This window comes from Dicentrarchus labrax, unplaced genomic scaffold (genome assembly GCF_905237075.1).
Source record: "Dicentrarchus labrax unplaced genomic scaffold, dlabrax2021, whole genome shotgun sequence".
Taxonomy (NCBI): domain Eukaryota; kingdom Metazoa; phylum Chordata; class Actinopteri; family Moronidae; genus Dicentrarchus; species Dicentrarchus labrax.
In genome coordinates, this window is record NW_026136701.1 from 10,011,935 (window position 1) to 10,078,095 (window position 66,161).

General features: G+C 40.1%; 6 protein-coding genes and 1 non-coding gene across 15 annotated transcripts; 2 read left to right on the forward strand and 5 right to left on the reverse strand.

Moving 5' to 3' along the window:
• Positions 1-401: 401 nt before the first annotated feature.
• On the reverse strand, positions 402-19,976 carry kdm4ab (lysine (K)-specific demethylase 4A, genome duplicate b). 4 transcript variants are annotated; one of them, XM_051400599.1, is made up of 23 exons: positions 19,809-19,976; positions 18,088-18,249; positions 17,605-17,780; positions 17,332-17,446; positions 16,966-17,159; positions 16,656-16,705; positions 16,462-16,565; positions 16,210-16,347; positions 15,797-16,017; positions 13,583-13,749; positions 12,761-13,440; positions 12,118-12,225; positions 11,789-11,903; positions 11,428-11,603; positions 10,768-10,981; positions 10,293-10,372; positions 8,165-8,220; positions 6,431-6,539; positions 4,978-5,169; positions 3,531-3,701; positions 3,171-3,290; positions 2,664-2,756; positions 402-2,509 (listed from the first exon to the last, which is right to left on the reverse strand). In XM_051400599.1, the coding sequence occupies exons 2-23, from the start codon at positions 18,226-18,228 to the stop codon at positions 2,372-2,374; spliced, it is 3,558 nt and encodes a 1,185-aa protein (XP_051256559.1). In that variant the 5' UTR covers positions 18,229-18,249; positions 19,809-19,976; the 3' UTR covers positions 402-2,371. The 4 variants fall into 4 exon arrangements, with proteins under 4 accessions (XP_051256559.1, XP_051256550.1, XP_051256579.1 ...); XM_051400590.1 differs by having other exon boundaries at positions 11,789-11,906; XM_051400619.1 differs by lacking the exon at positions 12,118-12,225.
• A 770-nt stretch (positions 19,977-20,746) lies between these two features.
• On the reverse strand, positions 20,747-27,755 carry LOC127366915 (protein ABHD8-like). 2 transcript variants are annotated; one of them, XM_051406358.1, is made up of 5 exons: positions 27,367-27,755; positions 23,904-24,736; positions 23,587-23,757; positions 23,186-23,402; positions 20,747-23,071 (listed from the first exon to the last, which is right to left on the reverse strand). In XM_051406358.1, the coding sequence occupies exons 2-5, from the start codon at positions 24,725-24,727 to the stop codon at positions 22,859-22,861; spliced, it is 1,425 nt and encodes a 474-aa protein (XP_051262318.1). In that variant the 5' UTR covers positions 24,728-24,736; positions 27,367-27,755; the 3' UTR covers positions 20,747-22,858. The 2 variants fall into 2 exon arrangements, with proteins under 2 accessions (XP_051262318.1, XP_051262307.1); XM_051406347.1 differs by lacking the exon at positions 27,367-27,755 and adding an exon at positions 25,192-26,735.
• A 2,087-nt stretch (positions 27,756-29,842) lies between these two features.
• Positions 29,843-31,267, forward strand: mrpl34 (mitochondrial ribosomal protein L34). The gene is made up of 2 exons (XM_051402502.1): positions 29,843-29,976; positions 30,551-31,267. The coding sequence occupies exons 1-2, from the start codon at positions 29,921-29,923 to the stop codon at positions 30,867-30,869; spliced, it is 375 nt and encodes a 124-aa protein (XP_051258462.1). The 5' UTR covers positions 29,843-29,920; the 3' UTR covers positions 30,870-31,267.
• A 660-nt stretch (positions 31,268-31,927) lies between these two features.
• Positions 31,928-35,322, forward strand: LOC127364708 (DET1- and DDB1-associated protein 1). The gene is made up of 5 exons (XM_051402514.1): positions 31,928-32,262; positions 32,572-32,652; positions 32,808-32,859; positions 33,150-33,211; positions 33,322-35,322. Exons 1-5 carry the CDS (start codon positions 32,254-32,256, stop codon positions 33,424-33,426), a joined length of 309 nt encoding a protein of 102 aa, XP_051258474.1. The 5' UTR covers positions 31,928-32,253; the 3' UTR covers positions 33,427-35,322.
• Positions 35,323-35,559: 237 nt separating this feature from the next.
• LOC127364684 (anoctamin-8-like) lies at positions 35,560-50,054 on the reverse strand. Of its 5 annotated transcripts, none has more exons than XM_051402458.1 (18): positions 48,551-50,053; positions 45,647-45,757; positions 44,813-44,945; positions 43,619-43,757; positions 43,360-43,456; positions 43,032-43,148; positions 42,762-42,889; positions 42,302-42,463; positions 41,254-41,406; positions 40,742-40,868; positions 40,362-40,417; positions 40,180-40,254; positions 38,959-39,456; positions 38,393-38,572; positions 38,101-38,292; positions 37,849-37,980; positions 37,447-37,557; positions 35,560-36,849 (listed from the first exon to the last, which is right to left on the reverse strand). In XM_051402458.1, the coding sequence occupies exons 1-18, from the start codon at positions 48,801-48,803 to the stop codon at positions 36,190-36,192; spliced, it is 3,324 nt and encodes a 1,107-aa protein (XP_051258418.1). In that variant the 5' UTR covers positions 48,804-50,053; the 3' UTR covers positions 35,560-36,189. The 5 variants fall into 5 exon arrangements, with proteins under 5 accessions (XP_051258418.1, XP_051258410.1, XP_051258429.1 ...); XM_051402450.1 differs by having other exon boundaries at positions 35,560-36,852; positions 48,551-50,052; XM_051402469.1 differs by having other exon boundaries at positions 35,560-36,852; positions 38,393-38,533; positions 48,551-50,048.
• trnak-cuu (transfer RNA lysine (anticodon CUU)) lies at positions 41,759-41,831 on the reverse strand. Its single transcript has one exon. It is a non-coding gene; the product is annotated as a tRNA-Lys (tRNA).
• A 6,958-nt stretch (positions 50,055-57,012) lies between the features above and the next one.
• On the reverse strand, positions 57,013-61,636 carry plvapa (plasmalemma vesicle associated protein a). The gene is made up of 6 exons (XM_051393235.1): positions 60,954-61,636; positions 60,339-60,405; positions 59,490-60,202; positions 57,849-58,572; positions 57,577-57,634; positions 57,013-57,368 (listed from the first exon to the last, which is right to left on the reverse strand). The coding sequence occupies exons 1-6, from the start codon at positions 61,347-61,349 to the stop codon at positions 57,335-57,337; spliced, it is 1,992 nt and encodes a 663-aa protein (XP_051249195.1). The 5' UTR covers positions 61,350-61,636; the 3' UTR covers positions 57,013-57,334.
• Between the last annotated feature and the right edge of the window lie 4,525 nt (positions 61,637-66,161).

A 66,161-nucleotide genomic window follows, 5' to 3' on the forward strand; every position in this document is an offset into this window, starting at 1 on the left:
TTTTGGAAATGTTGAATTTCCTTTTGATGTGTGTAATCTTAATGTTGATATGTCACACTGATAAAAAAAGAAAAGAAAAAGAAAATTTCAAAAAGGTTACCAATCCCTGGTTGAGAACCAAGTGGTGGACTGACTGACTGACTGGCAGACCACTGAAGATTGCCATCTATACAAGCTAGCAGCTAGCGTGGCTAATAATTATGTCAAAATGTATTCTACTTACCATTTCAGAGTTTTGATTGGCTGTTATACAATTTGGATACACTGTGATTATTATTTTTGTATAACTTGTATTTTTATAGAACCTGTCTAAAATAAACTGCCATAGCATGATGCATGTTAATACCATACAGTGTTTATTCTACTTGCCAAAGTGAGAAAACAAACACTGCTAGAGAAGATTAATAATATGTTCATTTTAATCCAAACTAAACCAAGGACTAAGAGGTAGCATATCACTGCAGCAAATACCATGATACCACCATTGTGGCACAACAATTACAAAACCAGGACATGCCAACCAACAAAAGCTTGAAACCAAAGCCGGGCGGGGTCAGGGGTCACAGAGGGTTTTCTTTGAATGGTGGTTTGGAGGAAGTAACAGTGAGGGCAACATGACAGGATGTTGGTATTCATTACGCACTACCAGCCAACCATCCAACCAGTCTACACTACACTTACACGGGGTTTTACGTCGAGAGAACTGAAATTGTACTCCCAGGGCATTTCTTTGAATTAAATCTGAGGTAGTACAAAAATTCCCCAGAGACATTTCATTGAAGGTTGTGGTAGGAAGTAAGTTGAACAAGGTTATTTTGTTTTACTCCAAACTTTACTGAAACAGCTGATGTTTACAAAGAATGTACAGATTTAATGTTGCCTTGGACATGAAAACCAAAAAGACAACACAAGCCATGAAATGGGCATAGCTAAAAAGGAGTCTGCACCACATCCTCCTTTCGTAACTCTCTACACAAAACGTTTTAAAAGCAGATACAAAGAACCCTCAACATGAAAGAAAATTTGCGTGTAAAAATTGTCCTCAAACCACTTTTTTGTTTATTTGGGATCAAACTATAACCTGGTTACAATGTTCATTTCTAGAGCTAGCTTTTATCAGAAACATAAAAAATCTAAACTCAGTGGAAGCCTAGTGTCTACAAAACAGTAAATGTCCCGTGGCAGGAGGTAACGGTAAGTGCTTTTTGCTTAGAGAGGGGCTTGCCAGATTGGCATTCATACCTTCCAACCCCAATACAGGAAAGCCTTGAACTTGAAACAGGATGTCTGAAAACCTATCAATATAATAAATATAAATACATCTGAGGTTTTCTACAGATTGTGAAAAGGACATGACAAAAATAGCTTTGTTCTCAAACTCAATGCACTCGCATAAATAAAGTGTAATAACATTAATTACAATAGTTATAATAAACCTTAAGCTTTAGGAAAACCAAAGTATGCTTGGCCCTTTGAAATGTAAGGCTTGGGCCCCTAAAACATGTCTAGTTTTCTTTTATCTTCACAGTAGATGCACGTTGACACAACGATGAGCAGAGATACTCATGAACCATGTGATGCAATGCAATGAGTGACAAGTTCAATCTGAAAATGTGTCGAAATATGACTGTGACACATTATTTCATTTCTTTGGGGTAACAACTTAACACAGTTCTCCATTAACCAAACTGAGGAGTCAAATTGTTCTCGTAGTAAACATCTGATTGGCTCAAAGTTTACAGTTCGGCCTCTGTTTAACTTCATGAGTGAAAGAACTGACTGAAGATAATGTTTTCTTTAAAAACCTCATTCCCAAGCATGATTTCCTTCAATGCAAAATATTATTATGATAAATTATTATGAAAATAACTGTAAGTCAAGAGAGAAAAGCTCATTTATACAAGAAATATTACTAAAGTAGAAAAACTGTCCGTTGTATAATGTGTAAAGTTAATTTTACTTGACAGCTGCTAAATGTGGTGGTAGAAAACAAACAAACATATTGTCCCAGTTAGATAGTCCAACCTTTTCCATATTTAATAATTCATTGATGGCTTCTTCCTGAGAAAAATAAAATAAAATAAAAAATAGTATAAAATGAAAAGGATGAAGAACCTTATCCAGAGTGTGAAGGAAAACAGAGGTCTAAGAATAATATTCAATGCACACAAAAGTAATTTAAAGTCCCAGCCGTAGTTTATAAATATGTAGCCTGACAGGTGGTGGGAGGAGGAGGAGGAGGAGGAGGAAGTTCCTATCAGCAGTAGCCAGAAACAGAAAAGCCAGACCGAGAAACGAAGACCTGGAGCTGCATCTCTCCGTGGTGATGATAAGGTGGTGAATGAGGAGGAGAGATAGTTGGAACCGGACATCACTCCATGATGGCTCGGTAGATGACAGGCTCAATGTAGTCCTCTCTGTATCGAGAGTTAATGACTCGTTGCCTTTTGGAGTTCTGTTTGACGTCGTTCTGTGTGAAGAGCTCGAAGCGCATATCGGACGCCACCGACTGAGGACCAAAAACACCGGAAATTGAAATGAGTGCTTGTTGGAGATAAAATATCTCCAACACACAATTAGCTAGGTTATAAGTCAAACCTAGCAGCACCATTACTTAGCATAAAAGCTTCAGAGACCTTTTTGATAAAATGGGAGATTTTTACCATTCGTGACTTGACTCGTTTAGGCAGATCCTCGTCTAGAGTGTAGATATCTTCTCGCTTGACAGAGATTTGTGATCCATCTTCAAACTCCACCTGATTGGACGCACCAACGCAGACACGCTTACTTTTACATGGCAATTTAAGTGCTTTACTAACATGCTGCAACGCATCACTTTATGATATGATATTAAGTGTTAAACTGGGTCGTAAAACAACAATATGAAGGCAGTTGCATTATTTCAGTCAACAGACCACCGACATAATTAGAGGAGAAACTGCATAATTAGGCTAACCAAGTAAAAGCACTTTACTTTTAAGATATCACATATTGATGAGCAAGCTCATCAATTTTGAATGTGTCCTGACATTTTTACTGTTAACCACAGACCACCCAGCGTTTTTGAGGTTAAAGAACATAACCCAACATCCTCTGATGACTAAGCTGTTTGCAGTAGATGTCAGTGTCAGTGACACAGAAAGAGAAGAGACGGGTGAGGGGAGGTTTACCAGGTACATGGGGATGGAGTGCGAAGTTACAAACTTGGCTCCATAGATCAACCCATCTGTCCATCGTACTTGAACAGCATCACCTGCTGCGGGTGGACCGAGCCGGACACAGTCACGGTTCTGAAAAGAAAGCAAATGGTGAACTCTGGCTGTGTATTAGACAAGGATACTAAACAGGAAACTGAAATTATATAAGCTCATATCTGTCACTTAAGTCTCGCTAAGTTTCTCTGTGCGTGTGTGTGTGTGTGTGTGTGTGTGTGTGTGTGTGTGTGTGTGTGTATATATGTACAACTACACTTCACCCCTTAATGTATTTTCATTTGACAGCGTAAATCATGATTAGAAGCAATTCTAAACCTCAATGTCCTCTGGGAAGAGGTTGTCGCTGTATGACCCGTCGTCGAACACAACCTCGTAGAAAGTGGCTGTAGTCAGTTCCACCACCTCGCTGTGGTAGTAACGGCTGTTTTTGTGTTTACAGATCACCCTTTGTCCCACTGCCAGCTCTCGCATGGAGGTCTTGTTGCGCTAGGGAACAGAAACTGTACGTTAGGCTGCAAAGCTTATCACTCCCCAGCAATAACTGTCACAGGACAGATGGGTGGTTGTAGTGCAACAAACAGCACACATCTATACAGATAGCTCAGAAATGATTAATCAACTGAAACAATATTTGGACAATAATGTGTACCTAAGAAATGATACTGCTCTCTCCGTCATCATAAGCAAATCCTCAACTGTACTGTTCTAACAAGCCCAGACTTGTAGTCACATAGCTCAATACCACAACAGTAAGAGACAAAACCATCACAGGAATTCTATCTGCATTAATTTTGTTGCTGAATATCTGCTGACAGGAACCAACAGATGTCCGTCTCTCCCAATTAGTGAATCAAAGCAGCATGAACATGTACAATAGTAAAAATCCCTTGGGTAGCCTTGAGAGCTTAGAAAAAAAGTCTCCCAGCTATTTTTGTGCTGCACGGCTGACTTCACCAGTGCTGGAAGCTAAGATGTAAGGCTAATTAGACGGTCTTCACAAATGCGCTCTTTGTCAATAATCTACAAATACATGGGAGGCATTTTAGCACCTCCTTATCCATCTTATGAAATAGAAAATAATATTTCTATTCAAAATAATATGTGGCTGGAGATAATACAAGTCAAATTCTGAAAAGCACAAAAACAAATGACAATGCAGTTCTTATACAGCAGTAAAAATTATTTTAACTCTCAGCAAACACAAACAGCAAGAAAAATGATATTATCAGAACAGTGGGAGTACACGTTGGTATTATGTTTGTGACTACACATTACGTCACCTTCCATTCCAGGGAAGGAAAGGTAATTTACGATGGAGGAACTGAGAAAACCTTAAGTGAGTCGTGTCTACATGCAACATTAGTAACATACAATATGATGACAGCACCCAGAGGCAAGATGGAGAAGCTCTCAAAAAATGTTTTTGGTAGACAAAGGCTCTCTCAAAAGCAGAAACATAGTAAACTTGTTTTTTTCCCCACAACATGCATGTCAGTTCTCAAAACAGTGCTTGTGGAGTCCTTTCGGTAGGGAATTTTCATCTAAATAAGATAATCCAAGCTAAACAGTGAGATTAAACACAAACAACAAGTGAGTGTGTATCACATGACCGGCTTTTTGTTTCTTCTTACAATAAATGATCTAGTTGACCCTTTTTTCTCACACATACATTTTTTTAAAAGCCAATAATGTAAACACAGCTTCAGAAGATAATGTATGCAACTGTGTGACCTTAAATCTAACTATGTTTCAGGTATGTTACCTCAGGTATAAGGGGCGCTCTGTGTCTGTGGCAGGTGATGAAGACTATGAACGGCCAGTCATCTGGGTGCATAAGGATACCAGCTGCTTGCGCGCAGGTGGGGTGAAACGCTGTGGAGCAGCGCCCATGGGAGCACTGGACACAGCAGCCCTTCACCTCCCTCTTCATCCGTTTCCTGCAGTGTGCACACTTCTACCAGGGTGACACAGACACAAGTGTGGAGGGGTGGAGTAGGGGGGTCAGGAGGAAAAGTTATGAGAGACAGGTTAAAGCAGAGGAAGTACAGGGGAAGGAAATGAGGAGAAAGGAAACAAGCCAAACAGGGAGGGGATAAAGATAAAAAAAGTTATCAAAAGGAGCAAAAGACACGCAGACCCAGACACGAACTGGAACACAAATATGTGAGGAGGAAATTACATAACTTCCTTTTCATAATTTAATGAGGTTCTGACATCATATGTATTTATTTGGAAGTAGATACATTGAGAACAGCTCCTTTGAGAACAAGACCTATAACAATGAAGACAATATTGTGAACCAAGTCCTGATTTATTTCCAACACATGACTCATACACAGGACACAAGGTAAGCATATACTGTCGGCCTTTCACATTCTTTTCTAGAGAAGAACCTGATTAGTTGTTGTGTACTATGACCATCAAATGTGGTCAGAATGTTACGCAGTCTATTCATTCAAAAAGATCCAAGGGTGATATCAAGAAGTGAAATTGAGTAAGGGCAACATCAGTTTCACTATAGTAAAGTTTGTGCTCAATGAGAAGTACATTTATTTATTTGACAGTACAGCTGCTTTGCTGTACCAGAGTTAGCTATAAGCTAATTTATGTCTGTAGACCCTGCTCAGGAAACAGAGTAACACTTCTGTTAAGAAAATAAACACTGCAAGAAAATGTTCTCTAATGGCATCTGAGTACATCTCTGTTTGCCAAGAACAGAATCTGTGTATGGGTCAAAAGTGTTTGGCAGTGTACAACCCCACTCTACTGCCGTACACTGTGACTCTTCAGCTGACAGCACGGTCAGGAGCCCGGCAGGAGAGATTTTCATAACTGAACTTTCAGCAAAACGCCAATTTTTTTCTTTCTCTGTGTGGAAATCTGATGTTTTCACGTCGCAGATAACGAAGAAAGGGATTAAAACGTGAGGTAGGCTATAACATAAGACTCCTGTTGGCGGTTAAGGAGTTCAGAGTGGCGGTGAGCTGAAAGAAACACTAGAGCACAATACTGTATTGTCAGTGGATATTCACATTAAAGCAGAGTTTTGAATGAGAGAAACAGTACAAAGTAAAGTAAATTTCAATTTCAGCATTCTGGCACATCAAATCAACAAGTATGACCTTCCTGCTCAAGGCTACACAACAGATGTCCTAAATCTAAATCAATGCAGTTGAATCAAACCTACAGCAGACTGTAACTGCAAGGAGTCTTACCAGTTTGAACCGTGGCAGCGGGATTGCAGAGAGGTCAACGGGGCACCGCTCAGTGATGTTGACAAAGCGAGCTTCCAGCACAGTGATGGCACACAGCACATGAACCCACCTGTGTGAAAGGCAAACATGAAGTAGATTCAGGACAGTTCAATGTCCAGGGTGCAATGCCTCTTGGAATGTTAGAACACATTCAACAACGTGGTTAAATAATCAAACATTGTGTGTGGTCCCATCTAATGTTGGGACTACAAGTTAATGTCCACATAAGACCATGTGATGCAGTTGAAAGCTCAGAAAGAGCCAGTAATCGGACCTTGAGCTGAGAGTAATTGTCATTTATATCTTGTTGATTAGAGAAGAATCCAAACACTGCAGTTTAAAGTAAGTCACTGGTGGCATAAAACCATGTGAAAAACCTAGAATTCTACTGTTTCATGGTATTTCACATAGTGAAATAGATATTCACAAGTGGTCCAAAAGAAAACCCCAAGAATTAAACATCAAAAGAGGTTAAATTCTACACTATAGTTGACTATATACAACTGATAGTATAGATAATATGGTACATTTTTCTGAACAATAGGAAGAAGCCACAACCATTCGCTATGCCATGAGCCATTCAAGATAGATGGCTGATGGGAAAATGTTGCTTCTGCCATTTCCTGTCATTTCAACTGACATTCACTTACTGCGCCCTACACTGAGCAATAAACTAGTAACCACAGGCTGGGGGAGTAACAACCATGCACACACCCAAATCCACTGTGTACATGAATGAGTATGAGTGAGTGTGTGTGCTTGCGCGCACATGCACTTGTGTGTGTGAGTGCCTGTGTGCACATTTGTGCATTAAGCTTGAGGGGCTCGATACACCAGATGGATTTCAGCAGTGACAGACTGAGGAAACAGACTTAATGCGGTCAAAGGAGAATGAATGGTGGGCACAACAGTCTGCTGTGTACCAACCAGTCACACTCACTATGTCTGGGCCGCTGTGTAAACATCATAAATCCTTTTTCAGTACTTCTTCCCATAGGTAAGTTTAGTGACTGTGACCATAGAAGACAATCTAATAAACAGGGTCAGGGTCATATTTTCTTAGAAAAAGGGAAAGCTGAAATGATGTTTTCTATATTTAAGATTAAGATGCCACAACCTTTAAGAAGGTGTTGGGGTACTGCAATGGAAAACACTACATGTCAGTGGTGCATAATGTTGCACTAGTAGTTGTCAAACCAATAGCCACTTTCCCACCTGTTTTACATGTTTCCACATAAGCCTGATCTTTCACTGTCTAATGTCCAGCCTGCTCATCCTATTTCAAAAGGAAATCATATCATACGATAAAGTTTACATTACACATTGAACATGATCTTAAATTATTATCTAAAATTGTACTGTTCCAAATTAGGGGACCAGCTCAGGTGGTGGCAGCTCTACAGCCTGCTGGTATTGCTTCAGTGTTTCCTCTATGTTGATTTTGGAGCGGCGGCCCGCCGCTGTTAAATTTCTGCCGCCACGGTATCAGAAATGGGGCCGACGCACAATGTAGTCACGGTTGCCTTTTAAATGATCCTGCCGACATAATGCACCCCCGTTGGCTGCAGCTCACATTGCAATTTAACAACAAGTAGAACTATTCAGAGGTTATTGGGGCTGTCCAGTTTAACTCCACATACGGACGGGCCTGCCCCCACTGCTAAAAAAAAGTCCTAGAGGAAACACTGTACTTACTTGTCATTGTTGGCTCTCTGCAGTGCTCCGCCTCTTAAGGAACACAGACAGCAGTCCTGGGAGGAAGTAAAACAAAGAAATGTGTTATTCTCAAAATACCAACTCTGGTAACTGACCCATGTATCTTTATCACATCTAAATCCTGATGTCTGGATATATGATGTTCAGCTGTATATTATTCATGGCTTAAACTGGGGATAATGCAATCTCATGTACTGGATCACATGGATTATAAAGCTCAATCTGCTGCTAAATCTTGTAACACACTGCGCACCTGGTATAGCAGCTGTTAGAAACGCCTCACTGAACTTTCTTAAAAGTTGTCCGAAAGTACAGAGTAGCATTAATAAATATACAGCGGCCAACAGGTGCAGCAATTCAGGCAGTTTGAAGACAAATTATGATTCCTTAATTTCTCACAAACATAAGTCTACAAACTATATTATCTTTTATATTTCTTTTTATCAAATTAAAGAATCCCTTTTCATTTCTTCAGTATAAACAGGTCAAAAGAATGCAAACCATCTTGTGTCATGCTTAAAATAAAAAGGAGGAACATGGAACACAACAGAGTACAGGAATGTTTTGTTCAGAACTATGAGTATTTTAATTTCCTTGTTGCGAAACTCATGTCTGTGTCAAGTGTATGTCCAACAAAGTCAGTAGATCACCCTCTCCCGTTTAAAAAGTATCACAATTAATTTTTCCTCTGCAATTTAATATTCTCATGACATAGCTTTACATTCCTGTCGCTTTGCCTCTATATCAGACATTTATTTTAATCTCACCTCACCTCTAAAGTGCTGCTGTTGACTGACAACAGCATTTAAACTTCAATATGTTGTTCATGGGCTCTCTAAATCCTGTTCAAACCTTCCTGTTGCAACAGTTTCAGTCCAACACACCCTTCTCCACAGATATTGCACATAACACTACAGGGAAATAGACTGAATATCACAGGAAACTCCTGAAAGTCAGAACTCAACAGGTACCAAATGACTGATACGAAACAGAGGGGAAAAAACAACTTGATGGTGACTGATGTAGTTTTCAAGCCATGTTACATTAGGAATGGCTACAACTCATTTAAGAAAATCTGTTATCATTAAATGCTCTAATATGCCTATATAATATACTTTAATAAGAAAAAAATCCATTACCTTAAAGAATCTAAAACAGACAGTGCGGACAACTTTGAAACAAAAACAGTGTGACGCGATTAAAGTCCATTTGTCCATTGAAGTGTCACAACAAACTGTAAAGTGAAGCATTGCCCACTGGTGGTCAAAAGCTGTTTGTGCCTAAATTGGGCCACATTCTGCGAATGTTTAACAACAATCTTTTGTTCTGAGCAGGCAGGAAAGCAAAGGAAATTTAGATACATTTTCTAAACAAAGTTTGGAAAAACAAATCCCCCAAACAATAACACACAAAGGAAGGGAACACTCTCACTGTCTCAGAACAAAGAAAGCAATAGTATAGAGAGTATAAACTGTTACTTAGTTCAGCACAGGATATCTTTGTAGTTTTGTTCTGGTACATAACGGTTTATACTGTGCTTTTAGGTAAAATAAAGACTGATTTTAAGAGACTCAATCGGTGCCCAGTCATGGTGCCCACACATTTTTGTTTGATGTACTTAAAAAGGCAAAGCAGAGCTGCATTAAAACAAAGGAACCATAATGATAGTCACATTGACATTACTGTTGTTTCAGCTGCAGCAGCTGCAATCCACTTGCATTTTAAAAAATTCCCTGCATGCATCGGTGGTATATCCTGTCACCTGTGGAAGTGAGGTGTGAATATGTACAACCATGTGGTTTTCACTCTAAGCGGTTCCTCCAACAGTTTTCACTATTTCATGTTTAATCAGAGAAATAAACACTAGTAGACATGACACATGTAAGGCCAGTGCATAAAATGGCATTGTCTAGAAATAGTTATTCTTCTAACTGATACTAAAACTCAAACTTTACTTAATCATATTTCTCTATGATTTCCAATCAATTTTCACAAACACACACAACTCTGCTGCTGTATGTTTTGTGTATGTCATCAGTATGAGGAGCAATTTAATTTATCTTATTAAAATAATTACTGTCTATTATAGGCAGCCCAATTAACTAACCTCAGTGATGGCATCTGCCTCACAGCGGGCACACAGCCAGTCGTCAAGCTCTGCGTCATCCCCAGACACACCGTAGCAACCTGAGCAGGAACAGAAAAGAACATGTCACACAGTCACCTCTCATAGGCTTCATTTCACAACAGGGTTACTCATGATTTTTGGCTGGTTATTAAGGAGAACCGGAAAATCAGAGTATTTTATCTATGAGAACACAAACAAAGATAAGGAAATCATCTTGTGGCATGCTTGAAATAAAAAGATGAACAGAGATTTTTACTTTTTGTAAGTGCTTAATTGTGTCCAAAGAAATGCAAAGTGTTTGTGGATGTGTGAGTGTTGTGTAGTGTGTGTGTGTGTGTGTGTGTGTGTGTGTGTGTGTGACAATCTGAAGGTACTGTATGTAAGACGTAGTTCTTTTAAAATACCTCAAGTGTTCCTACATATGCATTTTAATAGATACTTGTTCATCACTTACTGGTATGTACGCGGACGCAGCACTGGGCACAGCTGACCAGCCGGCTGGTCCCGTCCTCTGCTAGATGGGGGTTAGACAGCAGTCCCTCCCCGCTATCATTTGTCTTGCTGGTTTGGGTGTTGAAACACATTTCCGGGATGAGCGGTTTGGACCACTGGCGGCCCCCTGGACGGTTCACCAACGTCATGCAGGAATTCCCACTACTGGACTCCGACTATATTAAGAAATATACATATACCTTGTTAAAAAAGAAGCATATAATTATTACTTAATTTAAATATTAATTTTGACAAAAGGTACACTTTTGCTCATTCTACAACAAACATAACAATAATGAGCCATGAAAGCCATAATCTAAGTAATGCCTTAATAAAGACATCTGTGTTTTTCACTTGAGCTTTGATATCAAAATAAGTCATCCAAATTGATCCAGATTGTATTTTCTGTTCCTGGTTCTAATGGCCATGAACCCTGACAAACCACTGCATTACACAGTCCACCACAGTATTTTCTCTGAAATGGCTGAATGTGTGTCTGCTTTAAAAAGGTTGATTGCCATAAATGCCAATTTATGACTGTCCACTTGATATAGATGAATCCTTTGGTAATGATAACACTAAATAATAGAACTTCATAAAAGCTTAAAATGCTTTTAGTCACCTGGTGGTAGGTGTGGAAGAGCATGCAGATGGAGCAGTAGGGGGCCCGCTGGCCCATGCTCTTGTTGTACTCTTTTTCTGCCTGAAGGTTATATGGCCGACACTGCCACAGCTGGGTTAGAGGCTTTGCCCATTCCTCTTTCTCCTCTTGCTCAACCTCCACATCTACGTACACTTCTACAGATAGGAGGATGGGGTGAAGTACAGAGGGGTAGTGTGAATGAAGGAGGAAAAGGGTGGTGGAAGCGTTGGGATTTATAAAAAATAGGCGTGAGGGTAAGGATAGAGAAAGTTAGTGCTTGGTCAATTGGCACCACACAAAATACTACTACATTATCAATATGGACTAAAGAACTATGTACCATCGTCACTGTGCACCTCTCTGATGAGAGGGTGATGACGGGGCAGCTTAGGGAGCTGTGCCTGCTGCTGTTGCTTCTTCACAACTGACTTGCAGTATGACTGCTCTTCTGCCACCTGCTGGAGCAAGAAGCATATAGCAGGATAATGCTTAAAAAAAAAAAAATAAAGACGGTATACGGTATCTGTAGCAATGAACATATCAGCTTAAATAAAGCTCCCTAATTCTGAGGCATACTGGGAGCTCTGTACTGGTGTGCAAACATTTCCAGATAAACACTGCGTGCATTGATCCCTTTTGAGAATTTGGTCACAGCTAACAAGTACTTACATGATGATTCTGAGCGATCACCTTCATCTCATCAGGCATTGGTTTCCTGACAGGAATGGTGTCTTTCAGGATGATAATGCCACTATCCGCAAGGGGGCATTGGTAACTCTGTAGTTTGAACAGCATGAATAACATTGAATGTTCAGGCAGACTTCAGGATAATGCCTGATAAAGGTGTATTCTGCCACCAGAGAGATCGATGGATTGTTCTGTTAGTAGAATCAGTAATAATGCTGAGCTCAAAGAGATAAGTAGGCAAATAACATGCAAGGAAAATGCACCAGTACAGAGCCACCAAAAAATTTGTTGCTGTTTTTTTTTCTTGGGTGTCTACATGCATAGTAGTATTATGAAGGAAAGACACTGACTAACTGAAAGTATCTATGAGCAACAAATATAAACTTAACAAGTTTATATTTGCTCAGGAGCAACTACAAGCTATTTTAGAAAGTTTGGTGTTAAGTTGACATTGAATGCATGCAGCAAAGAACACAAGCTGTGCTAAAACATGCACGTGCCACAGTGTACAGGAGCGCCTAACATTTTAACATTTTAACATTGAATTTCACCTGTTGCATTTTGTCAATGTATTTTCTTTAAAAATAAAAAAAAGAGAAAAAAAAACCCAAAAAGAACCCCAGACCTTTCGCTTGTTGTTTTTGGGTGCCTCCATCTCCATTGTGCTCGACTCGCTGGGTTGTGTTTGAGTCGGAGAGAAAGCCGACTTGCTGGTGGGCTCAACTTCAGGCTTCTCCACTTCAGCATGAGCCTCAACGGGCACTGTTATTTCAGGCTTCTCCTCCTTTGGCTCCTGCTCCAGAAGACTCTGTGCTTCTGATTCATTCAGTGCTAAATTGGTAAGTACCATCTTGGATTCTGGCTGTGGCTCCGTTCTTTCACAGCTTGGTGTCTGAGTTGAGGACTGAACTTGCATGTGTGATGGCGTACAGATTTTGTGTTGGAGATGACGGGGTTGATGCTCTCTGGCATAGCTGTGCACTTGCAGCTGTGTGTGAGGCTGCTGCTGCTTTTCCAGAGTGTAGCTATGCACTTGAAGAGTGTCTTTTGGACTCAGAGTCCTGTGGAAGAGCAGGCTGGCTACCCCCATTTTGCGGGCAGGCTGAGCGGTGGCTTCTGTCCATGTTGGTGCTGCCGAGATGGATAGGTGTCCGTTTCTGGGCTGAGACTGAGACGAGATCGCAGGTGCACGAGTTTTTGTATAATGAGGAGGGCGGCTGACATCACTGTTATTTTGGGTCAAGCTCCTGTGAAATGGATCCAATAACGTAAGCTTGGTTGGTGTGACAACCAATTTTGGTGGGCCTGTAAATTAAATCAGAGGTCTCTGTTTAGTGAGGGTGAAAAATGGACACATTCATTCCACTTCATTTTATTTCACCACAAACCAACTGTTATTAGAGGCTTAGTTCACATTCATGAAACTAGTAAGATATGGTTATAATACCTTTATTTCTTTTACCATCTTGTGACAGAGTTCGTGGAGGTATAAGGTTTAGTCTGGGACGCTTTCCATATTGCTCCATATCTTCCTCATCTTCATCCTTGGGAACAACCTCCTGGGGCACCTCCAGACACACTCTGTGTCTCTTGGTCTCTATCCTTTGTGTAGTGCTGAGGGTTTACCAAACAGAGACACAACAGTTAAGAAGAGAAACCATGGTCCCATTTCTTATTGGTTTCTGGTCTAAGGAAAATGTACATTACAATTGCAAAACCTATCTTTGGAATATTTATGAATGGAACGGTTTCACTTGATGGGAAATGCCTCTGCATGTGTCAACTCTGAAAGCTCCGTGGACATCAGGTGTGTGTGTCAAAGACAGATTCAATGTGACGGCTTTAACGTGATTAGAGCCCCTCTTCCTCATCCATCATGTCAACATTTTGTGCCTTGCAATTGTAGTTACTGAATTATTGTAAGTAGATATTCCACAGTCCTGTGTGGTAGGTGGTTTGTTCTTAGTTTTGGACTACATGACATATCACACACACACACAAGTACAGGGCTCCAGAGTGCGACTAATAATTTTTCTAGGTTGCAGCGGTGCACCTGACGCTGCCCGGGTGAAAACATTCATTTATTTCGCAAGCGCATCATCTCTCTGTGTTCTCCTGTGAACAAACTCACACACTCATGGTAGGATCATATTGTGTTCTAAACCAATAAGAGACAGAGCTCGGGCGGGTCTTTGCCTCTGATTGGCTGTGGTCCTGTTCACCACGCTAAATTGTGTGTGTTTAAAAATTGCCGAGCCCCGGTCCTTCGGTGACAGCATCAGACTCGGAACCGGAGGAGACAACAGAGTATGGAATAGAGCCCGGTTCCGAGACCCAAATTAAAAATGTCACAATATATTCCTTCAGACAGGACTGGCTGAAACAATTTCGTTTGCGTGTACTGTCAGGAGTGCGGTCAGAATATGGCCGGAAATAGTGCATTCGTGGGCGGGTCAACAACGTTTCGTATCAAACTTTTATTTGGAAATGTTTTATTTTGCTTAGTGTTTTAGTTTGAAATGCTCAATTTCAGCTCAGTGACGCACTTTAAACACTTTATTTTTCTTTTTATATATAATTGTGCTTCAAATAAAGACAAGCATTTCTCTACACCTTATTCTTGTTTAAAAATCATTCACATTATATGAAAGTTATGGAGAGCGATAAAAAGGTGACCTTATCGCGTTAAAGGCGACGCAATGAAAAATGTGGGTGCACCTACATTTTGTGCTGGTGCACCTAAAAAAAAAATGTTAGGCGCACCAGTGCAACCAATGCAAAAAGTTAGTCTGGAGCCCTGAAGTAGTACAGTGGACATCAATTTGGACTGGGATAATGATATGTGTTGGTTGAATTGCTTTGTTTTAATTAGCACCTGCAAAATGTTGTATAAACAGAGGATTAGGGAATTTATGTTAGCGACTGATTAAATCTTTCGTGGGTCCCGTTTATACTGTTTCAACTGCTCAACCATAGTGCGAATCTTGTTAGTTAAACCGATCCAACCAATCCTTCTTAAGTCCCGCCCGTTTCGCTTCGTACTCCAGTAACAGTTGAGCCAGCCTCAGTCAATTTTTGCCTATCCTGAACTTTAATATGCGATGTGCTAGGCTTGATGTCCATGTTGAAAAGACAACAAAACTTTGAAGATGGTTAAAAGAGAGATATATAGCATAGCACAAAGGTCAGTTGCACTGATGCAAAACAAAAGAGATCCAAAGGTCTCTAGGACGGTCTCTAGACACATGTTGTCACTGGACTTTCCATGGCTGACATATCCAAAGTTGTTTGTTCAGGAGTACTAAATCACCCTAAGCATCTGCTAAAACATTTCGTGGTATAAACCATTTAAACTAAAACACACCTCACACTACTTCATGAAGCTCATCAAGAGAATGCCAACATGTGCAAAACAGTAATCAAGGCAAAGGGTGGCTATTTTGAAGAATCTAAAATATAAAACATGTTTTGAGTTATTTCACATTTTTTTGTTTACTACATAATTCCATGTGTTCATTCATAGTTTTGATGCCTTCAGTGAGAATCTACAATGTTAATAGTCATGAAAATAAAAAAAAAAACATTAAATGAGAAGGTGTGTCCAAACTTTTGACTGGTAGTGTATATACTAGGATATTATTTTCTGTAGTACAAGACCCACCTCTTCCGCTCTCCGTCCTCCCCACAGCTCTCCATGGAGGTACTGCTGCTGTTGATGTTATTAACTGACTCCCCCAGGAACTCCTTAGCTTCTGGGGTGGGCCGCGAGTGATCAATGGGTGCCACATCTCGCCCTGCGAGCCACAATTCATAGCGATCTGGCTGGAATTTCTTCACAAATACATCCATTGAAATCTTCACCATGTCTTTACGGCATGAGCACTACAGGAAAGAATGGCACAGAAAGACTTTGATTCAAATAACAAATGCTACCGGTAAGATTGTTGCTTGTACATCTATAAATGTATAGTAGATTAAATAAATGGTATATGTTTACATTCTTACTAGCAAGACAAAATCTTATTCAAATTAGGACATGCATGGTTTTCTATGCTATTTTTTGGCAGTCCTCACCAAAACAGCTCGCTTGCCATACTCAATCCATCTCTCTGTGGCAAAGTTGGTTGATTCTGCACAGTTGAAACCGTGGTTGAAACCAGCATGATAGGCGTAGGGGAAAGTTACCATGAACTCACCAGCCTCCTGAGTAATCTTAGGGAGAAATAAAACAATTAGTAACTGCAGTTGATATATTTGTCTTGTGTAGTGGGTATTAAGTAAAGGTCCTCTGTTTGAAATACAAATAAACATATACTCGACTCATACCTTATCAAATGGAATGCCATACTTCTTCAGGATAGAGGGAGAGATGAGAGTCATCTTGTGCCTCAAAAAAGCCTCACAATTCTGTGAGCTACCAGGAAAAAATCCTAGAAGAGAGCAGACAGATATTAGAGTCCACGATAGTTAAAAGCATTACATTACATACATCTATGGAAAATATTTCACCAGTCCCTCACCTTTAGCCAAACGCTCCAATCTTTTCCCATGCTCTGGAGGAACACAGTACCTGCACATATTCAAATTAGTCATCTTAGTCACAATACACTGATAAAATCAGTATATTTATATATATTACGCAGTGTGTTGTCACATGATGTTGCATTACTCCATAGACAAAGAGTCAGAGCCAAATCTTTCAACTCACTAATATGAAACAGGAACCCTGCCTTCACTTACAAAATGTTTAGATAAATACAATGAGAATGTATAAGAATCAACAGCTTGATTTCTGCATCTGATCAAGAAAATAACAGTTTGTTTCTTTACCATGATTTTGGTTCACCAAAGTGCAAGTAGTTGATACTGTAGAGGTCCATGTCCTCAGTGTGCCATGCAAAGGTAGTCTTCCACATGCCAAAATACAAATAGGGTGTGTTAACACCCTCAATAGTGATCCCGCTTTCACGTTCAACGGTATCCAAAATGGTGTCCAGATGGCATATGTTCCACTCTTTGACTTCCTGCAGGAGCACAGACGATAATACAAGATTAACAGATGACACTTGAAGCAGTGACAAAAACCACTATGATCAGTATCAGCATCCCTATCAGGTCAACAGACAGCAATCAGAAAACCAATTAATACTGATTCATTTTCACCACAACAACAACATCCAAGAAGTGTCAACTCACAGGGTCATATAGAGTTCCATTAACATCTGCCCCATATATGGGAGGGTTATATGTCACATTCTTCCAGTACTTCCTTTCCAAGTCCTCAAAGTCATCATAATGTGGACCACAGAACCTACAAAAGGCATGGACAATTCTTAATTAGTACCAACAACATAAATGAAGTTCAGCATCAAACGGTTAACACTGCAGTTGACTCTATACAAATGTAGATTTAACAGATTTACGGATAGGTTTACAGACGTAAATGTCCTTTAGTTCTGCACTTCTCACTTTTCACTGTTGGCAGTCCTGCGGAACTCTCTTACGGTCATGGCCTTCCTCTGAATGTTGTACTGGGTGAAAAGGCCCGACTGGCCTGTCACCACCTGCTGAATGGGTGCGGGTATTACCAAATCATCTATATCATCATAGGACCCTCTAGGCTTCCATTCCTTTGGTGGGACAATCTTGGAGGAGAAAAGTGGACAGTGAGTTGTACAGTTGTACAGTATTTGTTACCAAAATTATTCACCAGCAAAGCATTGGAGATGTGAATGTATTTATTTACAGCCTGGTGTTAACATGCTTGCAACATATATAGTGATGGACATTAAACAACAGCTGTTTGTCTAAATAATAAAAAGTCATTGCTAGATTTTAATTTTACATTTGCTCACCATTTTTTGTTGCCAATAAATATGATCCCATAAACACTAAAATGGCTATAAATACAATCTGTGGGAACACTTGGAATGTATGTGTATCTGTACTTACTTTAGCCAGGCCTGCTTTGTGTGCTCCCTGGGACTCCACGTATGCAATGTACCGGCTGAAGTCCTTGAATTCCTCAGCAGTGGGGTAAAAAGTCATGATCCCCTTGGAACCATGGTTTTGGGAAACCACATCTGACGCCATCCCAAAACTCAGTGGCAACTCCTGTAGATTGTAAATGGGAAAATTGTAATTTTATGATGTGACATTTCAGTTCAGTATGGCTTTGTATCAACTTTTCATTTAATTGTTTCCTTCCCACAGTCAGGCACCTTTTTTGGCCTGCCTCCCTATAGCTTGACTGAATAATTGCAAATAAATATCAACAGCTAAAGAATTTAAGTAATATTTTGAAGTAGTAGGGCTGCACAATGAATCGCATTGTCTTTGTCTCAAATCGTAATATGACCAAGTGCAATATTCAAGTCGCAGAAGCTGCAGTGTTTTGATGTAAGGTAAAATGTGTCACGAACAGAATTAAAATGAAGGACTGCAGTTTGGAAGTGACACTCTGGTCTATGAATCTTGTTCTCCAAGTTTAAAAAAACATGTTTGTTAGGTATGATTTAAAGTTTTTTTAAGTAAAAATTAAACTTGTGATGCAAAAATGATCATTCCCACACTAATTATGAATCATAATGCAATATCTGTCAAAATAATCACAATATGATGTCTTTACCATACCGTGCTGAACTAGTAAGTTGCAATAATAATAACATTTTGTTTTATCATATTTTGGAATGTATGTTTGAGGATTTGGTTGCTGACAGCACTGAAATTTCATCATTTCCACTGAAGTGAACCTGAGAGGTGACTACTCAACAGATCATTATCTTTCATTCTTCACATTGCAAATGAGATTACTCCTATTTCAAACTCTTGACATCGCGGAAAGTATAAAGAATAGTAGAGGAAGCAAAATGTTCCTTAAATAGTTCAAGTTGTGTGTCATTATATATATATATATATATATATATATATATATATATATATATATATATATATATATATATATATATATATATATATGGACAGGCCTGGGAAAAGCTACAGCCGCCCCTGATTGGTTGAGCCCGCGACTCTTTAACTGTAACTGTCGAAACCCAGCCAGCTAACATTAGCTCATTTGCTAACTTGCAAAAGAAACATGAGCTAATTCATTGAACGAATATGCAATGACACACAGCATAGCATAGCATTACTTAGTCTGAAAGTATAGAGGTTTCAACTGGTACTCAAAAGTGAACTTGCCACCTTGTTTTCATGGTGTCCCAAAGGAAAAAGTCATAATCACAAACCAGCTAACGTTAGCCCGTTCACGTTAACACCACGGTGGGATGGGACTATTCCCCGTGTGACAGACACCACCAGAGCTCGGTCGCATCCTGTGCGCTTCACTCGTATAATGTGCCGTTAGCAAAGTTGGACGAAGCCACAGCGCTAACGATCTCACAATCCTGGTAAATTACAAAGTAAGAGCACGCTTATTCTAAAAAGCATCGTTCAACAATTGTTTGAGTTGAGTTTTACACACAACATAAAACACTGAAACTATCATTCTCCAAGTCAGTGATATGTATTCCAGGAAATAGACTACCCCGACGCCTAGCATCTACGTTAGCTGTGGTACAGTTCCGGCTAGTTGAGCTATCAGATTAGCACTGTGAGTTCACAAGCTAACATCCTCGGACGGCCGTTAGCTAACTCGACATGCAAATACTTACAACCTCCTCCCGGTTGAGTCAGACGTTATTCCGTTGCGTTGTAAATACCTCGTACTCAATAATAACAGTAGTTTGGAACAGAGGAGAAACCAGACAGACAGCTTGCTAACTTAGCCCCCTGTGAGTAGATCACCGTCCTCCATTACCGCTTCTACGCATGCACACGCACCTCAGATTTTGTTTACCACAACACGCATGAGGCACGCTCAGCCAATCAGAGGGCGGCTCTGGTGGCTCGTCATATGATGGCTGAAAACACGAGTTTAAATCTCATGTTTTTCAAATATCAGAAACTTTATTCACCGAGATATTGTCTTCTGCACTTTATGTTACATATAATATATATATAGAGAGAGCGGTTTTCCAATATTAATACAATTGTATGGCCAAACAAATGTCCCCGCAATTTAGAATTGATTGTTGGTTGATTTAATTAGATTAATGTTAATATTCCTATTTAACCATATATTCTTACTGATCACCAGGTAATCAGTTTATCATTGAATAGTGTCTCTGGAATTGACAGACAAAATTGAAGCTACTGGAAATCAAGTAATAGGTTACTAAATTACAACAATCTCTATAAACAGATAACCTGATAATCTTTTGGGAATTGATCAAATTAGGAAGACTGCTATGATGACAGGCTAAGAAACTGCATTTATTAAATATAATTAGGAATGATAATGGAATTATACTAATGTGGCTGTATCCTGCATCGAGCCATAACACTTATTCCTACAGCTTCAGTCCTTGTGTAATAATCACAGTGAATAAATAATGTCAACCTACATTTTTTCTAAAAATGCCTTACATTTTTTGTGTAAAGTAGTTTAGTGTCATCTTCAAAACTTGTATCTATTCTGACACGATGGTAAAACTGTTACTCACTGACAAACATAGACTACATTACTGCAAGCAAAAACAAACAAGCAAAATCACCTGTAGACTGTGAATTTTATTTCATGCCAGGAAAGGCACGTTCATACACTGAAACCATTTGATAGGCTATATAATGTTATATGCATCTACATTCAGGCAGTGCATATATTATGATTCCCATGAATAAATGCAACAATAACATTAACACATTTTGTTAACCACAAAAAGATATAGCACATATGAGCACTGACAATTTGTATATGCACACTTTTAGCATAAGAGGAAGTACATGTGCACCCTGTAGTCCATACAGTTTTACTGACCTTTTACACCAAAGGAGACATACAGTACATTGCATCAGCAGCACTTGTTGGTTTTTGGAAAGTCCATAGAGAATATATAATGTTTTTGAGGTGTCAGTGCCAGGTCAGTTCATTTCCTCTCTATTTCTCTCTATTTTGTTCCAGTTGCATAAGATCAGTCATGTTGCATCCGCATTCTGTCAAATGCACATATAACAGACCAGCATGGTCAGTACAAATTCCTCTTTTTAGGGGACTTTCTCCTTTGGCTGACTCATGTTTTGGACAAGCTTTGGACACTCAAATCCACCAATTTACACCTTCTGCCACTCAAAACAGTATAAACTATCCAGTCAGCAGATGAGCACTGTCAGGGAGTATATTTGACTGTGCTTTTACTCGCACTTTACTGTCCCACTATGAGACAAAGCAGCACCCATGAATTCACGTCTTTCAGTGAGCATAATGTTTAGCTCATTCTCTCAGACAATATTAGATAAATAGGGTGGACTGGAGAGTAGTAAGGGACACATACTCTTGTTTTGCATTTATCAGCTTATAGACACAACAGCTTAAAGCGGTCAATACAACCACAATTTGTTATGGCAGTTGCTGTTATTTCAGAATAAAGGCAAAATAATACTTAAATCACATACAAGGAACACTTATTTGATTAGAGAGGAGTGCACTGGGACCTTTTCAATATGAGAATATATTGCAACTGTCTGAAACAACCCTCACACCTTCTCATATTCTGAAGTCATGCAGGGCCTCGGTACTTTGTATCCTTAGGATATTATATACTATTGAAGAAAAGGCTGCTAGAATAAAGGAGGACAACCTTTTGGCATGTTTGTATACATCTGTTTTTGCAACCAGTTCAGAAACATCTCTCACTGAATATTAGTTAATTTTCATGCAACTATGAATTGGTTACATTGTGCTTAACATAGACACACATAGCTTTTTGGATTTAGATTTATATTAGAGTTCAATATATCGAAACTAAATTGCTGTAATTTGGAAACAGATGAGCCAATTGTGTTGAGGAAAGCTGTGATTGTGAGTCTTCATGTTTGAGATGGTGTACACTGCATATTGTATGGATGTGGTTAATAGGTGGCTGGATTGCAAGTGATTAATTTTTGTGTTTTTCACATTATGTGTGGCATAATGTAATTTATGTGGTGCAATTATTAATTACATTTGCATCGGTATATATGTAATGTTTTTAACCCATTTCCCACTGCCACCCAGACAGTATTTGATAATAAACTATTATTATCAACACTTGAGTTTTATTATAAGCTGTACTTCACCATCATACTGGCAAATCAGCTGTGTAATTCTTCAATTCACTACATATCACTTTGCCAGTTTCCAACTGAAAGCATATGTAAGACCATTTTGTAAAGGTAGAACAGAAGCTCTGCAGTATTTTACAGAATATTTAAGATTAAGGTGAGGATATTCACACACCATTTCATGGATTTTATGCTTCTTGCATCTTGCAGTAGTCAGTTCTTCACCCGAAACATTTCATACACAAATCACGAATGGGCATAGTCCTTTTGATCTCCAGGTGTCGGTGCGAACATGACGCAATGGAGCACAAACTGGTATCAAAAAGCGAAGCAGAAACTGACTGTGTATTTGCATCCATTCCTCTCATCTTTATGTCAATTCCATCGTCCTCTTGTTGGCACCATGCCTAAGTCCTGCTTTATCTTTGAGCACCAGTGGCCATCCGCATCCTTAAGATGTGGCCCTGTTTATAACAGCTCTCAGCCTGGGAGCAGCCTTGAAGAACACATGCCAAAAAAGGCCCTCTGCTTGGTTCTGTGATAAAACTATACTCCTTGTTGGTTATTTGTCCATAGGCTTATTGATTTTCAGTGTGTGCAGAGTGTCACTGAGAGCGACAGTCTTCTCTGTGTCTGTCTTACTGCTGTCTTTTTTGGACATGTCAGGCTCCCATAGAAAGAACTCGTGGAGGAGGGTGTTGACGGTGTCAGGACACTCCATCATGACCATGTGACTTCCCTCCTCAATGACTTTTAGGAATGCAAATAGGAGGATCTAGAAAGGGAGCCAAAAAATGAATGCAGAACATTATAACACTACAGCACAAACGTAACATTTCACATTAAATATCAAATAATAAATCATCACTCATTCACATGTGTACTATACCTCTGCCATGCGCTGGTCCTCATCCATGGGCACAAACTTGTCACACATGCCATGAACCAAAAGGATGGGCACAGTGAGCTCGGCATGGTAGACCTCGTCCCCCTCAGGCCAGTACTGACCACTCATCATGGCTCGCAGGACAAACGGAGACACGTTGAAGGCATTGCCCTGCTTCAACAACTGCTTTTCTTTGGCACCCTGACGGGCAAATCCAGCTCTATAGGTTAGAAAAAGGGAGGTGTTACATCAGTATTTATTAGTTTTTTTTAAAGTTTTAAGGTTACCATCTTTCAAATGTTTTGACATCAACAAGCCATGCTGTTTACTCAAAGGTGAGAGGTTACTGTAGTGCGTCACTGTCCCTAGTGTCAATTTAGGCCCCACACAAATGCAGATCTTACTTGAGGAAGCTCCAGGCCAGACAGGGTGACAGACAGTGCAGGACACAAGATGGTAGCTGGAAGATGGAGCATAGGCTGGGCTCCAGAGCTGTGGGACCCCCTCCATTGATCATCACCACCTTATGGACCAGATCAGGATATTCGTGGGCCAGGAAGGTGCAAAATGACACTCTGGAAGAGATATAATGAGATGGATACAGCATGTTAACGGTGTGTTAATCACTCCTAGAAAAGGAACTTTGATCAGCTGTAAAACTGCTTCAGAGACACTTCCAACAGTGAATGATTTATAACAAAAGCATCTCACAAATCCTCACCCATATGAGTGGCCAATGAGAATGTTGCGTTTACGAGCATATCTCTTAAAGATGGCACGAAGGTCCTCTGCAAGGGCATAAAAAGTATACGCTGCTGCAATCTGTGGGGCAGTGCTGGCGCCATGCCCCGCCAGGTCGGGCGCAATGACCTCATAGCCTAGTCGAGAGAAGAAGTCGAGCTGGCTGCTCCAAATGTCCAGAGAACCTCCCACACCATGCACGAAAAACAGCGCTACGTCCGAATGCGTCCCTTTGCAGCTTGAGATCACCCTCTTTGAGTCAATTAGAACCGTGCGCTTGGGCTTGCGGCGGCGGCGGCGAGGAGGTGGAGCAGGTTTCTGTTCCCCAAGGGGTGAAGGACCTGGAGGAGAAATGGGGTTGGGGTCTGGAGAAGAGGGCATTTCTTTGTAGTCAGCCAGCTCCACTTCTACAGTGCTACAAGGCTCCAGATCCCCATCCTGACACTGCAGGATCTCAGAGTGCAAAACATCACCGAGATTCTCAATCACCAGCTGGCCATTGCGGTAGACGGTGATCTTCCTCTTGCAGTGGACACTGCTGCCTGTATTGCTCTCATTATTCAGATCCTCAGGACAACTGTCATCATTATAGTCGCTGTCCGTCTTTTCCTTGCCTGCAAGTTGCTCTTCCGTTACTACAGGCTGACGCTCTGGGATGATGTGTCGCACTCGCAGGACTCTCCCAGGTTTCACCTCCACAAACTCAAAACCATCAGAGGGTTCTGATGACTCAAGGGGTAAGACCAGACTGGCAGCCTTCCCAGTCAGGCAGCACAGTATACCTTCAGTGATACTGGTCAGCATGGTGCTTCCCTGCATAAACAACATCACACAAAACAGATAATCACTCAGCTGCTTAATTCGAAATATAACAAAAAAAACATATTACATAGGTTAAAAAGGAAACATAGATAATGTATGAACATAGGGGTGGTTTCTATGACTAGCTTTTCACATACACATTATAGATGGTTCCAGGTTTATTTCCTGTTGCAGTGTTTGCATATGTCAACAGCTCGACAGGACAAAATTGGGTCTTGGTTCCTATAAAACTGGACTCAAGGTGTTTCCTAGCAACGCAGTTACAATGCAATGGTTTTCTTTATCCTGTCATCACACCACAGCCATTGTCGAGTGAAATGAAACACACCAAGAGCAAAGATGCTTTTTAGTTTAACAGGCTCCAAGCCGTTATGCTAATTGAAAATACCACAGCCAGTGGAAGTGCAGCTCCAGCAGCCTTTGTAAAGCTCTTCTAACACACTCACCTGGTTGACCAAGCAGCTTAACATTCAGGGGTTCCAAGTTCACAAACAGACAACATAAAAACAATACTGGTGCTCTACTACAGTTTCAATGTCAATGAGGACTGAGCATTCACACCAACCTAGACGTCTGCTATTAATAACCCCTCCTTTTCACATGGTCAGAATCAGGATATATATATAAATAGATTCCACTCATAGGGCATGACTATGTACATGCCTGAAAGCTGTATGTCTCATAACAGTATGATAGCAGTGTTTCAAGCTAAACTGTTTCCATTGGAGATGAGAGAAAAAACTATCTATGTGTCCCTGCCCAGGTCCTAAAGCTAAAATATGCAAATACAGAATCATTAGTCCTCATTTTTCCTACAAACACAAGCTGGTTATCTCTAGGAAACAGAGTGGGAAGAGTCATATCTACATGGTAAGACTTACTGTTTCCTGGTTACAGAAACTGTGAAACAGAGGGTGCAGGCAGGGTGCACATTACTGCCTACAAGGCAGATTTAACATTACTGCACATGGCATATCATGTAACACGTAGTTTAGATCATGGTAGTGTTTCATACCTCCTGCTTAATAGATATATGTGATACGAATGCATAAGAGCTCTGCATCTTGAGATGTTGCTAATGATGATGAATGAAAAATGGAAAATCAACTACACATACATATACTGTATACACATAACTGACTAGTGGGGATTCCTTTTTTTATTGATTTTCGATATCATGCTTCATATTTTTGTTAGTAAATATTTTCTCCAGATTAAAGTAATATATCATTATTTCTAATTCAGATGCAGATTCTTATTCTATCACTATCACTGTAATAAATTCATAATAAACATTGCATTTGTAAGTCAATAAGGTTAAGGCTTTAACAATAGCTCTGTTAATGCACAATGCTCCAGAGGTCTGGCACCACAGTGAGGAGAAGCTGGTTTACCTACAGTAGTGCATGTCTGCGTCTGCACAGAAGAGTTCATGTGTACAAGTGTGTTGTTGTTGTTGTTAGTGGCAGGATGGTCTGAAGGTCAGCGCATCAATTGCTATCCAGTTACACCCAGAAGCCAAGTGAATGTTGACTGAGAGGCCTGTCTTGCATAAACATTAAAATGGAATGTCGACACAATAAACAGACAGTCTAATCTGCAGCTCTGCTGTCTTTAATGCTGCAGTGAGCTTCTGTTATGGTTCTTCAGTTTTGAAGCAACTCTGTTGTTTTATTCTGAACCAACCAGTCACACCACATTAGAGCTACAAGTGTACACGATGAGGTAAAAGTGTCCACGAAGGAAAGTCCTGAGAGGTCGTCACTCATGAGGACGTGAAGATGTTGACAGCATGGTAGGACGTCAACTGACCTTGTTTAACAATTTGGATGACCTGGCATAGAGATGCTACCCCACACCTTATTAACCCATCCTTCACAGCATCAGCACCGATGCAACAGCATCATTTAAATCGGGGATTCTCCTCCTGATCTACTATCCATCGTTCAGGATTTGAAGATTTGAATATGGCTGAGGAGAAGTAGAAACAGGCTGGAGGTTACTCAGCCATGTTATTTTTTTGTCTGCATTGCAGAATATATAGGTTGATATGTCTGCCAAGTCTTACAGTAACACACATTTGGTACACAGTGTGCTACTCTATTTCCACAACAACACGGTACAGTACTCTGACGCAGTCGGACATGATATCTGCACATTAACTGCATGTATTTTAGACCATTTTAACCTAATGTCGGTTAAAAAGGCCTAATGCACAAATGTTCCATAGCTTAGCGGTTTGTTCTTTGCCTATTAATGCAAAATACAAAGTCATAAACCGCAATAGTAGGCTCCATATGACAATCATTTGACGTGAATCGTCAAGCATCATGTTTCACAATAATACAAATGCACAGTGAAGGGCATATTTACAACGTAATACATAGGCTTAATTAATAGCGTTGCATCAGAAATAAATAGATTAAAAATCCGTGACAGTCTAGTGTGGAAGGCCATAATTGCTATGCGTAAATGATTGATTAATCTATTATTCTTGCGCTGTCATAGGACAAATGCATGCAGTCATCGTGCAGCTGATTGATGCTGATGACTATGTGCTGCACAATAAACATGAGATGAGCTAATTAGACAAGACGATGCAATAAAAATCGATTCCTTACCTGCAGAATTACTGACGATTAAGGGTGATTAGAAATCTGCACCAACAGATGACAGTCAAGGGCCGACGAAGCTGAACTGAGGAAAACGTTGCATTAGGTGCAACAATTTGTCTACGCTTGGGATGCTGCAAAATAATGAAAGCTTCTTATTAGCCTCGTTAGACTGAAATCACAGAGCACGGTGGGGCTTGAATTGATGATAAAGCATGCATCCATAAAAGTGTGCCAATTGCATTTCAACAAGACACCCATTACGATGACAAACAGCAATGTTTTTTTTGTTTTTTTCTCCCTCGGCATCCACTGCGCACTCAGACCAGACCCTACCCAGCCCTGCTGCTGCCCTTGTATCCGCAGCAGCCTCAGCAGTCTTCGGGCATTTTCGCTCCTGAGTGGCAGTGAGGAGGGCGAATAGGACCGCGCAGCACTGAGAGGAGGCCAATGGGAGCATCTTGTTTCCTTGTTGCCAAGGCTGACAGAAAAGCAAAACGCGTGCGTGCGCGTCCGTGCGGTCAGGGAGAATTATTTTAAAAGTCAGCTAATTATCCGAATTATCTAACACATGGCCATAATTAGGCCTGCGTGTGTGATCCCATTTCAAACCCCGAACCTATATCACCTGAACTGCATCCTCATAAACTGACACCTGGAAACGTGTTATTGCAGTTGTTGCATCACTGAAGGTAAAAAATCAAAAAAAAAAATACCTTTAAGTTTTAAGCAGTTGGGTTGAGATGTGCTGTCTCTCTCTGTTACCCTTAAACTCCCATCAACAAATTGGTCCTACTGGGACAGTCCGGTGCCTGTCACCGAACAGCCTGTGACGGTTATCGGGCGGAGAGCCAACAGCTGTGTTGTGTACTTTCTGTTATTGTTTTGCAGCCGATGTAAATAACAATTACTTCTTTATGTTAATGCATGGCACAGCATTGGTGTTTTAATAATATGGTTACAAATCAATTAGGCTAATTAACAAGCCTCCTTGTTAAGGGCCAAACAACACTCAAATGAAACTTCTACAGTATAAATGTTCTCAGTTGCTTTGACACAATGGAATTACAATCATTAGCCTACTTTAAACACTATATTGTCTCATGCCTCATCCTTTCATATAGCTACAATCTCATCACTGCTATATAGAATTCAAATTAGCCCACACATATTTTAAATATACCCAGTGATGTGCTCATTTCTCCTAATCAACATAAAACTCAACAAAAAAAAATAATGTGTCCAAACATAACCTTTCCAATATTTCTGAGGACAGCAGGGGCATGAAATGGCTGGTGATGTCATTCAAAAAGGTTTTTTCCACAGTATGTTATTATGAGGAGTGTTTTAATGGCCACTGAGGTGAGGGAATGATTATTGTTTTTCATTTATTTCTACAGTCCTAAATTACCCTAATTTGTAGTATTTAGACATGTGCTGTAAATCATAATGCTATTTAATCTGGTACTGGTTTGCACTTGGTACACATTGGAAAAACATTTTTGTAGAAACTGGTGTTTGTATGACATGAGTTCTGATGGATACCCTTCAGCAGGCTTAAAAAATGGAAACAAAACACCACCTTATATATGTTGTGTTTTGATTGGTAAGTCTATTTGTCTTTTCCAGTGTAAATGTTAAGCACAGGAAAACTGTAAGCTACTGTACTGTTAGTTATGAGAGTATAGGCTAAATGAGAGATGGTAAATTAATACTATCCTGATGCGTGTGTGTGGGTGTGTGAGTACTTAATGCCACCCCTGCATAATTTAGTGCCCCACTTGGGCTACCCCAGTCCAAAATGTCTGGATACGTCACTGAGTAATGGTGCTGATTAATAAATGTATTCAATATTTGACATATCTGAGTGAGAGCCATTGCAGTTTAAATGAGGGGTTGTGCTGCACTGATTTATGATGACTGCACCTACAGTAATGTATTGAAAATCGTTACAGTGTTGCAAAAAGATAAGATAGACTTTTTTGATCCCACACTGGGGAAATTCACATATAACAGCAGCTACAGACATAAGTAATGAGAAATTTCACATTAAATAACAAAATAAAATAAATATAAGATATAATAATGAAAATAGAAAACCCGAATTAGAGTTGTATGTGAATGAAAATCGTAACAGTGTTTCAAAACATATGCTTAAGCAGTTAAAACCCTTAAATGTTACTGTGAATGGGGAAACGCTGTAAAATGAGTGATTCTTTAAACCCTGAGTAAAACCTCTTAGGCAGCGTACAACAAGGCTGCTTTGTTTGGTGTCTCCCGTCTGGCAGACACCAACCTCAAACCATGACCCTCACATGTAGATCCATTATGCTCGCCACTGAAGCGTTTCACTGGTCAAACACGGTGCTGTCGGTCGTTCAACCGCTGGAGAGTTTAACCTGAAAAGCGCTACTCAGGGCATAAAGTATGTCTTCTCAGCAACAAGCCTTTCCATTGGCTGAAAGGTCTGAGCCAATCATTTGGCTCCATATTGGGACGGAAGCTGGCAGACCTGTGACATTCACCGTTCGCATGTCTAAGTTAACTATTTAAATATCTAAAAATGAACATTATACTGTCGTCTTTTTCCCGACTGCGTGGAATAACACATTTCACCAGGTAACAGAGGTCAGGTGTTTTCAAGCCAGACAAACGGCAAAGTCAGCAGTGTTTGGTTACGATGGTAACATTGGCAGGCTAGCTTAGCAGTACCTTAGCAACGTGGCTAGTTAATGAAGGAAGCTCTGTTTTGTTAGATAATGGCTGATGTAGAGAGAGCTTAATGATACCTAACCAAACCACAGTTCATATCAACATAATATATGAACGACCGTGCTGATGTACCTCTGTAGACGGTGTTTGCTGTAGTAGTTACAGTATTACTAATGCATTATGGGATATGTTGTAGCCTCATTTGCAGCAGATTGAAAAGTAACTGAGAGTTGCAGACCACACCACCTTCAACATGTTTACAATAAAGCCAGATCTACTCTGTATGTTGTGATTCATGACTACACAAAATGTCATAATGTGTTGGTAGTGGAAATCAAGAAATGAGATGCATACATCGGTGACTCCAAACAAGTAGCAGCACCATCAATGTATTAGATATTGAGTGTAATCCCAGCGTTATTGTGGCATAATCTTGAGATTAGATAATAAAATGTTCTAATAATCTTTTATCTTTAAACAGCATCCCTGCAAGGAACCTCGCTGTAACAGGCACCTCTCACCTTAGATTATTCAGCAACTGGATTGTGCCAAGAGCAGCTGCAGGACCTCAGATTTCCAGATGTGGGCCGCTTTCTTCACAAGCTGAAGGTTCAGGAGTGTTTCAGCAGCTTCCGTGGCAATACCAGCAGGTCCGGACACGGAAAAGAGGCTGTGAGTATCAGCCCAAGAACATCAAACGCAAGAGGACCCACGGCTGGATCAAGAGGATCAGCTCACGAGGCGGCATCGAGGTGCTTTTGCGGCGCATGTTTAAGGGACGAAAATCACTCTCACACTGAAGATTCCTATTGGAAAGCTTGCACGACTTTCAGGAAGCAGACATTGGATCCAAAATGCTGGTAGTGCGCAGCAAAGAACTTGTGTATTGGGTTAACTGGTGAGACTGGGTGTGGGTTGGGTTTGGCATTTCCTCTGCATTAATAATGGGTGGGAGATTTAAAACTGACCTTTCGACAGACATGCTGCATTTGCCTCAGGCAAAAAGAAGCCTGGTAGTTTTACCAAGTTATGTTTGATCCATAATGTTTTCACTAAATATTGATTATTGTATTATTTTCTTTTTTCCTTGAGTGAAATTCATTTGGTTCAAAGACAAAATGTGTCTTTAATAATCGGTGTCATCTTTAAATGAAAACACAAACTATGGTTGACTGAAATAAAAACAATTCCTGCAGAATTTACATGTTTACATTTGTGCTTCCCAGATAGTTTGCTGACAAAGGGTTTGTTCTTTGTTGCCTCAAAAGATGAAGTTTTGGACCCTAGAAGTTCGCTGCCATCTACTAGGAAAGGCTTACCCCCAGAGAGTGCAGGGAAGGGTTTATTGGGTTTTACATCAATCAGTGTGATCCCGAGTTCAATTAGTAGCCTTTTATTTACAAGCCAAGAAGAAGAATTTGTCAAACAAGAGCAGAAAGTACTTAAGTCAAGAAGATGGTGGCATTAATTAACACATTAATAATGTAAATATTTTACATAAGTAGCATTCTCTTGGATTCTCACCGTCACGGTATTTTAATTAATACTGAATATAATGAACAACCTGATTATGAATTACATTTAGTCATAGTTTTACTTTAATAAAATCAGTGTTTTTACAGTCACAAACGCTTCAACTCTGCGAACAGTAGCAACAACAGAGAGCTGCGTGAATAAATGAGTTAGTGTGAACGGAGGAGGACGTACTGTAGAAAGTACTTGTGTTGTTTTCATGCCACAACCCACCTTGTATTGGGAGATTGGTCTGTTACATAATCACTCTGTAGCCAATCAGCGCATTGCTTTTTGTCTCTCGTCTAAGTTCAACCAATGAGGTGCGTTGAATCTCCAAAGGTAACCGCCCCTAAAACAGACGAACAACAAAAATGGAGTTGTGAACTAGTAGCAAGTTAGCTTCAGAAGGACGTTCAATTTCAGTTTTTGTGTAATTACCTTTACATGGGCGGAATTTCCCACTGATTTGAAGTGGCGGGATGCGATCATATCAAAACCATACGTAGTTGATTTTTGTAGCAACCGTAAGAAGCTGTCGAACGGGTAAACAACCCGGTATCTTGGCTACGACAAAGACAACAAGGCTTAGTGGCTAGCTAGCTAAAGCAGTAGCATCTGCTCGTTTTCACTCTCTCTGTGCTCAGGAAGAAGAACGGGACTCGGACAGAAATGGAGAAGGTAGGTTCACAACTATGTTTTTGCTTAATTGTTTAGGTATAGGGGTTTGTTTAAATAATTGGTTATTATCGTTTTAGATAGATGTGTTGCTTACGTGGTGGCAGATAGGACGCAGTGTAAATACTCTGTTAGTAGCACGTTAACGTTGCTGCCTCGTTATCTAGTTGAATGTAAGCGGGGTGAGTTGTTCTCTGCTACCTAGCGTTAGTAATGGCTGTTGTTGTTGGCCTTGCCACCGGGGACTTTCCGCTCAAGGCAACTGCAGGCACGGAGAAGTGTTTCTGTTCATACTTTCTGTTGTGTTCACAGGGAGACTTCTTGAAGGGACTACCTGTCTACAACAAAAATAACTTCAGCAGGTTCCATGCAGACTCTGTATGTAAAGCATCAGTAAGTCATCTTATTTGTTGTCAAAATACTAAGATATAAAAGCCTGTTGTTAGTTAATGGTGACATGTTGTCACATACTAGTACTAACTAGCTTGTTTCCTGGTGTCATTCTAGCCAACTTGTAGACTGACATTGATCTTGTTTTCTTGTTTTAGAACCGTCGACCATCTGTGTATCTTCCAACCCGGGAATATCCATCAGAGCAAAGTAAGTGCGTTAGATTTTAAAAATGTTTACAGAGCAGCTCACGTTCTCTCAAAACTGATGAAATATTGTAGTTCTATCTGAGGAAAATGGCTTACCCCAAACACACAACATTTGTTTGCCTAGTATTGGTCACAGCATTGGTTTATCCAATATCACCTTCACTTCCTGAATGACAGTATAGTTATCACTCAACCTGTTTATTAAATGAATGCTCATTGGGAACAGCTGATTTCAACTGCATTCTTTGTGTGTCTCATGATATAATCAGTGTCTGTCCTGTCTCTCCTCAGTAATCGTCACAGAGAAGACAAACATCCTACTGCGATATCTTCATCAACAGTGGGACAAAAAGGTAAAAGTTTTTTTTTTTAAAAGAAAGTTAATGTCATAGAGGAGACAGTTGGTGCTCCTCTGTTTTGTGGTACACGGTTTGTTAAATGTGTTTCTTTCTTACCTCATCAGAATGCAGCCAAAAAGCGAGAGCAGGATCAACCAGAGGGGGAGAACACGGCGCCTCCACGGAAAATTGCTAGAACAGACAGTCGGGAGCTGAACGAGGATTCATAAATTGCTGTGCTGTTGATGCACACCCAGCAGAGACTGACCTGTACAAACAATGCATACACAGATGCAGGATATATGTTTGCAAACCCAGGCCTTGACACTGAAGCACACAAGGGGTGATACATTTCAGACCACAGTCGCATGACATTAATCCCAAAAAACATTGGTCTTAATGTTTGCAGTTGACTTCAGATTTCTTCTTTAACCAAAAACTTCTTTCCCTCAGTTTATTTACTACTTTCTCCCAGTATTTTCTTTACTTCTAAGAGACCTCTGCCTCAGAGTATTTGTAGTTTGAAAATAACATACATCTACCTCCTTATTCCTCAACCCCTCTGGTTTTCTTTTAAATATGCAGGGAGTGAAGTCATTGCTCCTCTGCTGCTATTTAAGGGTTTACAGAAGTTATTCATACCATTTCTGAGATATGCACGATTTTGGTTTAGTCTATATAAGTGAGATGTCATCTTTTGTGGCTCCTACTCCATTAGGAATTTTTAGTTTTGAAATATGTAATGACAGTGACCCTTAAAATTTTATTTTAGCTCATCATTTATGTGACTACTGTCATTACAGTAACTGAAAATAAAACTGCACTCTGTTCGTTGCTTAGGTTTAATTATCCATTCAGGGTTTGCTATGGACTGTTGTGGAAAAATTGAGTTCTGAAAGAAATGTTTTCACCCGATGAATAATGATTTATTGCCTTAAATGGAAGTGAGTGTGTTTTCACTGTGTCTTAGAGTGCCCCCTTGGTTTACATTGTTGAACCACTGTTGAGTTAAATATATATTAGCATGTCTTTTCAATAAGAACACATTCAAGCCAACACAGTCACACTAGAATGCAAACTCTTTTTTTACAGTGTGACCTGCAGATTTTGTAGCCAAGTTTGATGCTCAGTAGTTTAAGATCACCACTTTATAAGCAGCGCTTGTATCTCTAATTGCAAGGTTAGCACAATATTTTATGGAATATGGGTGATTACTGCAGGTGTTTAGCTGTACAGATGTGTAGGCTACTCATAAGGACTGCTATCCATCCTTGTTATAAATGTGCCATTGACATTTGCTTAAATAGGTTGATCATTTGAATCATAATGAGGGAACGTATGTTTGGATCTACAAGCTTTTAGCAGCAGGGCTAAATAAACAGTCTGTGTTTGTTGCTCTTGAAGTCAGTGACGCTCATCATAATGCTCCACAAGTCTTGTATATTTGTACAGTATGTATATTGTGATTTTTCTGACCCTTCTGAACCCACTTTATCAGGCAACAAGACACTGACTCACTCTTGTTTTTTCTCCCCAAGTCAGCCATAATGTGATTTCATGTTGATTAGCCAATTAGTTCTCCCGTGTTGGAGGGATATAGGTCAGAGTTTGGTCAAAACAAAGGAAAGCATTTTATTTTATTTTATTTGCACCTTTCAAAACATCACTTTGCGTATCTGTTAAGATAAATCTGCTGCAAATTGTGTTTTCCACATTTTCAATAATGTTTGGCACAAAAGACAGTTGAGTTTAATGTACATTTGTAACTTTTTGTTACAGATTGCTGTTGAAAGGTTACGGAGTATATGTTCAGCTAGGCTGATTTATGTAAGTCAAAACAAGTAGGATACACACTGACTGTAAGTTCCCTCTGTATGAGTTTAAACCAGAGAAATGCAGTGTTTTAGTTTCCCAACTCTTCATAGAAGAGTGCTAATTCTACATTTGTCATATGGCTTGTATTACATCATTGGATTAAGTTTGGAATGTGTTTTTTGTTTCATGCTTTGCTTTGAGTTTACTGTATAAATGTATTGTTGTCAATTTTAGATCTTGTTCTTGTATAGAATACACTATGACATACAGTAAAGGCTGTAACTCATAGTAAACAGCAACACTGAGGAACATCCTCTCCTTCGTAAAGTATTTATTTGAGATCCTAATAGTGGAGATGTGTATTGGGCAATAGTAATGACATTGAATTGGAAATTATCTTCTAGCTAAGATATCCTTGATAGAGTATATATGTCCTGTTCTGAATTTAAGTCTTACTACTTTCCTTAAAAATTAAGTTAACATACATGTCCTGTTTCCATACAGTTATATGTATATTTACTGTTAACAAAATCAGCCAATGCGTTAACTCTTTATGGATGTTTATTCAAGTGAGATTTATTTGCATTATAGAAGTACATTCACTAATTTATGTAGTAAAATAATTCATAGAAAATCAAAGTTAAGAAAAATAGAATATTTTTTATGGTCACAGTGAATATAATCTGACCTATTGCGGAAGAATAAAATGGCTTTGAAGGTGCTTCACAACTGAAAAGACATGATGGACATGTAATGCATGCACTTTATGCAACATGCATTTAATACAGGCATCAGAATGAGAAACAAATGTGGAATGGGAAGCTGCTGTTTATGTCCTTTAACAAAAGGGCTCATTGATGATCAGGTCCTGGAAATCTGTTCTGGTGCTGTTGAAAACCAGGCAATCATGCAGTATTTGAACCTTAAGTAAAGGTTACTTGAGTCCCATTCAAGGAGTTACACTTACTGTACATATTTTACATGGAAGCTAGATAATCAAGTGTTAATAGATACAGTATAATACTTTGTGCGGAGTAAGTTGCATCTAGAGTGAAAGTTAACGCTCACTGACCGTACATGTGGTCCTGGTGACTAACATGTTCTCTTACAGTGCAGGTGTGTTGCCTGAACATCTGTACATTGCTCTCCATTATTACATTGGTATGGTAGAATTTTTATTAACTCTTTGAGCCAGAGTTTTCTAAATCACTCAATTGTCTTGATTCTCCTTTATCTGACTCATTAGAGGGTAGTTCTTCCAGGGTTGTGTTTAAGTCAGCCCTGTTGGGCTGAGGGTTAGCAGGCTGGGTTGCTGGTTGTGTCCCATTCACACACACCACAGTCCCCTCTGATTTGCTAAAACTGAACAGCTTCCCGGGACTAAATGTCCTGTTGGGGGACTGTGACCTCTCCTGGCCACTAGGGGGTACTGAGGAGGTCACTGTTGACCCTGGCGTTGCTCCCACTGCCACTGCTGGCTCCTTTTTCACCTCAGGCGACTTCAAGAACTTCAGAAATCCTGGGAGCTTTGCCTCCCCTCCTGTGGGGGACTGGGCTGGTGAGCGCGAGGTGCCAGACGAGAACTTTCCCTGGAGAGGGATGATCTGCTTCAGCTTCATCACATTGTTGTTTCCCAGCAGAGAGCTGGGTCTCTTGGGCTTGTCCCCTTGCTTGCCCCCTGGTGTTTTGTCATGGTGGTGCTGGTGCTGGGAGTCCGCCTTGTGGTAGTCACTGTCCTGACGGGCCTCAGCCTGCAGCTCAGCCTGACGATGAAGCTCCTCCTCTTCACGTCTGCGTCTGAGCTGCTGTTGGAAGTGCTGCTGGGCCTGCTGCTCATGCTTCTAAATGGCCCGCCGTGTAAGAATGACACGGAAGAGGAGAGATAAAGAGTCACAGGAAGAAAGAAAGATGGCAAAAGACAGTGTGAAACAATGACAGAGAGGAAGACACTGAATAAGGAAGAGCATAAATGTGTGTGCGGTGGCAGAGTAAGCAGCACACAGTCATAACAATGCTAGTTCAGATTAGTGTTTACTGAGAGTAACTGTGTGCCCTCTGTCATTTTGCATCTTCAGTGCTGAAGTAGTTGTCATCCTATCCTGCAGTTAGATCACACAAACAAGTGGTTTGGGGATTGTTTGCACTAAAAATGCTGACTGTTGCTCATTGTGGTGTTTTTCTATTTTTCTCTTCACAAGAAGACACCATCTAAGACACCATCAAGTGCAACTGATGTGATACAACACTGTACAGACGAACATAGTGAAACACATACAGTTATGTTGTTGTTAGGCTGCACTAGTGTACATCTTTGGACAATGCACACCAAGAGACCAAGGGACACAAAGGGATACGTATATATAGAAATATGATAGTGTAGCCAGCAGCAAGCCTTACATTGGCCGAAGGTCTTTCAAGCTATGATACAACTATACCTTGAAAGCTTCCCTTCGTCGGTACTCTAGCTTGGCCATTTCTTCTGCTACCCAGCCAGGGATATCAGGGATGGCAACATGGATGATGTACTTTAGGAGGATTGCAAAGTGCTGTAAACCACGAGACCACAAAGGGACAGGCTCAACACAATGTTACATGAAGGCACAATCGCATTCTGTTTCCTATTCGGAATTTTTCTTCTTCAAACCAAACAGCAAACACATACAAAAACTCTTGTGAGGTTTTGTCTTCATTATTGAATCTGGATTAAAACATTTATTTTGAAGGTTTTACAAAGTCACAACAAAACATAGCAGGCCATGCACCTTTGTACTTCTTTTCTAATATTCAAAAAGTGTCATCTGGGGAATAAAACTACATTCTCACAGAACAGAGCGTACCTCCAGTAAGACAATTGAGATGATGGTCATCTCAGGACTCAACCAGGGGAACAGACGCTGGAGCTGCCCACACTGACCAATCAGGTAACAGTTAACTATAATGGCTATCAAGCCCATGGCCTCCATTGCAGTCTGGTGTGGAGAGAAAGAAAGTGAGAGACATTTACAGGCTGGTCTGCTCAGATGTACGACCGTGTGAACGATGTCTCCTGGAAGGCTTTGCTGACATTTTCCAAAACAAAACGCACTGACCTGCCATTGTCCGATGTTCTCCACCCTCTGTCCAAAGGGTCTCTGCAGGCCGGTACAGAGCTTCAGGGCATCGCTACGGATCTCGATGATGTTGTTGATAAGAGCGCACATGGCCGCCAGGGGGAACGCAGAGGAGAAGAGCACCACATAGCCAAACTGAATGAACATTTCCTGGTAGTCCTGAAGCGTGTCCTGTTGGGGTCAAACATCATGAAATAATGTTAGTATTTTCATGGGCACACTGTTGTGAGATTGGATATAGATGATTTTGTATGGCACTAGGTTGTCCCACCTCATATGTCTGCATACAGCTCTCAATCTCAGCCTGGGTGAGAGTGACAGTTTTGGGTTCTTCTGGTGGATCAATCCATGACTTCTTATCCTCTTTCCCCTCACCTGCATTCTTTCTTCTCTGACAGAGAGAGTCAGATTCCTTTGGAGGGGACACAGGGACATTGTCCTTGGTCTCCTGCTAATGTAAACAATACTATACAATACTATACAATACAAACAATAGACTACAATACTTTCTCTAGTGGCTTCATCTTAGATACTTTAGATCTGTCGGTGTACTACCTGGATGAATGAGTCTCCACAGACATGATCAAACTACATGAAACAATTTGAACTGTAAGAGTTACAATTATCTAAACATAATTTGAAGTTTCTGTTTCTTTAAAGGACCAGTGTGTAGGCTTTAGGCCTTTATGGAATGTTATAATAACTTTAAATAAAGTCACTGGTTGTGATGAAAATTTTTGCAGAGTAGAGAAAGAAGCCAAAACCATAAAGCTAAAAAACAGGATGATAAATAATAATAATAATAATAATAATAATAATAATAAACAGACCACATACTTGAGCCAGTGATTCACAGTCACTGTCCTCATCACAACTGTCAAAAATACTGGACGGATCCATCCCCTCCTCTACCATTGTGGGACTGTCCTCCAGGGAGCTGTTATACACCGTCTGCGTTTCTGTCGTGACGTCCTGGTAGTCGACCTTCTCTGTAAAGCTGACTTTACGTTGCTTTAGATTGCTGTCATTCATGTCCCACTCTTCCTCTGTCAGCCTGAATCCGGCTTTCAGATCCCCTCTTCTCCTTGGCTCTGGGTTTCCATTAGCGGTGTGACTGACAGGGATCCCTCTGGGACCCAGGAAGGAATAGGCTGTCATTGAAGCTTGGGCCTTTCCCAGAGCCAGGCGGCCATACTTGAGCATGATGGCTTGGAGCAGTTCCCACAGCACCTTCGGGGTGAAGACACCCAGCTTGTTCTGCTCATAGAGATAAGGCTGGAGGACCTCTTTGATGTTTTGCAGGAACTGGCGGAAGATCAGTAGAGTGGCTAACATCTATGAGGAGTAGGACAACATCAGTTACTGTGCTGAATATAAGAAGTAAAAGGAGAAACTACATGCACAGTCCAAAAGTGTTTAGTAAGCATTCAGTCTTCCTGAATGTAGAAATGCAGTGGACTGCATCTGACACAACACACAATATTAAAGCAAGATTATGTAACTATTGAAGGAGTAAATAAAGCATTCTTTCACTTAAATGATTAAAAGTTGAATTCATAAGCAGTAAAACACCATTGCTCAGCTCAATTTGCTTGGGTTACTTGGTCTGCTATGACCATTAGCTCGTGTTGGCTTATTCAATGCTCCATTATTCTGTAACGAAACGCTGTACCCCTCCCTAGAAAAGCCGCTGTCTTTGAGCACGATATCACGTATTTAGCTGGAAAGTGCCTATTTAGGACTACTGAAGAAGTAAACGAGTAAACTGGAAACATTCAAAGTTCTTCTGAGACATTTTCTACCAACTCATGAAGCTAATGTTAGCTCCATGCAAACTAAAATTGATGGTTTCCGGGTAAAAATGACAAGCCTGCTTCTGTCAACCTCTGTCTGAAAACAACGAGTCATTGTTTAAAAGTGACTAAGAACTCAAGTTCTGAGAGGTAAATTATCACTATTATCATTGTAAACTGACATAGCAACAGTAACTATGAGGGGTGGGGCTTAGCTTAGCTTTCAGTTCTTATTGTTTGTGATACTGGCAGCAGTTGTTGTTACCTCCTTAAGTCGCTCCATGTCCTTGAGGTAGAATCCAATGTAGAAAAGGCTAAGGTACGAATTAATGAATTCAAACTGTAAAACAACCACAGGAGAGAAACATAACAGAAAGTCAAACACACTCAAACAACATGAACTGTCTCTATTCTGCCCCAAACAGGACATGAAGAAGCATGACTTACAAAAACCATCTTGATGATGAGATTATTCTCATAGGCACTCTGAAGTCTGTAATTCTCTGCATGATCAATAAACATAAGAGAAGCATTTGTCAATGTGCAGTTCAATGACTAAAATGTAAAAATGTTTTACCTTTAACTGCCTCATAGATATTTCATAGAGAATGCAAAGGATCGAAACCTCATGGCTTAAAGCTTTCTATATCAGTGCTCACATAGCATAAAAATATACTCATACATACTAAATGGCTGTCTAGCCTAAATTACAATCAGGGGCAAACATGTTCCATTTTAATTTAATTTCTTATAAAGCAATTCCTGTATTATATATCACAGAAATATTAATTTGCTATCGTGCTGAGAGTTCATTTTGTGTCTCTTACCCATGTCATTAAGCCAGTAGGCAATCTTCTTATACACCTCATCACATACAGTTACAGTAACGGCCAGAAGTATCTTAGGAATGAATCTTGTGATACCAGGTAGCTCCTGGATCTCCATCACCACTTCCTGCAAGGTGCATTAGAAGCATGGTACATATTTAATAAGTCCAATTCATTCATATCTCTCAAATCCCACAGCTATTTTTAAAAGGCTATTAAATGAATATGAGCCTGCAAGAGGTATATTTGAACATAATTTGTTTAAGCTGTTTGTGAAAATGATATCATTCACAGACTAAACTGTAGTTATGGATCTTAACTTTCTGGCAATAAAAATCTTTCAGTCTTGCTGTTGTTTTTATTGTTGTCATTCATGACGTTTCCCGTAAAGGGCGGGGTTTAAGCTCCTCACAAGAAATACATTTATACAATATCAGCTCCATTTATCACCCACAGACTATATCAGCTCCATTTATTCCATTTGACTTGCATCCTGTGTTATCTGTTCAAACCTGCAGTTCCAGACAGAGGAGCATAGCGAGGAAGACGAAACAGAGACAGAGGATGCAGATGGGCAGGCTGACCAGCCATCTGAACAGAGCTCTCTTCCAGGGCGGGTAGTAGAACTCCTCACAGCCCGTTATAGGACTGCAGCGCTTCACTCCCTGCAGAGACAGCAGAAGAGGAGAAAATAGCCAGGGAAGGTGTTAGAGACCTCTGTATGATTGTAATCATCTTTACTGGAAAATTGATTGGAAATGTTTGTGCTACACAGTAATGATTGCTAGCTAGATGTTGTATCCCAGGTTATAGGAGAACATCGGACATTACAAATGAATCCTTGATTTAAGTACCTCTGTTTTAACAACTTTCTATTGGATTGTAATTCAAAATGTATGTCTGAAAAACAACAATCACACATCGGTGACAAACCTGTAGCACATTTCACATTTTCATCTCATATTATGATGCGTCACCATGCTGTTACAGCCAGAAGTACCACCCCGAAAACATTAACGCCCAACGTGGGGCTCGAACCCACGACCCTGAGATTAAGAGTCTCATGCTCTACCGACTGAGCTAGCCGGGCCTGATTTATAGTGTTCCCACATGTCTTTTCAAAGGAGCCACCCAACACCCGCCCCTCCCAAGTTCTCTATTCATTCCACACAACTAGAGATGGGGTGGGGGTGGGATAGCGGCCTCCTGCCCCCCTCTCCTCTAACAGCATGTGGGGTAAGACACGCTCCCCTGAACATGATCACATTTCCTGGTATTGTGTGCCAATCCTGCAGAATTGCGCAAGTGCTCACTGATAAACAAAACCCTCTCAGCCAGACTGACATCGCAACTTCACCTGAGGAACAGGAGCATTGAAATAAAATAATTTACTTCAAGTAATGTGGTGCATGAAGCTTTTTGAGAAGTCTACAGGTCTGTTAACCAGTGACTGTGAATGTGTGTTAAATGCTGCCAGAAGTCAATAAAACCCTTTGTAAACCCACAACAAAACACTGCTTTTTCATCCGCGCATGCTCAACCTTCAGTAACAATCCTCACCCTGAACTGTGGCCTGGGCTCCTCCAAGGACTCGGCGGGGGTGTCCAGGGTGCCCCACCTGTAGGCCAGCTCCGCCTCTCGCCTCTTCCAGCGCTCCAGAAACAATGTCGCCCACACAACATTGAAGAGGGCAAATACCACACAGCAGATATCCTGACTGGTCTGTGAGTGGGCATGAGAGAATCAAAGCTACTTATATAATCTTTGAAAGTATGATTATGCCATACAGCTTTGTGTAGGTACTGTGTGCTGCCGCAACTTGCAACGCTTATAATATAAAATGTATGAGAGAAGACAGCAAAATATAATAGAAATATATGTGTACTCATGCTGATAGAAACAAATCAGCATCAGTACACATATATTGTGACAGTTAAAGTGTGTTGTCCAGTAATATTTTAAGCGGTTGAAAAGACAGATCTTGAATAATAAATCTTGTTACGGAAGAGGTTTCAAGTACCTGGTCAGCCTCTGCGAGTATCCAGAGCAGAAAGCCGATGACAGCAGGGTAAAGCATTGAGTTTGTGTAGAAACCCAGCCAGGCAAAATACATGCCAATCTTCACTCCAAAGTAGTCACAGATGTCATCTACAAAGCCGATAACACACTTTGAGAAGAAGTATCATATCTCAGACAAGCTCATATTATATTAAAGTAGAAATGATTGCAACCTGGTATTAACAGTAAGGGCAGCTGTTTCTTTGAAAATAAAATGTGGATATTTTCCTACCCAGGGGCTGCCTCTCACACACAGCCTGGACCCAAGATGTCATCAGCTGGTTGAGGATCCTCTGCTCGTGGAGAGGAAACATTTGTTGGATCACACCCCGAGCCACCAGCTCTGGAACTAAAGACACATCATGAAAGGCATAAGACATTTTGTCCTCCATACTTACTTGTCAGATCAGATGAATGCAATGTTGTCATAAGCCTACATTATTCCAAATTACTCAAATGTAGCTTTGCATTTAAATTCCACTGCACAAAATATTGACGCTATTTAGATTATAGATTTAACAGTATTTTAAAAAGTTCAGTCATAATAAATGACTGCATACTGATTGGCTGTCCCTCCAGGAAGTGAATGTTGTGAAGCACCTCCCCCTGTTTGGCTCGCAGGTTGTCCAGCCAATACTTTATAATGCTCTGACGCTCCTTAAAACCAGATACAGGAGAAAGAAAAGATAACACATAATAATTAAACATATATTCTTAATTTCTGAAATATGACTGCAGAAGACAGACTAACAGAGTCTTTAATAACACACCCAAAGTAACAATAGGTTAATATTACCACAACAAGTTTTGACCTCTAACCTGTGAGGTAAAAAAGCAAAGCTCGCTCTCTATGTTCTCATAGATGTTGTCTTCCTCACAGGAAAAGCGCCGTATCCCGCCACCAAACTGCGGTTTGACGGCCTTGTGCATGCCCATCTGCTCCGCTCCACGCAGTAAGCTGAGGGTGAGGATAGAGGGTGAATGAGCAGCAGGATTAAACCCGATGGTGCAAAGTGTGTAGAGGCTGAGCTGCAGATGTTTCATAGATTAGTGCATTAAGGGTAAGTACACAACAAACTGTAACACACACGCACACAGCAGTAACTGTCAATGTGGTTTCTAAAATTCAGAATTTGCTGATGTGTGCTTAAAGGAATAGTTTGATAGTTTGGTTATACACACAACACCCAGTAACCATAAGACCACAAGTAAAAAAACGAGCTTTAACTTGTGAACCAGGCTAGCATCCCCCCCTGCTTCCTATATATATATATGCTAAGCTAAGCTAACCGACTCACTGCTCTGACTTCATGGTTACTACGCAGACATGAGTGGTATCAACTGTCTCATCGAACTCTTCTTTGCAAGAAAGTGAATATGCATACCATCCCAAATTCCTATAACTTATCAAACATTTCATTAGGCATCTATAAAATAAAAAAACTAATATACTAACTCTTGGTATTGCCTTATATTGGTATATGTGCAAAGGTGCACAAACTTTATACACATGCATATACGCATGAACACACACACACACACACACACACACACACACACACACACACACACACACACACACACACACACACACACACGCTTATGTCTGTTCACCCTAATTGACATAATGGATAGTATCTTCCTTAACCTTGAAATAAAATGTAAAAAAAAAAGAAAGTTCCTTTCCTCTCCCCCACTCTATCTTATGCTAACCTTGAAATAAAGGATGGTAAATACTTTGGGGAACATTGGCTTCTGCAAAACCTAATGGGGATTTACAACTGTAATTTAGGGTGATAAAAAAAGTAATAAAAGGTAAAAGTTACCAACCAGTAGGAATAATATTTAAATTGCCATGCCTGACCATTATTCTAACCTCTGTTCTAAAATCAAGTACCAACATTCATCAGCCACTTGGAAAAGTAAGCACTAGGCAAAATGTCCTCACTCAGAACAGTTCAAACAAACACAGAAGCAGCCCACACATGCATGCACACACAGTCCGAGTTTTACTTCTCAAACGTTGTCGTGATGAAGAAGGCGTGTGTCTGGGTGTGTTTATGCTGTCGAACTTGAATGCTGACTTGAGGGATTCCAACACGAATCTGATTCAGGAGCCACAGCAGAGTGTGGTCATCTATTGTATCTGGAGGGAGAAAAAGCAGTTTTATTTAGAGTTTGACAGCATACTTTTCATCATTTATACACAACTAATTTAATTTTGGGTTATTTAATGTTGCTCCACTTTTGTCCTTGACTGAGACAGAGTTATTAAATGCAGTGAGATTTTCTAGATTCAGATTTTGGCAGCACCACCATGTTTAACCTTGCAGGCAGGTCAAAATATTACAGTTCCAGGCCTGACTAAGAGTGTGACGTTTTCATTTTGTTTCTTTCACAATGTTGTATTTTTTATGTAATACTGGATATACTGTATATTGTATGTTGTTCAGTTTCAGTTTTGTAACTGGTAAATACTAATTTTTATAAACATATACTATGTAATTATTATTATTAATTAAATTCCTAACAATATATGCCAAACATAGTATCTGCAGTGCATTCTCAAAGAGGAACTGAAGATAAAGCCCACTTAAGTGTTTGCATACAACATAATACAGAGAATATGTTTTTATATGTGTATAAAATGTATCCGTCTGAGTCAAACTGCATCGAAGGGCTGGCCTGTAGATACAGGTACAGTTAATGGATGAGATCTAATTGTCCCCAGAGACCACTTTAAGTCCTGGCTGACCACCAAAGACATTTAATGCAGGTGCGCTGTTCTCTCTACAGTGAGGTATTCGTCACAGGATGAGCAGGGAGGACAGGCTGGAGCTTCAGTACCTGGGAATGTCATCAGGATGTCACAGTTTTCGGTGGGCACCATCTTCAGCCAGGACTTCCGAGACATAATGTAGTGTCTGGCCTGCAGAAGGCGCTTCCCAAACAATTTATCTAAAGAAGAAGAAGGTGAAAGTGAGTCAAATTGGGGTTAATAAAGTTGAAAATGAATGAGAAAGGGGGTCAGAGTCAGACAGTGTGTGTGTGAGAGAAAAGGGGGAACAGGCAGATGGTGATATTTTATTATGAGCCTGATCAAGGACACAGATGACAGGTTAGTTATTAGTCTCACTCTGCCACTCATCACTGGTGTCATTTATGCACCATATTTTTTGTCTTTTCCTATTTTTTGCTCTGTCACAGAGATGAAATGTCCAAAACAATTGTTCAGCCAGCGTGAAGGTTGGCTTTGCTGCATTGGTCAGAGACCAAATGCTAAGAGCTCTAAACAATAGAGGATATGTACATGGTAAATGGGCTGTATTTGTATAGTGCCTTTCTAGTCTTCTAACCACTCAAAGCACTTTTAAACTATATGCCACATTCGTCCTTTCACACACTTTCACACAGTGATGGCAAAGCCCACTGAATAGTTTACCATATCTAAACTGGGTGGTGTGTAAATAGCCAGTAGCAAACCAGCTTTCTGAGTATGTCTCTAAAACCATTAAGCAACAGGCCTTCCCAGCAGTCTTATCCCACTTGTGCTTTATCACAATCCAGTGTAAGCTCTGAAGTCATCATTTTTGCTGCTTATTCTTCTTTCACACGTTGGTTCTCACTCTAAAGTCACACTCTCAAGTCACTGTCTGTCTCACGCAGGCACAATAGCCCAATAGTGACTGACCGATCTCTTTATTGTTCACTCAGTCGTACTGTGACACTCTCTCAGGACGTGTCTTTGATCAGGATTTCACACTCTGCAGAGTAACTGCATTATCACATCATCTACTTGGAGCAAGTCTTATATTGAGAGCCATCAGAGCAGCTGCCATCTCTCTGCTACAGTATAATGTTTTAGACTGACAGGCCAACTCTGTGACTGTAATAATCAATTAATATACTCTACTTATAATACATGACAGAAGGCAATGTAACAGGACAGTGTTCCAGTGTCCAGTCTTGCAGCAAAGCAGCAGAGCAGCTCTGGTGTTTGAGGAGTTTAACTGGAGATGTTTTTAGAAAGATGATGAGATTATAAATCACTGAGCAATTCTGATGATTAAACTCTGTTTGACTGTGTGTGTGTGTGTGTGTGTGTGTGTGTGTGTGTGTGTGTGTGTGTGTGACAGAATGATGCAATTCAAACCAAGTCACTGACACTGAATGCTGTTTTCCCTTTGTCTTGCATGTACTGTATGTTTCTGAATACCTCAGAGTGATTGTCTCTCTGATGGTCACTGACATCAATGCCTATTAAGGCCACAAGACATGTAGATATATCGGACACGCAAATCTCTCTGCCAGGCAGCGGAAATGTATTCATTCAAAGCAACATTGCCATGTATGAGGAGATGATTTAATGTCCATCTGCTGGAGTGCACTGTATATCAGACATCTTTTTTATTATTCCTTTTATGTAAACTTTTGTAAGCGCTATAGACTGGGACACATTGAAGCTTCCTAACATGGGCTAGCAAACAAAGTGATTTATCGTCAACCATTGTAATTGCATTTTCTTTTTCTTAAAAATATCATTAACCATGATACAGAATATTCAATTATATAAAGCTATTTCTAAGTCAGAGGTATCACAGAACACCAGCCATAGTGTGACATGACTATCCAGAAACACACAACAATTCATACTGATCTTGGTTATAGATAGACTTAGATATATAAGCCTAGACATTGAAACCTTTTTCAATACCACTCAGTTGAACTTGGTTATAAATTACGTTTATTGAATTACTGACATTATAAATCTTGCCGACCTGATTTAACTTACATCATAATTTCCAATAAACCTCAAGCCAGAGGTTCAACCAACCAATCAACCAAAAGCCCACCACATTCAACTGTTCATATAAATGAATCCCTTCTAAGGAAATCTAAAATAAGTTAGTTTCGTGTTAAAGGCTAAAGATTATGAACCTTTTAATGTTTAAAGTTAAGTCACCTGTCCTGATTCACATAAGTCAAGATGAAAATCAAAGCAATAGCTATTGGAGAGGTTATATGGTCACTTCCAGAGAACCAGACTTTCACTCTCTCCTCTTTGCCAGAGGTGCTGGATGGGCATCAAAGTTAACGACTCAGGGGGGTTGAGTTGGACAGGGGCCCTAGATAATGGATAACCTCAGAGCTCCCAGTGAAGTAACACAAACCCCCCGGATGCACCTAATAAAAGTTATAAAATACCACAATTTCAGTGCTGCTTAACACTCATCATGCAGTTCCAGGAATAACCATAATCCCAGTCATTTGCTTACTCACCACTGAAATATTTCTCCTGCATTATCCCCAAGTCTTCAACACCTGAGACAAAACGGACACGGCTGACACCTGAGCCTGCAACCCAATCTTTACTCTCTGTAAAGTATAGTGTAGCACGGTCCGTCGGGACATGCTGCTCCGCTGCACATGAGTCCTGCATGCACCTGTGGACCACCACACTCTTCCCGGGCCTGTGGCAATCGGAATGCGCACTATGTAGCGGGAAAGGGAAAGACGCACCGAAATCAAAACCCAATCACTGACGGTTGACCCCTTCAGTCTCCTGTGAGTCATTCAGTGAAGTGATTAAGCATCAGTGACTGCACCATATTGCCCATGCAGTGTAGCCTAAGCTCTTTTATCCCCATCTTTTTTTTTTTTTTTTTTTGCAAATGAACACAAACACCCAGCTTCCTCTGATCTCCGCTGCAGGACACCGGATTTATGACCGTTTGTCTCACCAACACTCACCGAGCACTGAGGACGGCGATAAGGACGTTTTCTTCTGTTGCTGCTGCTGCTGGTTGTCGGTCCTGTCCTGCTGCTCGCTTGGCACCGTCCTCTCCATCCTCTCCCCTGCCCCGTCGCTGCCGTCGACGTCTGCGGTGCTGCTGCTACTGTTTACAGTAGCGTCGGTATCAGTTGCTCCGGTGCCCGCCGCTTGCATGCTGGTGTGCGCAAATACTCCAGGTGGTGGTGACGGGGCTGAAAGACCTCGCTGCATGGAGGACTATTTTTGCTTTTTATTGCATGGCCGTTGCATGTAAAGGGAAAACCCCTAGTGTATCTGATAGATGAAGGTAAGGAGGAGGAGGAGGAGGAGGAGGAGGAACATGATCATGGCATCTACACGCTACGCGCACTAGTCGTGACTGGGTGGTGACGACAGAGTTTAGGGAGACACCGCCGCAGGCTGCAGGTCTATAAACACTGACATGTATGTGTCCTGGCTGCACATGCAGAGCTGCAGGTGGTTCGGTAGAATATGCATTCGATTGTATTGATCAGGATTCATCTACTGTACTACATGTCCCACAATTACTTTTTACTGATCTTTTCTATTGGAAGAGAAATATGTAGCCTAGTTTGACAGTGTTTTGCCACTAAAGTGTATATTTACTGCATATTTTAGAATGGTTTAGCCTACTTTCCAAATGACATAGTTGACACTGAGTGTCTCAGATTAGCAGAGCCAGATTCATTTGTTTGGCAGCCCAAAAAAATGTTGCCCCCCAGCTCCTCTCTGAGAGTTTGTAAATATGAAGCTACAGCCAGGAGAAGGTCATTGTTCAGGGGGAATCAGCTAGTGTCGTGTATCAAAATGATCTTTAGGACATAAGACAAACAACTTCTCTCAGTTAAGAAGTTTATTTAGAATTGTATAATTAAAATAATACTTGTACAAGAATCTTTTTGGATTGAGAAGCCACAGTCAGCGGAGTGCTGTTACTTGCTCCTTAGTGCTGTCTTTTCTAGCCCGGAAAAAGAGTAGTGATCAAAGGTTACAAGAGGTTATATCTGTTTTACATTAATCCTTGTTGGTGCACTGGCTAGTCTCAGCCTCTTGGCACACGACCCAACCAATTCCGAGAGACAGCGCCCTAAAAGAAAATTAATTATTCCACCCTGCTCGCCCTAATAACTAAATATTACTTGTGAAACTAGAGCCACGGTCAGATCTGGGTGCCTTCAACCTTGGAGATAACCACTCCTCCCCCGGCCAGGTGTTTGCAGCTAGTTGAGACTGTGTGCTTCTTATCTTTGTATATTAGCTTTGAGAAATGCATGCTTTCACATCTATGTGTATTATAATAAATTGAAATGACTAATACCTAACACTAGCCTGACTCTGTCCAAGGGTAACCAGTCCATGCAGCACAGTAAAGCTCACTATTTAACAACATATATCATATTACGTATATCTTTATTTAATATGTAGAAAAACAGAACTGAACAAAACAGGATGACCAGCAGAAACTTCAGTCATTGCACTGCAGTTCCTCATATAACTCCCCATAAAGTTTAGGCCAAGGCTAGCCGTTCCCCTGTTTCCAGTGCTTGTGCTAAGCTAACCAGCTGCTGGCTGTAGTTTAGGATATAAAGTGTGTAGGATTTAGTGGCATCTAGTTGCAGACTGCAACTCCCTCGTTTCACCCGCCCCTTCCAAGCACAAAGGAGAAATTACGGTGGCCATGAAACACGCAAAAAACATGAAAGGCCCTATCTAGAGCCAGTGCTTGGTTTGTCCGTTCTGGGCTACTGTAGAAACATGTTGGTTCAACATGGCAGCTACTGTGGAAGAGGACCCACTCCCTCTGTAGATAAAAACGACTCATTATAAGCTGACGAAAACACAACAATTCTTATTTTCAGGTGATTATACATGACCGAAAACATACCTATGAATATTATATACATTTCTGCCAATAGATCTTCCTAAATTGGACCTTTAGCAGACATGAAAGTGGTATAAATGTCCTTATCAAACTCAAGCAAGAAAGAAAATTGCAAAAACGGCACATCAATGGTGCAAATTCTAAAACTACCAAGACCAACTAACATGAAGCTTTTAGGGGTGTAGAGCCCCCCGGGGCAGTTGCCTGTTTCTTCACGAGCCCTGAGCGGTAAAGCCTTTGCTCCCATAAACTTTTCACTTTCTGTTTAACTCGGTAAACAAAACAGAGAATTATAGAAATATAGCTACTGGATATCAGGCAACATGTTAACCAATGTCTAAATAAATTACTCTCAATAGGCCCTACAAACGTACTTTATCAGCCAGGACCCCTTCCACAACTGCATCTTAAAAACACTTTGAAAGCTTAACAGCTTGGATAATTTAATGAGAGTGTAATTATTATACCACATGGTGCCATATATAAATGTCTAATTTTTCACCAACAATATGAATAAAAACTCTTGTGTGGAAATATTTTTCTCAACAGTGCCAGAGAAACACTAATTTGATTTATTGGGATAAATTATTCATTCACACCTTCTGTTGTGGCCATCACCCTAAGGCTCGGCTGTCTGCCTGTCACAGGTCTGTAGACACATGGACAAATTCTCCTTCAGCTCTGTCTGGAAGAGGGTGTTTTGTGTCTGTATAGTTCCCTGTTTCAAGCACAGTGAGTAATGAAGACAGACAGAAGAGTAGACCACCATGACTCTGGGCTGGGTTCACAGCTGAGGTCAGAGAGAAGCATAAAGCGCATACAACGTTCAGTATAATGACCCCTGATTCACTTTTGTGTTTGGTAAAAATGGATACAAAATATAATTCCACTCTACAAAGCTTCCACTTAGTCTGAATTCTGCTGTGATATTTTTGCAGAAACAGATCAATATTGCAATACACTATCATGGACACTAGATGGAGGCAGAGGCAGTAGATGCTTAAAGCTAACAAAGAAGGGTCAGGCTGCTGCCACATTATTCAAATGTCTTAAATGTCTTTCTGTTCATTAACTTTCCAGGCCAGATCTCGACCTCAAAGTTAAAAATCTGCTGACTCTCCTCCTGGCAGGAAATCCCCAAATTTGTCTCAGATAGCTTTATAATTTGACACTCTTGATGTGGGAAAATTCAACAAAACAATCTTTTAACAGGAAAAAGGTGAGCTCTCAGGAACTGATAAGGAACAGAATGGTTTGAAGTTAACGTTCTAGATTCTGATAAATTACAAAAAAATAGCACATATACCAATTTTGATGTTAAGGACAGATAATAGAAACAAATTATGTGACTATAAAATGACATTAAAATGATTGACACTGTTTGTATTGTGTCAAATCGCTGGACTTTTGTAAAATTGTATGCCTTTGGGCTGCCCCACCTCTTAACTTATTGTTATATTTTATAAATGAAACTGCTGGAGTCAGGTAACCTTCTGAATAGACTTGTACGAATTTGAGATATTATCAAAAGTCAGTTATTTATAAAGTTATTATTTCATGTGACAGGTTCAATGTGCTTCAAATAAAAGTATAGGCAAAAAATAGGCAAAGATCATACAAGAAAAAAACATACAAGAAGGTGTTACAAATATAAAAATAATACTGATTATAAAATAGAACTTTTACCCATTAAACACAATAGCTATGTTTTAGGCTGCTTTTGAAAGAGGAAGCAGATCTTCGTTTATGTGGTAGAGTATTCCAGAGTAGTGACATTTGAAATTAGTTACAGAGAACCCACTTCTTGGTTTCACTTTCTGTTTTGCCAAAGAATGAACTGATAACCTCCAAACTTTTATTATTTCTTCATTACACGCACATATTTATTCTTATTTGATATGACAGGGTCAGGGAGTGGACGTCCTGCTGAGCCAGCTTTGTCCCATCACCTCAACTTGGCCTAATAAGTTAAGCATCTGTCAGCATGTGTGTGTAGTGCAGCTCTGTGTGACTTATGTCTCTCAGTGGGTGAGAGGGTTTCAAATCATCTAACTGCAGTGGCTTTAGTTGTGCAATTCTTTCTTAGACGACTATGATCAGTAATCATCTTTCCATCCCCGCCTGTGGTGTAGCAGCAGTGAGGCTCTCAGTATGTGATGGATAATCAATGGCATAGACAAATAGGACACTGTCGCAGCTGACAACAACAGCTGATACTTGAGGAAAAAGTCATTTGTTCCTCGGTAAAGCCTCTTGTCTCCACTGTATTTAGTTTTAGTTTGGTACATATAGTGGGCACATACAGAGCAAGGGATAACAATATGATAGAACATTTTGCTAATATAAAAATGTTGGTGAACTGGAGTTTCTGTTGAATTCAGTACATATTTTGTGTCATTTGTCACCAAAATGGTTTGTTTTGTTAGCGAATAGTGATATATATTTATTTTATATGATCCCCTGACTTTTCAATCCAGCAAATATCAGCATGCTAAAACACTAAACTCAGATGGTGAATCTGGTAAACATTATACCCCAATAAACATCAGCATGGTAGCAAGCTGATGTTAGCATTAGGTCTAAGTACTGCTGTGCCAGTATAATTACAGAGCAGCTTGCATGGCTGTAGACACAAGACTAGTATTGCTCACATATATTACATATTTGAAAGTTTCGTTAAATTTTTTTAATGAACTTTTTTAATATTTCAATCATTAAGTTGTACAACAAAATGCTTGTAAGGCCCTACAGCAGTGGAACTAAAGGAAAAATAGAGTTGCAAAGAGTGAGGGCCTCGTGTTCTTTAAGTGTTTTTTTTCTTCATTTGTGTATTATTACTTACTATTATTATTGTTATTTATTTCTGTGTCTGTATGTAAATTCAGTGGGTCGGGCAAACATCAGTCTGAAGCAGGGAGAGACTAGAGACTAGTGGTGCTATCCATTTGTCTCGTGAACTCGGAGCCCGAGTTGTTCTGCCGCGAGAACGTGACGTCATTGCCTGGCTTGTACCACTTATAGCGTTCCAGTTTGTCTTTGGGCATTATGAGTCGGAAAGAAGTGCAGCAGCTGTGTTGTTATTGTTTGTGGCTCATCTAAACAAGCTCAATGTGAAATTATAATGTTTTTCTACAGAAACACTAACATTTCAAGTAATTCCGTTATTGCAAGTCTTACATTTCAATAAAATTTTGTCATTTTCGCCTATTTCACTTTCAACAAGTGCTGTGGCATTTGTCTGGAGCCACCAGGGGCCACCAGGGGCAGTGGCAGGCTAGTGTTATTGTTAGCTACATTAGCCTATTTAGCAAACCAGCTCGAAAACAAAACTTGACATTGTATTGCACGCACAGCAACACCGTGCAATGCATAAATTGGTGACCGGACTAAAGCAGCAATGTAAACAAGTGTGTAAGAGCATTTAAAATAAATCGACATTAAAACGACCAAAGTAGTACAAATACAAAGAAAATACATGTCAATATGGGCGCAGCCATCTTTGTTTTGCGGGTCGTACATGCCCCCCCCGTTTAGCTCGGTGTACCCTGAGGTTTACACTTTCCAACTCGGGTTCCGAGTTCACGAGACAAATGGATAGCACCATAGGACCTGCCTCTACTGACTGGCTACATCCTTCCAGGTGACTGCTAAACGCTAACATTAGCCTAGCTATGATCCCAACCAGCACTACAAACAAGACATGTAACCAGGCGGGAGATACGACTCAGCACGCTTTTTTGTTCCCTTAGCACCAAAGCAGCAGAGACATGCTCCACGTGTGAGAGTAATTTCTAAATCACATGAATATTGGCACGGTAATCAATTTTCTTGGCAGGACACAAATCAGACACCAAAACACCCCCCATGAGAACAAAGTGGAAAACAACTAGTTCCCATTAATTTCACAAAGGACATTTATATTTATGCAAAACCTCCGTTAACGAGGAAATAAAAGCCTCTTGTATACGAGGCAGGCCTCTTGAGAGAGCTGCAGCTAGCTCGCAGCAGGGTCTGAGAGCAAAACTGGCTGGATGGCTTGCAGTCCCTCTAGTTGGTGGATCATGTCTGCTTTGGTGCAACGGGAACAAGAACATGAGCTGCCGTGTATTATGTATTTAATTATTTATTTCTGCATTCATTTATTTAGGCCTATATGTCATTGTTTGTCCTCCATAAACTTTAAGACTGCACGACACGTTCATAAAACCTAGGTCACATTAGGTCTAGCTGCTCAAACAAAGGTTACATTAGTCAAACCCATCCTCTTAAAGTAATTACACTGGCCTGTGTTTTCCTTTACAGAACTCATTCTCAGAAACAGGTCAAGGTGAAAGTCATGGTTGCGCTGAAGGACTTCAACACAAAGGGACATCAATGTTAGTACATTTTCCCTCCCGGCTGTTTCCAGCGCTTACCTCCCTCCCCCTCAAAACTGCACAAGAGAAAGGGTTTTGCCCCCTGATGTCTTTACCAGCCTGGACAGCCATGGGACTTAGGGAGGCCAGGCAGATAGGAAATGCAATTAGAAGTCAAAGTAAAGGGGGAACATTAGCAGTCATGGACAAAAGAGGTCTCAGTGTTGCGACCCCAGGTGAGGAAGGAGGTCGTAATCATAAGCACCCGTTCCCTTTCCTGCACCAGGATCAGGAGGGAGGTGGTCGGTCAGGCTGCGACACAGTGGCCCCAACTCTGCATCAGTGCTCTCAGTGCTGTCCATCATGCTAAGCCAGCAATGAGGTTAATAATCTAAGGACGATAAACTGACCATGTAGTTTTATTTGTTATTATTTATAATAATAACTAATGACCAACTTGAAAAATAAGGACATATGGGTAGACCAACTTATTCAAAGCCTATTAGACTTTTCAGTATGATGAAAAAACATCACAAAGGGAAAACGTTTTTTATCCAAAAAAGTTTATAAGTTTTGCTTTTATGACAAAATTACACCCTAACAATCACAAGCTGCAAACAACAAACACGATCCACGATCCACTTTGTATTTGGGTCATAACTTTCACATTTTAAGTTTGGATTCAACCAACTGCTGCAATTATTAAAATATAGTATCTACCACTGGATTCTTATATACACTTATTTTATACTTTTCAGAGTTCTATTATTGTTGTAATTCTATATATTTTTCAATTTTGTCCATTGTTTCATTTTGCCAAACCTATTCTTCTTTTGTACAACAGGGTTGCTGAGACTTAGTTATTGTTACATTCATAACAATTTAAATACAATTTTTAATAACGTTTGTGTGAATAAATAAATAACAATTAAGTAAACTCCTGGTTGTTGAATCCCCAAACCAGCTGGTAAATATAAGGGGGGAAAGTGCATAATTTAATCTCTACTTCCCTTCCACACTTATTGTTGCTGTAACTCATAGGTACTGTGTCAGCTGAAACAATGATCAACTGTATTATTTGTGTATGGGGAATAGAGAAATAACATGAGTTGACAGGAAAATGCAGAGATCACAGGAAACATGCACGGATCATCATGCTGATTTTCCAGTGAAGTAGTTTCAATGCGTCCTGTGAATCAGTCAGTCTAATAAAGTGAGTCCCAAAAGAATCCAACCAGTTGACCTTTAATATCCTCACAGCTACTCCTGCAGTAAGCTGCACATCCCAAACGTGGAAAAACACTTGATGTTGAACAAAGGATATCCTTTAGACGGGAAAGAGCTCTCCGTTCACTCAAGTCTAAGTACTGTATTTATTAATTGGTGCCAACACAATACATTTTTGGTTCTCGAATTAACAGTATGTTCCATCCTTTCACAGAGCAATGTACAGGATGTTTGTCTGTTCTCATGACGGTTTGTTTCCCTGCTCCATTTTGGCTCCATGTTGATGTTTGTATTGGTAATGTTATACAAATGATCAATGATCCATGATCAATGTCAATAATATAAAACTAATTTCAGAACTTGAAGGACAGTGCCATTCATATCTCACAAATGTTAAAACACTGGATACACACAAAGAAATAATCCTGTTTATATTTCTCTATTTTAATATCTGTGTCTTAGTCTTGTAAACCAAGCAATCACCAAACATTAAAAATAAAATCTGTCTGCTTTTGTTTCTGTGTTTAGGCATATTTTGGGAAAGGTCAGAGCACTTATCAGATACAAAGACGGATCTTTTTACCCCTCACGTGTTATTTCTGAAGAGAACATTAGGATTTTTTTTTTTCGGGCTATGGATATCCGTGTTCTCTACAGTTAAGTGATGGCACATTGTTTTTAAAAACAGCGTGTACAAGAGCATTTCCAAAGGTTCCTCCCATCTGCCTCCGCCGGCCTGCTGACAGGTTGGCAGGTAAACATAAACATGCTGGAAGGATTAAATCGTGTTGCCAGTAAATCTTGCCTGAAACATTAGAGGAGGGGTTGGGGAGCCATTTGTAGACAATTAGCCACACAATAGGTGACGCACACAGGGACAAACATTCATTTCCGGGTCTACATAGGGTAATATCTTAAATAACCTTGTTTATAAAGAAGAGACAGGCGCAGTTGATGTGCTTACATCTAAAAAGGCTTTTATTTTTCTGTATTTACTGTGTAAAAATAGAACATGTGCTTATTCATGCAAAGTTGCATACTGGGTAGATACAAATCCTTAACACACAAACTTCACATTTCAAATTCAAAAGTGCAAAAGTTATTCAAATTACTTTTATTAATGCATATTTAAGTATAAAATGTCACAGTGTATAGTATATGGTACATTTATATTGATATGCAAAATGTGAACTCAATATAAAAAGCTTGCATTTATCTGTGTGTAATAGATTGAAGATACATCTCTTTTAGGTTTTGGTTTTTCACATGAAGATGAACTAACCCAATATTCTGGAAAGACCTTGTTTCTCTCTGGAAAAAGAAGAAGTGAGAAAGAAAGAGAGAGAGAGAGAGAGAGAGAGAGAGAGAGAGAGAGAGAAAAAATACTGGATTATTTCTTGGTTTATTTGTTGACGATACCAAATTTTGAATATGGCCTCTGTGCACACAATGTTCGGTCCGCAACAAAGACACTCTCGCATTGACTCTCAAGATACAGCTAAAGATGTGTGATACTCACTCTGGGACAGGGGGGTTGATGAGGTGTTGCAGATCTTGAAGGTGCTGAGCAACGTTGACTGTTGGTTAAACATAAGAAAACAGTGATTTGTCACCATTTAGACATAATCAATCAAGATGCTTTTAGTCACAGTACTGAAGAACTGACAACAGTTAGCATTTCTGCCGAGGTTCTACAAATACTACAAATATCAGAGCCGCTCATTCACAGTGGATTATTATTATAATGGGGTCTGGAATCAAATCAACCCTACTAGATACCATGAACCATACCTGAGCCACCTCCCAGTCCACTCGTCCTTCCTGCACCACCAAAACCAGTTCCACTTGATGTTCCTTTCCCTGTTCCAGTTCCTGTCTTACTTGGTCCTGAGTTACTGTTCGTCATCCCAAACCAATTAAATCCAGACCCACTTTTACTCGTCGATCCAGTTGACCCAGAGGATGCTCCGAAGCTTGAGGAGCTTTTTGCATTTGACACTGGCTTATTTAAACCTGTCCCACTTGAGCTAGGGTTCAGGCTTGACCCAGTTGACCCAGAGGAAGACCCAATGGTTGATGAGCCTCTCCCACTCAGAGCTGGCTTATTGAATCCCGACCCAATGGAGCTACTTGACCCAGCTGAAAAGAGGGATGTGCTTGAAGAGCCCGTTCCAGTTGATGCTGGCTTATTGAATCCCGACCCAATGGAGCTACTTGACCCAGCTGAAAAGAGGGATGTGCTTGAAGACCCCGTCCCAGTTGATGCTGGCTTATTGAATCCCGACCCAATGGAGCTACTTGACCCAGCTGAAAAGAGGGATGTGCTTGAAGACCCCGTTCCACTTGATGCTGGCTTATTGAATGCTGACCCAGGTGAGCTATAGCTGGACCCTGACCCTGTCCTAACAAGTTGACCCCCACTAGAAGAGCTGGATGAGGCAGAACTGGATCCACCACCACCAATCCCCCACCCAGGCTGGTTTGTGCCTGTCCGATGAGGCGAGACAATCCCAGTCTGAAATCAAATGAGAGAAATGTTGAAGTGGCAAAACTGATTCTAAACCTTTTCTACTAGTTAAACAAATATTTCATGAACATTATATGATTCAATTATTTATACATTTTTATATTTAACAATAGTTTCTGTTTAAAGAGGCAAACCCCTGATTCCTCGATATCAGCAGACACTTAACATAACAACTGGAAGAAATATTTGTCCAGTTCTTACCCTTCTGCCCTCTTGTACTTTACTGGCAATTTCCCTGACCCACCTCCTCCTCTGCACTTAAAGCTGGATCATTTCCAATAACCATCAGGCTGCTTTGCTCTCATAAATCTTATGTAAGATACCAAAGCACTGGGATAAGGACTTTGTTTTTATTTTAATCTTTCTACATGTGTTACATAAGCAAATATGTCTTATGATACTGCAGAGAAGGAGGGTTTTATTGACAACAAAGCTAAAATTAATGCGCAAAATGGTGTAATTGCTGCACAGATGTATGCAGATCATTATGTATAAAGTCAACACCTATGCAATATAATGATAACTTGTACAGACTCTTATTACATTTAACTATACTACAGAATCCCCACCAGCATTGCTTGCATGTAATATCTGCTGCTGCCGTCTACAGCTCGCACAAAATCAATCACTGTTTTTGATGCTCATTGTTTTTTGTCGCCATTTTAACACCTTCACTTGCAAACACCTTCACTAAAATTACAATTAACATTGTTCAGACGATTTTACAAGATTGTTCTTGGTGCAGTAGTTCTGATTCAAAAATTAAAATTTTGTAAAATTTAAATATTGAATCTTGAGTTATCCAAGTGTAAATTTAATTAATTTAAGGCTGAACAAAGAATACAGGAGAGTTCAAAAAGCCTATAACATGTTCAAGTTATCAGTCGTGGCAACTGTTTTCTTACCCTAGACATGCAGGACATGTTGAGCTGCCTGAGTTGCTGTGAAAGGTGCTCAACCTCTTTAATTTTATACTTGACATTGTTTTCCAGGACTTCTATCTCTCCATTTAGCCTCATCTTGTCTATCAGGAGTCTCTCCTTGTCTTCATCATTTTTCCGCTGTAACTTATCTTGGTTCTGTTTGTGCTGCTGGATCATGCCGGTGCGGTTCTGGCTACACCAGCGGTAGTCTTCTGACAGTCGCCAGTTCTCTGCCTTCAAACGGCTGTTCTCCCCCTGGATGCTTGACACCTGTTCTCCCACACTGTTCAGGTAACGCTGGAATCTGTCCTCCACCTCTCTGGACAGGCTGCTGCAATTGGTGCGGATCTGCTCTAAGTGTTCCCTCTGCTTTTCACAGGTGAGCTGGAAGGCGATGTGTGTAGGGAAGAGGGAGTCAATCTTCTCTAGGAAAGCCTTGGTAACATTGGAGACCCCACTCAAGGATTGGGCAAAGTCCTCTTTGCATTTTACTCTAAAGAACTCCAACGCCTTTTCATGTGTGAATTTCTCCCTCCTCAGATGAATGGCCTCCAAGTTAAGGTTGTCCCTTTCTTTGGCAATTTGGTCCATTTCCACCCTCATCCCCTGTACTTTTTGCGTGAAGTTGGACTCCACAAGCTGAAGCCTGGCTGTCAGCTGTTCAGCCAACAGGCCACAGTTACAGTGACCTGATGCTGTTGGCAAAATATTAAAGACGTTAGCAAATACATCTTTTTGTAAAACTTGGTGAGGATTAGGGATAAGAAATCAAATGTTTAATTTATTTGTTTGATTATTTTTGGGTTTGTACTGAAGAAATGTCAGACTTACGTGGTATGCATGGGCCAGGTCCAGGTTGTGCCGACTTGCAAAATAACAATTCGATATTGCACTGTTGCTGTTCGTATTATGTTGAAAGAAAAGTCATTGGTGTTAGTCAATTGTTCTAGACCAGTTGTGACATATAGACAAACAGGAAAAACAATTGATCATTTACATGCGGTTCTAAAGTGGCACTTTGAATAATAATTAGAACACAAATAATAAGTTGTGTGGCATCTTGTTCCAAAAACTACAAAACAATATCTCAGAAATACATTTTACACCTAAATTACATTTACCCAGTAATCAGTAGTGCAAATGTGCTCAGTATTTAAAACACATACAGTTACAGCTCTTTAGATAATTAAAGCACCAGCTTTAAGAACATTTAATCTACTGAGGTTCCATTTGACTAAAGCATTGCAGGCATATTAATAGGAATTTTCCTTTCATTTGTAACTTTAATTACACTAACAGTTAATCACACTGATGCAAACATATCTACACCTTAATTTCTATGGCTGTTGGAAGGTTAGGAGTTCAATATCATATAAAACATAGCAGTTAATCTAGTTAAGCATCTCAATGTTAGATATAATCAAAAGGCTTAGGTCAGTTTCTCACCAGCCTCTTGTCGAGATCTTGGATAAGGCCCGCTGAGATGTTGGAGATGTAGCGGAACTTGGCCAAGTCCCAGTCGTTACGGGCCTTTTCAGTCAGGGTGGTGTTGAGTAAGGTGGTCAGGTTCTTCCTCTGATGCCTCAGGGCGACGTTCTCTATAGAAAGTCGGCTGAAGCTCTCCTCCAGGTCCTGGATGCGTGACGTGGACGCAGTGTCCTGCTTCTTACCGTAGATCAGAAAGAGCACCAGACTGACTATGATAAGCGACTGAATAAGCGAAGAGAAGAAGAAGACGATGCGCATGTAGTAGCCGCAACTCTTGCCCTTTGAGTGGTACTGCATCTTCTTTTGGGCCTGTGGACTATACTTAGAGACCTGGGAGTAGCCACTGCTGTACATGGGTGCTGATGGCCAAAAGAGGGTCCGAGAGAAACAGTGTATAGTACAATCCAAGGCTTGAGGGTTGTGATGCACAACCAAGTTTAAACAAGGCTATCCTCTAAATCAGAGGACAGGCACGTGCCTCCTCAGCACACTGTAAAGCCAAATGAACAAGTAAGACAATGCTGAGTTATTTCAGAGCAGCCAGAAGATTTCACAGTCCATTTCTTGCCCAATATGCAACAGACAGGGGCCAGATGCTTCCTCTCTGCAGAATGAGTAATTATCAGAGTGTGGGTGAGGTGTAAACATGGGTTGGACCTTATATACTCCTCTGGCCACACACTTTCTATGATAGGAAGTGGTCCTGGCCTCAGTCCCCTCCCTCAGTTGGCTGCCCCTCCCTACACAGAGGTTGTCAACAAACACACACACACGTACACCTCTGCATGTACAGTACAAGCCACATACACACAATCCCACACATTTTTATTGTTTTTCTTTTACTGTGTTTGCGTTCGACACATTGAACCATTTCACTGTTCTTGAAAATGTTTGTGCTCCCACTCACAGAGACTGATTTTAGATATTTGGTATGTTTATTATAATTGTTGTAATTTCCTCACCATAAAATCAAACATCATGAGCATTTAGTGTTGAGCAAATTAGCATGAAGCTTTAAACAAAAAATGCCAAATAGAAAAGTCTTAATCTGGTGTTATTGATTAGGTGACATTTTTATTGACAACACCTGTTTTCTATTGTGGAAACCTACAAGCCATTAGGAACTCACTGGATTCAGCGTCTGCAGCTTCTCCACAGATTTGCCAAAAACATTTTTATGGGATCATGAACAGCGTTTTCCGGTGTGCAGCAGGCCAGGAGGACAATGGCTCATGTCGGTCTTCTGACGTTCTCGTTCAATGGCTCTTTGATGCCACCAGTCTCAGTCCAACTTGATGACGTCGGTAAGCTGCCCTCTGTCTCTGAGAACACACACACACACACACACACACACACAAACACACACACACACACACACACACAATTCAAAATGAAATACAAGAGCCTGACGGTAACAGACACAACTTTTTCCTGCCAGGCATTGTTGACGTGCCAGGCCTCCTCTTGACAGGAAGCAGTAATTCATAAAGGAAGTGTTGATGGCCAAACCTGCAGCAACTTTTAGGACAAGATCCTAGATAAAAGGCGCCAACAAACGCAGGATATCAAAGTCAAATACAAGACATAAACAGTCACAGTGTTGATTTAATTGAGGTTGAAGTGGGTTGTTTTTATCTTCATTTCTAAATATTGGGTACAGACGGGTGCTTTTTTTGGACGTATTTACATTATGGATCAATTCATGGGATGTTGCCAACCTGGCTGACACAGCACTCTTAAATCAGTAAGAGAGTCTTCATGCATAATTTATACTTTACAAATGTTTTGTATCAGGTACAAGGGAGTTCTTATGCAATAAAATGTTTTCATTGAAAGAGTCTAGCAGACTTGACACTGAGCATGAAACAAAAATAAAAAATTGTTTTCGCTCTCTGTTTTGTATGCATGAATTCACAAATCCTATATTCTGGTGTCGGACTTTATAGGACCAGTGTGTAACATTTATTATCAACTGATTATCTATTTATCATCATCTATTGGCAGAAATGGAATATACTTTTCATAGATATATTTTCATTAGTGTATTATCATATAAAATATAAGACGTATAAAACTCACACTGATAGTAAGTGAACCACAGTGGTGGAATTTAAAACCCAGGGTTAATCCTGAAGTCAGCCTCACTAACCTCAAATACTGCGTCGTGGTATAGGCCCCTGGCTCTGTCCAAATGTAAGAAAATCCACCTACTAGCCCCTCTAAAGCTCATTAATCAACATTTATATCCTGTTTGTTTACTCTGTAAAACAATTGGCTGCCAACCTCAACACAAGAATCTTATATGCTTAGTTAACACACTGTTGTCTGTAATTTAAAATTGTTTATTTAAACTAGTATGAATATTACTTATATAAAAATGTGGCTATCAAATAACTATATCAATTACAAATCATTTGATCATTTGGTGGTCATTTGGTTTCTGTAAAATGAACTTAACGATTGAATTGTGGAGAATCTAACGACATGTAGCCTGTCCATATAAACAAATGTTTAAACATTTATATTTCTGTAGGCAATCTAAGCAGCTTAGAACTTGGTGGGGTTTTTATACATCCAAAGAATTTCTATACAGTTGTCTATATACGTTTATTTGTCAAAATGTGTAGCCATACCAGGCCAGTAAAAGGGACCTCTAGTGTCTAGTAGTAGTAGTTAGATTATAAAAATAATAAACACGAGAAGAGAACAAATTTAGGTTTGTTTCAATGTGGAGAGCAAAGATGTGCTGCTTTAATATCTTTCCTGTCACTGAATGAATAACCCTGCACAACATTGAACTGTGTACCTGTTTTACACATTGAGATACTTCCAAAAACAAATAGGAGTTTGGTCAAAGGTTTAATGGTGTGCGTGTGTCTGGAACGGATACATCCAGTATAGAAAGGATGTATCCTGTGTATAGGGCGGCAGCACTGTAGTTAGCCATCTGTGTTCTCCTGCACTTTGAAAATGGAAGCTCCAAACAATGTGTGTTCTTCAACGAATGAGAGCTGGAACAGTAAAATGCTATGTTGCTTTGAAAATGCTGTTAAATGGTCAGTTCACTCAATTCACACAAATATATATTTACACTCTTGTGCATAGTTCTTAACCATGCATAGAGACTTGGTTTAATGTGCTGAAGTTTTGCCTCTGAAATATGCAGATCTATCTCAATTAAATGAAAGGTGGATTGAGTTGTGTTTGTGTTGCTCAAACAATTACATCTGAAAATCATATGGGTCACTTTCAATGACTTTCATTAGGACTGTTGGTCCATAGATGGGCATTTACATAAATACACACAGCTCAGCACAAAAATACATTAACAAACATGAGACAAAACACAAACAGTATACAACAAAAATACAAAATAAATAATAAAATGAAATGCATAGTGCATTCATATTTAAAGACTACAACTCTATGTCAAACTTGCATTAAAAAAAACCTAATTTATGATTAATTTTGACTTCTGTGACAAAGGAGTTCCACAAGAGTTTCCAAAAATTATTTTATGAAAGGGCACTAATAGATAAACTCCAAGTTATTGAGCCAGAAACCCTGAGAGGTTAAACAATAGCACAATGCTATTTTTATTAGAAAATTAATAAAAAATGATCCAGAGTGAACCTTTTACATCTTCAGACATAGCAACAGTGAGATCTTATCAACTTCATATAGAAAAATCTCGTCACGACCCAATATAATTTTAAGAGACTTGCCGAAGCAGAAGCTGTTTGTGACCAAGATTGTTCGTTAGAAACTAAAGTTGTGTTGTGATGTTCCACTGAAAAGTGTTTATCCAAACCACCCAAATACTGTTTATTAACAGTCACGCCATTTGGCAGCATCTTATGGGTGACCAAGCCAAAGCTGTACCATTCCCACACACCACCCAGCTACTGTAGGTGTGTGGCATCAGCTCCTGAGGTTACACAGTTTTAACAGAATGTACAGTTTCTGGAGAGGCCTCTGGGTGTCACAGGTTACACAGTACACTGGGTCAGGTAGTGAAGGAACAGAGCTCTATTGTGTTTACAGCATTTTGGATATAAAATGTTCGAAGCACACTGAAGTGTTTACAGGGATGGTTTCCTGTCAACTGAAGGAGTTTGTTCTGTGTACTGTCTCGCCCTAGTTTGGTGTTCTTTGTTGATAAGCTAGATGTTCCTGACGTTACTAGTACACATCAGGCTTGTGTCATGCAGCTAGAAATGCCAGTGTTAAACAAGAATTTCTCTAAATGAATTGAAAAACAATATGATATTTAATTTAACCAACACTTTAACAAAGTCATCTTCAGCCCCCTCCTCGCAGTTTGAAAGATGAAGAGTAGTCGGTCTTCTTTCAAACCGTGAGGGGGGTGAGGAGGCCAAAAAGAAAATGGTGAATTTATTATTCTCTTGGAAACTGAAGACCTGACTCCAAAGTAAATGATGAGGTTGATGGTAATGTAGTAGTATTTGGGCTGACTGCACTGTGAGAGTCTCAATGTAATATTCAAGACACACACACACACATTATTAATTGTTATGGAACACTGCCACTTAGTGGAGAATCAAAAACTGCAGCTCAAGATTGCCTCCTTTCTCTCATTTTTTTAAATAAATGAATATATGTAAATGAACAAGAAGATTTCAGAAGTAATCCTTAAAAAAATCAGTCAAGATAAGGAAGTAGACGGGGGATGAGATAAATAGTGGTAACATCATGTTAAAAATGTGTATTTTACTTATTCATGGCTTTTCCTGTTACTGATCTGATTATTTGTATTCAATATTTGAAGGACTGAGTCTCACTCACAGTCAGTGCTCTTGAATTAACTAACCTCAGTTATCCTCCAAGTATGAAAAATGTACGCTAATGTAGAATCTGGCTGAAATGAGCAGCCGTCGACACACGTTAATTAAATCTGTTTAAACTGTAAAAACAACAAGCTGTAGATACAGTAGGCCACATGACAAACTATTTCTTGACAATGCACAGCAACTTCCTGTTGTCTTATGGTACCTTTGGACAGAGCAAATGTCCTCCTAGTTACAGTTTTTATGCTAAGTTAACGTCTCCTGGCTGTATCTTCATATTAATTTCAAATAGTAAATATGACAGTAATGTTGCTCTTTTCAGCAAACTCTTTCCTCTCACTAATGAACATGTTATATC

Excerpts from the sequence above, each read along its gene's own strand:
- mrpl34 (XM_051402502.1), top strand. The coding sequence starts at position 29,921 with ATGAACATTATACTGTCGTCTTTTTCCCGACTGCGTGGAATAACACAT. Across the intron at positions 29,977-30,550 it reads GGAATAACACATTTCACCAG|CATCCCTGCAAGGAACCTCG; the intron begins GTAACAGAGGTC and ends ATCTTTAAACAG.
- LOC127364708 (XM_051402514.1), top strand. Across the intron at positions 32,653-32,807 it reads ACTCTGTATGTAAAGCATCA|AACCGTCGACCATCTGTGTA; the intron begins GTAAGTCATCTT and ends TTCTTGTTTTAG. Across the intron at positions 32,860-33,149 it reads GGAATATCCATCAGAGCAAA|TAATCGTCACAGAGAAGACA; the intron begins GTAAGTGCGTTA and ends GTCTCTCCTCAG.
- plvapa (XM_051393235.1), bottom strand. The coding sequence starts at position 61,349 with ATGTACAGCAGTGGCTACTCCCAGGTCTCTAAGTATAGTCCACAGGCC. Across the intron at positions 60,203-60,338 it reads ACCTGGCCCATGCATACCAC|CATCAGGTCACTGTAACTGT; the intron begins GTAAGTCTGACA and ends TTTTGCCAACAG. Across the intron at positions 58,573-59,489 it reads ACATGTCCTGCATGTCTAGG|ACTGGGATTGTCTCGCCTCA; the intron begins GTAAGAAAACAG and ends ATTTGATTTCAG.
- kdm4ab (XM_051400590.1), bottom strand. The coding sequence starts at position 18,228 with ATGGCGTCAGATGTGGTTTCCCAAAACCATGGTTCCAAGGGGATCATG. Across the intron at positions 17,447-17,604 it reads AGGACTGCCAACAGTGAAAA|GTTCTGTGGTCCACATTATG; the intron begins GTGAGAAGTGCA and ends TGCCTTTTGTAG. Across the intron at positions 16,348-16,461 it reads ATGGCATTCCATTTGATAAG|ATTACTCAGGAGGCTGGTGA; the intron begins GTATGAGTCGAG and ends TTTCTCCCTAAG.
- LOC127366915 (XM_051406347.1), bottom strand. The coding sequence starts at position 25,215 with ATGTTAAGCTGCTTGGTCAACCAG. Across the intron at positions 24,737-25,191 it reads TAAGCTGCTTGGTCAACCAG|GGAAGCACCATGCTGACCAG; the intron begins GTGAGTGTGTTA and ends TTGTTTATGCAG. Across the intron at positions 23,758-23,903 it reads CTCATTGGCCACTCATATGG|AGTGTCATTTTGCACCTTCC; the intron begins GTGAGGATTTGT and ends TATCTCTTCCAG.
- LOC127364684 (XM_051402450.1), bottom strand. The coding sequence starts at position 48,803 with ATGCAGCGAGGTCTTTCAGCCCCGTCACCACCACCTGGAGTATTTGCG. Across the intron at positions 42,464-42,761 it reads TACTCGCAGAGGCTGACCAG|ACCAGTCAGGATATCTGCTG; the intron begins GTACTTGAAACC and ends GCCCACTCACAG. Across the intron at positions 38,293-38,392 it reads GCTGTATGCAGACATATGAG|GACACGCTTCAGGACTACCA; the intron begins GTGGGACAACCT and ends TGACCCCAACAG.